The following is a 54,891-nucleotide window of genomic DNA, read 5'->3' as shown; positions in this document are numbered from 1 at the left end:
ATCATGGCCTTTTCTTTTTGTGGTTGACAATAAGGTAGGGGATGTGGCTAGAGACAACTACAGAAGATGGAAGAGAAGGTGCGACAGAAATGATAGTTGGCAATGAGACTAGGTAGACAGTATGGTAGGACAAGAAACAACTGGAGATGAGGTAAGGGAGGTGGCTGGCGACAAGTATAGAGGATGGAGGAGAAGGTGCGGACCAACAACTATGGTGAAAGATAAAGAAGATTGCCGACTATGGTAGAGGGCAATTGACGATAAAATAGCATTGGAATTGGTAAAAGGTGCAGATAAAATAGCATTGGAACTGGTAAAAGGTGCAGAGACCATCGATAGTGGCGGCAGAAGACGAAGAGATAAAGAAGTTGTTGGCTGGGGAAGACGAACCAATCAAATAGACGATTGATTACTATGACTAAAGAAGAAGATGGATAGGCAAAGACACCGCTGATTGATCGCCAATCCTTTCCCTCTTGCTTTAGCTTCCCAATCAACAGTGCCTCCAATTGCCCGTCTTCTTTAAAACGAGCCCAAGGGTTTTGCAACACCAACCGCCCCCCCTTTCATATCCTCTTCTTCTCTCTCTCCAACTTCATTATTGCCGACAACCTTGGCTGCTTGTTGTTTGCCAGCTACACATGACAGGAAGCTTTGCCTCCATCAGTCACTCAACATGCCCGTCACAAATCCGTCGCTAGCTGTATCTTCATGCTTGACGCAAGTCGAAGGCTTCTTGCAATCACCATCGGAAAAAAAGAAAGACTATGGCAGAGACGAATGGTCGGAGGCACCACCAACCCACTGTCAGTCTTCTCTTGTCAACTGATTTCTTATACACACGCGAGAAGTAATTTGGACATTTCAGCATGCATGTCACACGTTTTAACTGAAAAGTACAAATAACTCGAAAATGTATAGTTTAAGAATGTAATTGAAATAACAAAAAATTTGAATAATAAAAAAAAATGAAAATAGATTAACAAAAATATATATTTAGCCAATAATACTACCTTGAGCAATGACAACTGACAAATTTTTCATGGCAGTCTCTGCAGGCCATAAATTTACATCTGAATTTGACGGCAAATCAATTTAAAATAGTTTGTTGGCCTGCATTCGCTCAATGGTGGTCCTGAACTAGTTCCAGTACCATTTGAAAAATTACAGGTAATAATCCAAAAATGTTGGCAAAATGTAACTCATATTCTTTTTTTTCCCCCTCTAAATCTTAGATTCACGTGACAAATTAATAAGCCAAAAACTCCCTAATAAACAAGTAATGTGAAAGATCATGACACAGAATGTCATTTCTTATTTGCAATCTCTGTCTTGCATTACAAAGAGGAGGTTTTGTAATTCTAATTCAGGACTACCAAAACTCACCCCTCGACATTAGAAACACCATTTCTATATGTTTTATTATTTTTGTGAAACAATCTAAAGTTTCTAAAGCCTAAACAGTGAAGAACACAAAACATGTTAATATATATATATCCTTTCCAAGTTCCATGATCTCCAAAGTTACCGTTGGGAAAATAATATGGCTAGATCCAGTCTTGCAGGAAACAGAGTTTGGGGGGAGTAAACTAATGTCAATGGCAGAAAGAAGCAGCTTACATTTGTTACAATGAGGAGTTGAACAGTGGGGCAAAAATGAGATAAACCCAACAGAGTTCAATACAGGCACTGAGCATGATGGTTCAACGACAATCTTCATTCTTCCATTGCATCTCCTCCTCCAATTACTTCCACAGCAGCTTCCAATGGTGTAATCTTTGTTAGCAGGATCTCTGCGATCATAAAATATCCAAAATTTCATATAGGTTTCTGGATTATATCATTAGTGACTCAAAACATAAATTAATTTTACTTAATGACTTAAAGAAAGGGGTGTCATAAGCCCATGAGATTCCTAGGGAAAGTTGTCATAACTTCACTCTTATTTGCAACGAGACAATTTCCGCAATTTGAACCCATGACTTTTAAGGAACAACTTTCCATTGCTACCATGATTCTATAGATAACGACAATAGTTATTACATTTATTGGCACTTTTTATTAGTTGGGTATATATAAACTTATTTTGTCATATATTAAAATAATGTGGTTGAATTGGATCACTAGTACTACAATCAATCAGAAGATCAAAATAACATCTATATTATGCTCAAGCATTATAATTTGGCAAGGAGATCTGACAAAAAATTGGTTGGCAGAGTAAGGCAAAACCAGAGTTTTCTCAGAATACGCTAAGTTAGAATTGTTGCAAGCTTGAGGATTTCTGGTAACAAACACAAATATGTTGAGATTAATAACATCAAGGTCCAGAAAGAGTCAGAATCACTAACCAGTCTTCTTGGGGAATAAATAGCCCTTTTCATTAATGTAAGTCCGAGGGTTTGGCAACTGGTGATTCCTCAGGTACTCTGTTTGCCCCTGTAGAAAAAACATCATTAACAACAGGTCAGGAGTCATTCTGCCAGATATTATCACGAGCACACACATAATGAGAAGTTTTTGTTCTTTTCAAGCATGTTGTCACGAATCAACATACCTTGGTTATTACGCATACATCTACATTGCTTCCACTTCCCAAGTCATTAAATATGCCAGAGCAAATAGCCTCAGTCACCAACTTTATTCCTTCATCCCTCTATAAAAAGTATGGCTGGCACTTAGATTTGCTAGAAATACATTGGTGGATAATGGATCATGAAAATAACAACTTCAGACAATTTGCTTTAAGACCCAGTGTCAATCTTGCAGGACGAGAACATAATAGGAACAGATATGCAATAAAAAACAAGAAAGTAGGACAGGTATGGTAGACATTGTCATTTTATTCTTTTGGTTATGTCAGAGACAAAGGTTCCAAATAGAACTTGTACAGTTGTACCCATCTTTTAATAGAAATTAATCAGGATACAGGTAGGGATAGTTTAGTGTTACTGTTTCTGTCTTGCCATAACTAATGCATTTGGTATGATATAGTACACTCTACAGTCTACACCTTGTAATCCAGACAAAAGAATAGGACCATGGTAAAACATACGCATGGGATGTCTTAATAAAATACACAAAACATATAGGAGGTGGATACTAGACAGATGTGGCAGCTACAACACGAACATGGGTATATTATTTTTTATGTACATGAATTAGGTTTACCCATGTGTTAGTCCTTATTTGATATAGATATAACCATCAGACTTGGACTGTCATTATCATGCTTAGGGGGCAAGCTTTGCCATTAGCCCTCATTTTGAAATGCATAAATTACACAACACAAACATACAAGTTTATCTAAATATTTATAAATATACATATAGAAATTTAGAAGTGTCTTCTACTAGGAAAAATAGATATTTGCTTTTATGTACATGTATTATGCTTTAATGAAGTGTTGGTCCTCCTAATTGGAAGCATATTAAGAGCTAAAACGGATACAACTACAAGTCTTGGTACAAAGAGACTGCTATTAGAGTCTGACTGCCATTCTTATACTAGGTGGCTTGAGATTTTTTCCATTTCCTTCAACTGTCATGAGCTTTTACAATTTGCTTCTATTGTTAAGTATATACAACACTAGAAAGATATTATGTTTTCCTACGGCTTTATACTAAATTGCAGATTTAAAAGGGTCCATTACATACGTTTCGTAAATAGAACTTTCTGTTACATACTTGAACTGTTCATTACATCAATGATCTCAATGCTATTCCTTTCCTGTATTAGGATGGCAATGGGGAAGGTATGGTAGGGACCCTTCTATCCACCCCCACACCAGTATCTCCATTCTTGTCCCCATACCTGTATTCATACCCCCAGGGTATTTTGTTTAACCCTCATTCCCATACCCGTAAGGTGATGGGTACCCATATACCCGATATATATATATCTGATTTCTTTTTTTTTCTGAACTTATGAATTATAAGTTTATAACATATAATTACATACTATAGAAAAATGAAACAAGCCAAGAAAATTGTAGATGTTTGATTGATTCTCAAGTAGTATAGGGTATTTATACACAACAACTAGGTTCTCTCTTATATTCTAGGAACATATTTGAATATGTTTTTAAGATAAAATACAACAAGAAGAATTTAAAATTTTGCTGAGATATCTTGGATTATTCTACTGCCTTATCTGCTGCCTTTATCCCTTTATTCTTGGAGTTTTTCAATCACCTTATCACTTTATCCTTTCACCTCCTATTTTTCAAACTCCAAATCACCTTATCACTTTATACTTTCATCTCCTATTTTTCAGGCCATAAGATTAAGAGAACAATCCAGCTATTACTTGAGTCCTTCTTTGAGTAAACTGTTATTTTATTTCTAGGATATCTTTGTGATATTTCCAACACATAAATATACATACATATATATATATATATATGACATCATATTAGGGTATGATATGAACAAGGGACCCTATCCCCTTTGGCAGGTATTTTAAATTCTTCACCCATAACCTCCCTATGGCCATTTTTTGACACCCAAACCCTGCCCAAGTACCCATCCCTATCTCATATCAAGAGGGCCCGTTAAATAAATAGTTCACATAATGTTGATATCATTTGAACACTTTTGGTAAATATTTCAAGATTATTTGGAGGTCTCATCCATTTTGTTTATGGTTTCATCACATAATTGTGTTAAGGTATGTATTTGAGAAGTACCCTTAAAATCATCTGAGCTATGGAATTGCACTTACAGTCCTTGAAGCATTTAAGAAAGCCATATGACATCATTAGCTGTGTCAAAATAGAGTAACATGTCCAGAACAAACTCCAATCTTGCCTTTACTAAATCCCAGAGTTATACAGAATCTTTTAAACACAAATAAAAGCAATACATGTTGAAATAATACTTCCACGAACATATGATTTTATGCCCATCAATATCATACAAGCATATGCATATTCAATGTTGAACATAATAGGAAGCCATGTTCTCTTAGTCCTGAACTAAATGACTCTAACCCATTCTGTGAGTTGGGAATAAGGGCATGTTATGCTATATTTTTCCATTTTCATTCCAAATGCTTTTAGGGTATCCATTTTTTTCCTTGGGTTGGGTAAACAAAGGGTTTCAAAGAAGCAGGATTCTCCTTTTTCAACCCATTCCTAAATTCCATCTCGTGTTAATCAAAGAGAGGCCTAAGGTTGTGTCTGTTTCATGGAACTTATTAAGAGAAAAATAAAATGCAACAACCATTACTCCTTTTTCCTAAACACAGTAAAAATGAAGGAAAAGAAAATATAACTTAATCATGCCAGAAATTATAGAAATGACTGGCAACCTAGAACTTGATATCTTGTTTAATCATGTGAAAATTATAGCTGCAGATATGATTTCTTTCCTCTTTAGACAGTTCCTTTTTTCATAAAAATATTTTACTCTTACGCCTTATTTTCTAGGCAATACATGAAACACTCCTGAGAAAATAAAAGTTGGGAAAAAACATATTAGCCTGACTGCCCCCTTCCCTTTCAGAAATCCAAGTATCAAACAGCTACAAGTAAAATCCAATATGAATGTACTAAGACCAATGCGTACTTTGAAGTAGATACCCAGTTAAATGTTCGTATTGAAATATAATTGGTACAAAATTCTAAAGAGTTCTGAGAATAAGAATAGACCAACTTACAGTTAATCCTTCACTGTATTTTGATTCAAAAACAGCCATTGCAGCAAGGGAACCAGAACCCATTGTAGCAAATGGCAGTGTGTCTGTTGATCCATGCGGGTAGATCTGTGCAATGATTTAAATGAACAGGTAACTGACATATACCATGAAACAGGATACCTTAAAATGATGACTAGGCATCACTTACAGTGTGCAAATGCGGTCCAGAGACATCGACCCCACCAAGCACCAAAGCAGCTTGGACATAACCTTGGTGCCTGGTTTAGTGAAAAACATCAGAAATTCTTTAGTAATCTTTTAGTAATAAGAACTCAATATATCTGAAAAGAAATCTCAAACTATATTCCTTACTTGAAAAGATGAGACTTCAAAAGGGTAAGAGCTGTCACAACCCTTGATTCCCGACCAGTATGGTACCAATGTAGCTGCAACTGGGAACTGACCATGTCTAGAAAGACATCATTGTTAAACCTCAGCTCAAGACCACATGTAATGTTGTGGTGGTCTACCCAAGCATCTGAACTACTGATATTCTAATATAGGAACATAAAACCTTAAATTACCTGTCACTGCCTCTGTATCAGCAGCAGTCCCTGCTCCACAGCAATAAATGTTGGGTGCCATATAGTGGATTTTCTCACAATTCTTATCAGCAACAATGGGTCCTTCAGTGGCTCTTGTATCTGCTCCAAGGATGACCCCATCCTGAAGATAAAATGTGAGAATGAGACATTAAGTAGCATCTATATAAATTAGTCACTCCCAGGAACCGGGTAAGCAAACAACAATGTGCATGCATAAATGCAATGCTAGTAGATCCAAAACTGACCTGGCACTTGAAACGCTAGGTTCAATTACAACAACAAACTATATATTTCTTCCATGTGCCCTGAGTGTTGAAACATTCTAATTCCAACTAATATCAAATTGATTCTTGCTATTTCAGAGATATCCAGACACATCTCTATAAGCCATTATCCCTGACTCCTCATTGTCATATCATGTCACCTAAGCTCTTCATTATTCATCTCCATGTTGTTGGAATAACTAGGGAAGAGAGTTTCAAAGAAATAATCACAAGAGGGCTTTAACATTACAGACTAAATTCCCTATGCATTTATTTTAGATGGAATTGGGGATTCATTAACTATAGAACCCATTTAAGCTTCCCAAGTTTTGACATCAACTGCCTACGGATTAGGGGTTTAGGGCTTCCCAAGTCTGGTGCAACTTTCCCAATTTTTCTGTTTGGGCTGGTCAACTGATTTTGCTTCAGGAAAAATTTAAAATGTCTGAAATGCTTTCCAATGTTTAAAGCATTTAAGTGCAATTGCAAACTCAAACTAAAATTTTGCTTAGAGCTTCAATAAATCTAAGAGTGATACTATGTCAGAAATGCCTTGAGATAGCTAAGGCTTTTGAATTTTAGATGAAAGGAATGGGAAACAGGAAACCTAAAAAATTCCTTGAAAAGCCTCAAAGTGCCTGAGGCATTGAAATGCTCGCTGAAATGAATGTGAAACCAGATCTCAAATTTGGTTTCATGAAATCTAAACATGAGTTCATTGTTAGAAAATGTCCTAAAGAAATATAAAAAGGATCTTGGGAAGATAAATAAATAAAAATTAAGTCTTCCGTTGTGTAATATAGGTGCTCTTAACTATTGTCTCAGAGGAGAATCCAGGGCACTCACTTATTTTTGGCTGGGGTGTGACAGTTTCAAATGTTCACAATTGTCTGAGGAAATTGTTCTGGAGTTCGAATACTATGTATCCAAAGAACTAAATACCTAAATCATAAAAAAATCAAATCATGATTGATCCCTAGATCAGATAGCACAGATGCAGAAGGTAAAGTTGTGGTGTTTACTTCAACATCTTATAAGGAACATATTTCGTACTTACAGGGCATGACGATAAAGAAGCCCTTGTCGTTCCTTTTTTTTTTTTGTTGGTTCTAAGAAAGCCCTTGTCCTTCAAAATGGCATGATACAATAACATGTTCCAGTTTAGGGCAAAGAGCTAATGATTTTTGAAGTCAATTTGCACTTTGCAAGCGAGAAAACAAATACTCAAGCAATAGAAGCAATTTTTAGAATTTATCACAAGATAAATGCTTCAAGAAATTTAGGCTATGAAATGAAATCTGACCAGATGAACCTCGAGTAAAATCAAAAGATAAACTTCAAAATGCACCTGAAAAATCAGGCCAACAATAGTGGTGCCAGTCTTGAGAAATGACGGAGGTCGAAGGCCTTTCTTCGATAGCATCTCATTTCTTCTACACAGCTCGAAGCTAAACCCCCCTTTCAAAGGGACATCCACTGCTGGGTGAGACATTCTGAATCTGAAATGCGCACTAACCTACACGTACAGATTCCATAAAAAAAAAAAAAAAAGATTATCGATCAGGTTAACCTACTTCGCATCGAAATTGCTCGATTGAACTGCCATTAGAATTTAAAAAAAAAAAATACGCTGATTCACGATTGTCGAATCAGTGAAGTAAACTAAAATATGGATATGTAAGTGTAAACGAATTTGCATTCAGAAGTATGTGAAAAACTTACGATTAAGCGAGGCTACTAAGGCTGTCGAAGGGATCGATGAGTCGAGAGGACGAGGACCTGCACGAACGAAAGCTCTATGGTTTGGGAATTTCAAGGGAAAATAGAGAAATCTTGGGGCATAAGAAATGAGAATGTTTTTGCTTGTTTAGCTTGCTCTTTTTATACACAACTTATAATTTTTTTTTATAAAATTTAAAAGTTAGATTAAATTAATTATGTGTTTAAATAAATATATTTTAAATTATTATTTATATAATTATATATTTAATTTAAAAAATTAATAAATTATCAGAATTTAACCCAAAAAAATTAAAATAGATAAATTATTAAATAATATAAATAAAATTTATAAAAATATAAATTTTAAATAAAAATAAATTATAATTTGATATCCAACTAATAAAATTTTTACCATTATATATTAATAAATTATATATAATTATTAAAAAAATATATTAATAGAATATTTTATATTAAAATTTTTGTTTAATTCATAAAAATATTAAATATATATGTAATGAGCTAAATTTATTTATTTATTTATTATTATTATTATTATTATTTAATTAATTAATTAATTAAAAGGTGTTCCCAGCAGCTTTTCTCATTGCCCACCTCCATTTGCTCTAATTAGTTCCTAAGCTATTTTATGCAACCGATTGAGGCGGTGGGTTTGTAGTAGATTTTAAGGGAGGTTGGCCATGTGTTCGGCTGAGGATTTGAGTGGAAGGGGAGAGAGAGTTGACTGACCAGTTGAGTGTGTAGAAGAAGAAGAAGAGCAGCAAGCGAAGAAGAAGGAACAGAGGAGTTGCAGGGGAGCTCGATGGGGTATTTGTGCTTCTGTTTTGGTTCAAACTGTTCAGGCAAGCCTTTCCTCCCTCATTTCTTCTTCTAGGGTTATGAATGGCAGTATGTAAGGGTTTTCTTTGGGGTAGTCCAGCTGTTCGGAATATATATATATATATATATATTTAGGGTGGATTTATGTTTATAAATGGGAGAGATGGCAGTCGAGTGGGAGTTTCTTCTCTACCTTTTGGTTGTTTTTCCAGCCTTCCTTAGCTAATAGATCTCTTGGAAGTGGTTCCAGTGGCTTGTTTTTGTGTAGATAGTTATATGAGCACTTATATATATATATATACGTAGTTCTATTTTGGCCGAATGGCCAGCCTACTGTTGCTTTTAAAATCCCCTATGAACTCTAGATATGAAGTCTGATTAATTGGATGTGAAAGCTAGTGGCCGACTTTCATTGAATTGGAGGAGTATAGTTTGGCCGAAAATTGGATATGGGGGAGGACGCAAGCTCTGCGCGTAAGTATAATGGTATATATATAAGCAATGTGAAGATGGACTGCATCCAGCCACTATGTGCGTTGGGTGTGTTTGGGGGATATTTAGCATTTAAATAATACTAGTGTTAACATATATTATATTATTTGTTAGTCTCATAAATAATATGGATTTTAGTTATATTTAATACTCTTGATTTTATATATTAATATGTTATCTTATCTTATTGTAAATATGTTTATCATTATCATGCTTCACTTTAATAATATGTAGCGAAATATTAATATGAAGTATAAAATAAAATGAGTAAAGGAAATACAATAAGAATAATATGCGTGAGTTATACATTTTCATGCATATGAGTTCGTCCTCTTTTATTTTATTTAACTATAAGAGAGTGTGTCTATTCCAGCTTTGTAAATACGGGATCAAGGTAACGATGCTCGTGAGTCGTATTTGTGTTTTCACTCTCTACCTTTTAAATGGAACGAAGATAAGTACATTCGAGTTAAACACTAGCTAGTGTCCATTGAGAATGAGGGTAAGTCTTGTAACACTGCTTTCCCTGCTCCAACTAGTTAAATCTAATGGTATTTTCAAACGCATGTCTTGTATGTGCGAGTCAGGTTTATGCATTTTGGGGTTGTCCATTTAATCTTGAGTGCTTGTCACACGACCATGATATTTATTTATTAGTTGTTAAGCACAAGCATTTACATTTGGTGTGTGCTTTACTAGTTGGGCGAGTCTTGGCGGGATGCTTGGCTTATGGGGGTTTTGTATCCTGTTCGGTCTACTACGCCACCCCTTATTTGCTGCATTTGCACAGTCTTGGTGCTAGTTTTAAGACACAGCTGTACGGTGTCGGGCTTTCCCGGACCGAGTTATTAGGGACGCCTCGGCGTGCCCAGTTTTTATTTTAGACACTTAGGCGTGCCAGCGAATGTGGTGGCTCCCACTCGAGTGAGCTTTGGCTCGTAGTTCAGAGATAGTTGCCTTCGTGGCAGTAGCAGATTTGTTATCAGGACTTGGGTGTTAGTGCATTTCTTATTTGGGCCCCAAGATCCAGTATGTGAGCATTGTTACTTTTCAATTAATACCTGCTTCATTTTATGAGCTCACATGGCATGTTATGCATGAGTTTTAGTCTGTTATGTACTTGAGAGACAAGTGTACTCTTAGTGCCTATTTTTTGCGCCTTTCTTTCTTTATGAGCTTGCTGAGTCATTTGGACTCACATTGTTTCCCTTCATTCCAGGTAAAGGTAAGGACTCGGTTATGGGCGAGTCTAGTGGGTCCCGAATTCTAGGTTAGACGGTGTATAGGGCCATGCAGACCTAACAGTTGTCAGCTTGGGGATTTCTTTTTGTACATTTTGTCGCTTCCAGACTGTATTTTCTTTACTTTATTTGGGTCTGTATGGTTTATGTTTATTTTGTGGCCGGTGTGCCAGAGATATTTGTTATGCATGCCTGGACTATGTAAGCCTAGAGGTTAGTTGATGTATAGCGGTTGAGGTTTTGTTATATATGCCGGGATGACAAGTTTTCTCTATCAGTTTTCTCTTGGTATTTATCAATGGCATGCATGATAGGTTCTTCCAGATCAGTTTGTCTCTATTTTAGTAGGGCATTCGCTCTGGTTCTTTGGGGACCTGGGTAGGGGCCTTATAATATATGTTGAGATATTAAAATATATATATAAGAGAGAGATGGAGAAAGTGCATTGAGGGTACAACGATGTCGATGGAGATGGGACTGGAGGCGGCAGCTGCCATTGAGGAGATAGAGATAGCAATGAAGATAGAAGACAAGGACAGAGGCGATAAAGAAAAGGTAGATGGATGAAGAAGAAGAATAAGGTTGGAAATATGATTATTGTTTGAGAGTAAAATCATAAATTATTTAATCAACAAAATAAATTGGTAGCAACAATCTAAGGAAAATTGGGAAAGCTTTTCTAAAATACCGTTAAAACAACATTTAAGTTCGATATCATTTAATCTCTTTAATTTTTAATAAACGTATGTCTAAGGGGGTGTTTGGCTTAGCATTTTTTTCATGGCTTTTAAGTTAAAAGTTAGGTAGTATTTAACTTGATAATGTATTTGAATAAATGTGTTTTTAAGTTATCAATTAATAATTATGTGTTTGGTTTAAAAGAACTAATAAACTATCAAAACTTGACAAAAAAACTAAAATAGACATGGTATTAAATGATGTAAAATTTTACTATTAGATGTTAATAAATTATATATAATTATTAAAAATATATTGATATAATATTATTATATGTATTATATATATAATATGTATTACACTGTTTTATACATACATGTAGTAGACAATGGGGGCACAGATGAAGGAGATGAAGTTGGGGACGGCGACGGACAGCTACCGATGGGGTGACAGACGACCGATGACGAAGGAGAAGCTAAAGCAGATGGGGGCGTAGTGACCATTGGAGGTGATGGTTGACGAGAAGTGGCCGGTGGGGGTGACGATGATGGCCGATGGTGGTAGGCGAAAGAGTTGGGGTTACAGGAAGCGAGAAACAAAGGTAGAAGAAGAAAGGCATGGGTGAAAATTAGTAAAAATAATAAGGGTAAAATGATAAATTCAACGATTGACGTAGCATATATATAAATAGTGTTTTACAAAAGTTATTTCTACCAACTTTTGCAAAATACTGTGTAGAAGTATTTAAACTACTTAGGTTAAATGCTAGTGAGGTGCACCGAAACACCTCATCAAATTTTTCTTAATAGCTTGTAATAGAGCTTATAAGTGATCAAATCGATAAGCCAAACATCCTCTAAATAAATTATATAATATTTAAACCAAACATTAAAATGGTCAGTTTATACTTTATAAGTGGTCAAACCAAACATTAAAATGGTTACTCGCAGGAGGACTGATCTTTTGAATAATTGCTAACTCACCTCACAAAGTAGAACTATTTACAAAATAATATTTACGAAATAACATTTTTGCCCGGGGATGAGACTGATAACACTCTTCCTGTTTGTGATTCTTACAAACACAATTTATCATTTATTTTTAGTATTTTAAGTGCAGGTGCTTGTTTTTTTAAACAGTGCTCAAGCATTTTTAATCTAATGAAATGGCTTACTATAAAAATATAAAATCTAAAACATAAAAAATAAATCATATCTAGTGTCTAGAAAAAATTACTCAAATTGTAAAGGGTCAATTTAGATTAAAAAAAAATCTATTTTCATAAGAAACTAAATAAATAATTTATTTATTCATTTTGTATCTCCAATTCTTAATCAAAATGTCGAACCACTTCAATTTTATGTTAGAGACAATTGTTGCTAAATATTAATGGCTTAATATATATTTTAGTCCCTGAACTAATCGAAAAAATGGTTTTAAAAATATCAACAAAATTGCGCTCACTATTCATTCTTGGACAAAATAATTTTATACACTTTTAGTTCTTGACTTAACCGACGTTAACTGAAACGTTAACTTTATCAAGTCACGCTTCCACGTCACTAACATATCACTCCTCAGTATTGCCACGTCACCACGGCTTAATACATTTTTTAATCCCTGGACTAATAAAAAAAATGGCTTTAAGGATATCAACTAAATTGTACTCACTATTCATCATTGAACAAAATAATTTTGTACACTTTTAGTCCCTGGCTTAACTGACGTTAACTTTGCCAAGTTACGTTGCCACGTTACTCACGTCTATTGTCCATATTTTTATAAAAAAAAAAAAAAAAATATCTCCACAGTTAGGCTCCCCGACCACAGCCATAGGGAGGCTGGGTTCCTCGACCCAGCCGTGGCTGGGACTGGGAAACTAGCAGTCGAGCAGCTGGCCACCATGGTGGTCGGCTGTAGGGGGTCAGGGAACCCCAGAACCTTGGTCCCTTACCCCGAGTCGTTCCTTGACCCCTGGGTTTAAGGTCTCCGACCCTAAGCCATTCCGAGGTGACTGGCAATGGCTGAATCGAGGACGAGTGTAGAGGCAAGAATAGTCCAGAACGAGAAGAGAGGGAGAAGAAGGGAAAACGAGCTCCCCATGGCTAGTGGCAGCCATGGCTACGTGTATGTAGACGTTGTTGTTGTTGTTGTTTTTTTTTTTTTCTTATAAAAATATGAACATCATACGTGGATATTATGAGTGATGTGATAGTAACATGTCAATGACATGGCAGTGTGACGAGGTAAAGTTAACGTCGGTTAAGCTAGGGATTAAAAGTGTATAAAATCATTTTGTTCAGAGATGAATAGTGAACACAATTTAGTTGATATTTTTAAAGTTATTTTTTTGATTAGTTCAGGAACTAAAAAATGCATTAAGCTGTGGTGACGTGGCAGTGCTGAGAAGTGATGTGTCAGTGACGTGGCAATGTGACTTGACAAAATTAATGTCTCAGTTAACGTCGGTTAAACTAGGGACTAAAAGTGTATAAAATTATTTTGTTCAGGGATGAATAGTGAGTACAATTTAGTTAATATCCTTAAAGCCATTTTTTTGATTAGTCCAGAGACTAAAATATGTATTAAACTAATATTAATTGGTTGTTTGAATAAGTCTCATTTAATTATAAGCTATATAACAAGATTAAGTGTCGGTTTAACTAATAACTAGCAACCACGGACCAAACCTTGTATATATACGTAATGCTCAAATATTATACCTAACAAAATAATGAGTATGAATCAATGGCATTTTATTTGTCTCTTCATCCTTTACTCTCTATACATCCGTATAATTTTTTTTTTATTCATAGATAAAAATAAAGCGTAGATTTGTAAATAATTGATTTAATTGTGCCTATAATTCTTCATAAAAAGTATTAATTAAGAAAAAGAAAAAGAAAAAAAGTGTTAAAGGCTAAAGTTTTGTTCATCTTTATTTCTATATTTACTGTTTGTTAACAGTAAAATTTTTTTGGTAACCGGCAGAAGTGGAACAAAGAAGAACCAAAGAGGAAAGCTACAGAACTATACTAGTGTTTGCTAGGCTTGAAGCCTCAGCTTTACCAAAAAAAAAAAAAAAAAATTCATGCATTACACACGAACAGTAAGTGAGTGCGATGGATACTTCTAGGATAGATATCTTTTGTCTTTTTGTCTCCCTGTCTTTGCTTTCAGTAGCCCCATGAGAATTAAATGAGAATATGTTGAAATTGACTTTACCTTTAATTCCATATAATTAAACCGAAAGAGACAATAGTTCATTCAATAAGCCACAGAACTTCCCAAGGGCCAGCTCTAATAGGACACTTTGAATGGCAATGGACAGCTTCGGATCAACTGCAAACTATGCCTCAAATTTGTCATCCCCTGGAGAAGAAGATTTCCTCACCAGGCCGATCCTTCTCAGCCACGATCCTGATGGCCGGCGCCTCGATACCGAGTTATTGCTTCAAGCAGTGGAGAACATTCTTTATAATGCTGCTCCATCTCAGGTATTAACTCAGTCCTTTCTTTCCCAGCTCATGACGATTATTTCAATTCTTCCCTTGTTGTTTGATGATTTATGTCTAAGTTCAGGTCTTTCTTACTATATTATAAGTAAACCAGCTTTCCAGGACTAATTTCTGTGAATAGATCCAATAATCGAACTTACATTGAAGTTTTAATTAAGGTTGCTTTTAATGTAGCAAGTCTCAGTGTTGAAGTAAAGCATATATCAAATGAATGACTATAGGTAAAAGAGAAATTGCATTTCCTAGTGACAAATTGAAAAGCATGAAAGACCCTTCTCAGGTTTCTAATGAACATGACGAAGCAATTGCAAAGAGTGAAATAGGAAACAATATTGACGTGGTTGCATCAGAAGAGCCACTGGGACAGACCATCTATAAGCTCTCAAGAGTGGTAATTAATTTCATTCTCTTCATCTCTTTGTCCTCCTTTTTTTGCTATCGTTGAGAACCTGACTTCTGAATGCAGATACTTTACAATTGCTCAGTGGTTGGGGATACACATTCGAAGACAATGATGTTATTTGAGATGCTTGGGAGTCACAGATGGGATGCAAAAGCAGTGCTGGTTCTTGCAGCCTTTGTCTCAATCTATGGTGAATTTTGGCTTGTAATGCAGCTTTGTACCAGCAATCCCTTGGCAGCATCTGTGGCACTGCTGAAGCAGTTGCCAGCCTGTGATTTAAGCTTTTTGAAGCCTCGATTTAAGGCATTGAGCACACTGTTAAAGGCGATCATTGATGTGATTAGGTGCATTATCAACTTTGAAGGCTTGCCAGTCGATGAAGTAATCGTGGAAGTGGAAGATGAGGCAATTGGCATTGCAAAATCTCAAATCCGTGTAGCCATTTATTGGGTCATTAGAAGTGTCCTGAGATGCTCTTTCTGTGTTAAAGAGTTGACAGCCATGGAAAATGTGCAAGTGCATGTTCCTTCTCTTCAACATGCTGATTAATTTCTCTCTTCTTCTTCTTCTCCTCTCTCTTTGTTAAGATTAGAATCAGATTAAAGTTGAATGATTTGAATTAGATTTCTCTCTGTTAATTAGGAAATTTTGAGCTCAAACCTTGATTATATTGTTGTATTTCTTTTACTTGAGGGATCGAGTGATTGAGGATCAGAAGATAGTTTGAATTAATTATGACCTTTTTTCTTGTTTTTTATTTTCTTCAGGGATTTGAATTCAACAGCCATTGCAACATGGGAGCTCTCAAGCTTGGCTTGCAGGTTGGCCGCCATAACCAATCGCCTGGTCAAGCAGATGGATGTTTGCTATCCGCTGACAGGTCTGTTTGGAAGCCTTTAAATTCACTGCCATGGAGTCTGAAATGAAATATCTAACAGTGAGTGAATTTCTTGTTTCACCCTAAAAAAACCACAGAGACAAAGATGCATGACAAGCTTTTCTATCTCTTTAATGAGCCCAATATTGACAACCAAGAAGTGCTTGGCCTGCTATTTTCCTTCAAGGATAACTTGCCATTGAAACATTGTGCCTCCCAATCAAAGGTAGGTTCTCTGGAATTTATTTCTTTTCTTTATTAGTTCTGGCCAGTTAAAGAGTTTTACGAAAAAATAAGGTCATAAATAAAAGTAACAGGTTGTTTAATTTTTTTTGTTATAACTGGGAGATTTGGGTTAATTTATTGACAGCTTGGATTGTCTGATCTGAGAAACAAGATAGTGATACTCTTGATCTCAAAACCAGAACTTTTCCCCTTAGAAATGTTGCTCTTGCTGGTGCAAAACATGTTTGATCATCCGGAACGGACTAGGCTAGAAGGAGGCTATGAAATTTTATGGGTCCCCATTTCGTCATCGGATTCGTGGACCTATGCAGAGAAGGAGAGTTTTGAATTTCTGTCAAACTCCTTGTCATGGCTTTCAATTAGGAGACCTTGGTTGCTTAGCTCAATGGAGGTGAAATTCATCAAATTTGCATTTGGCTTTGAAGACGAACCCTTAATGGTAGTATTGGACACTCAAGGTATGATCACAAACCTAAATGCAATTGACATGGCATTGATCTGGGGTGCTGAGGGCTACCCCTTTTCGGTTTCCCGAGAAAATGAGCTGTGGGAAAGTGAAGCTTGGAATCTGCAACTATTGCTTGATAGGATTGATCCATTGGTTGCCAAGTGGGTAATGCTTCAACACTCAAAAAAACATAACTTAGATGAACAAATACTTAATTGATTCTAACAAAATCAATTTCACTCAAGATTCTCTCTGTGTTTGTGATTAATTTCAGGTAGAAGAAAATCGAGAAATCTGTATTTATGGAGGTGGCAATCTAGATTGGATTAGAGAATTCACTGCCAAGATGAAGGGCATCATAAGTGCAGGATTGAAGCTTGACAGGGTCTATGTTGGCAACAAAAATTCAAGTGATGAGCGCATCAAGGATGTTTTAGCCACCATGCGCGAGGAGAAGCAGGCTGGATCCTTAACTTTCACGAAGATTAAATTCTTCTGGCTTCGGTTGGAGAGCATGAGAAGATCAAAACTCCGGTTAGGGTACACCGATGATGGTAAGGACAGGGTCCTAGAACAGTTAAGCAGGTTGCTGGAAGCTGATGATGGGAATGAGAAAGGTTGGGTACTAATGGGGAGAGGGGCTTCCAAAGAGATTCTTATGCTTCAAGGAAGAGAGGCCATAGAATGCTTAGAGCTCTTTAAAGTGTGGGGAAAAAATGTGGCCATGCTGGGGTTGGTTGGTGCAATTAAAGCTGCAATGGTTGAGCCACCTCTTAATACTACTGAGCCTTGCCATCACTCTTATACTATGCCTTATGTCGAAGGTCTGGAAGAGGTGGTAGTCTGTGAAAAATGTCACCGCCCTATGGAGAAATTTGTCTTCTATGAATGTGAAAAAACCGAGTAGGAAACCCTTGTCATGTTAGTCTTCATCAAAGAAAGACATTGGAACATCTACAAGATACAGGTTACCAAGGTTCATAGGAATGGCTTGGAATTTCTTACACACATATGCATAAATTACATGGTTTTGTTTTCTCTTCTCCTTTCATCAAACACTTCATGTTATTTGTATATTTTAAATTCGACTTAACTTTTTTCTTTTATCTCGAGTCTATCACTAGTCAAGTTCTTTTTTTTTTTTTTGGCTAATTAAAAAGGCTAATAATTTATAGAATTACTTCTATAACTCTTATCTTATATAAGATCAATTTAATATAAACTATTAAAAAAAATCATTAGTTTACTCATTTTTAAATTTTAATTTTACTTAAACATGATGTTTAGTCATTTAAAATCTTACATAAAACAAAATACTTAAAATTTTCAAACTGATAGGACTTTGAGGTTTGAAAAAGATTAGTCTTATTAAAAACTCATCTAGCTAGGAGAGCCTTTTTAAGTGAACTCCTATCAGAGCTGGACGAATCAAAATCATCCACATGCCGTTAACGAACTGAAAAGCTCCAAGCTCCATAGTATCCTTGCACTTTTCCCTTTTGTATTTTATTTTTGCTTTAATAAAATAGGCTTAGGGACCCAACAAGTAATTAACACTTTAGAATATTTAAAAGCCATAAAGACTGCAAACTTATGTATATTATAACATTAGTGTCCGCACTTATGCTGTAAACCATGTCAATTACATATAGCAGAATAATAATCAATTTATTTACTTTAGTATTTCAGGGTCAAATTTATACTATAAGTTTTTCTAGGTTTTCCAAACAACAAATTAATTCTTGATGTTTATGGTGTGTGATTATTACTAGAACAACTACTAACACGATGTAAACACCACAAATTAGGTCCGGCTCTTGGATACTATGTGGAGAAAGAAATTTGTATAGAAAATTGTGAATCAAACTTGTAGGAGAAGAAATCTACTTATATAGGTAATTAGTGATATAGATAAATAATTCTCTCACTTATCTAAGATAAGTGAAAAAATAAATCCTATTCTTGATAAGAAATGAGATAAACTCTCTCAATTATTCTAAATAAGAGAAATAATTAGATCATTTATCTGATATTTATTTATCTTGCTGTACAACATACAAATTACAACCAGTAGATAATTTAATCTATGTGGGCACAATCATATGTCTCTAACATCTCTCATGTATGGACATAATTGCTTTTTATATATCTTATCTCAATCCACACACCAATACATATCCATCATACTGGTGAAATACACTATTCAATCATAGAGCATACTCATACACGAGAGCTTATGAGACACTCTTCTCTTTAGAGTGTATTTTCATGATATAATTTGGAGATTTTTTCTAAAAACATTTTCTATAAATGGCTTTTGCCAACTCCTACGATTTATATCTTGTTCCCAAAACTTTCATTCGTTTGACTATCAATTGAGTTTGATTTTTAGTATGTTTTGATGACAAGAATTCAAATGCAAAACTTTAATGAATTTTCTCCATTATCTATTAAATACTTGAAAGACATAAGGTTCAATAGAATTATACTTCAATACGATTAACTTTAATGTGTTACTCTAGGTTTTCAATGATTAACCTAAGCATCCATAGCATACAAGTGAAATCAAATGACTTGTTGTGCTTAGAGTATACTTAAACATGTTTGAATGACTTAAAATAATATCCTAAGTGTTCAAATATGTGTTAATCGAGTAACACATAGAGTAAGCTTAAATTAAAATATTAGTTGAGCATTAGAATAACATTACACGAGTAATCATTTAAAACTTAAGATTTGACCGAAATGCATTTCGAAGTGTTAAAGAATTGTGTCTCAAATTAATGTGAACGTTTAAAATAAAAACTTGATGTTTGGGACATAAACATCAAGTCCTTGAGTTCTCAATCTTGACACATTCATTTAAAAAGAATGTGTAAGTGAAAATTATACATTCACTCAAATGTTTCATAAATTTTAAAGATAAACACTTAAGGTTTAAAAAGGTTTGAATACTTTGAATATTTGAGGAAAAAATATTTGATACAAAGTTCTTTAAGAATGAATTAGGAATGAATGAATGTATGAATATATATTCATTCAAGGCTTTGAAATAAAAACTCAAGTGAAAATTATTTTGATATATTCATTCAATATAATTAAGGGTGTAAAAGTTCAGTCTAATCAAACTAACTGAACCATACTGATCGAAATTGCTGGTTTGATTTTGTTAAATTTTTAGGAGAATTTGATTGTTCAATTTTGGTTCAGGTTTTTGGTTGGAAATGATTGAACTATTCAAATCGATTGAACTTTAAAACGATATTATCTTTATGGTTATAAAATGATGTCATTTTTGGCTTGTCGCAGGATTTTCTAGCTTGTTAAGTCTATTAGTTAGTTAAGTTTTGATTGATTGATTTTTTTTTTTTGTGTTTGTTCTTTTTATTTGATTGGTTCAATTTATACGATTTATGTTCGATTTTTTTAGTTATCGATTAGTTCAATTTATTGGGTTTAATCGGTCGATTTAGTTCAGTTTAGTCCTTCTATTCAATTTGTTTGGTTTACGGATTTAAATCGGTTTGATAACCAAACTAACCATTTGCTCACCCCTAAATATAATGATACTTGTGTTTTGAAAAATCATTTGAAAGTGTTGTTTTACTGTTTGTTTTGGTTTTAATGATAAAAAACAAGATCACTTTTATAATAACAGAAATATCTTGTTTTGTTTTTGTCTTTTTGCCCTGAACTATTTCATAAGCATTATGAGCTCCAAAATGAAAATCAATTTCAATTTATCATCCAATGCAAAATATCCCTTGATGGCATTTGAAAAAAATCAAACTTTATGTCATAAGATTCAATTAAATTTGATTCATTAAATTTGGTTTTGAAGTGCTTGAAAAATGGAGCATTTTTTTTAAAGCGAAGGATAAATCATTAACTGATCCTAAGGAACAATCAACTGCTTTTGCCCTTGTTGTCGATCGGTTTTCATAGCCTGTTGACTGGTCAAATGTTGGTTCTTGTCCAAGTGTGGTCGATAGTCACTGCATAAAAATCAGTAGACCATTTTTCAGCATGTCAACCGTTTTTTGCTTCTCATGTCGACGAATTTTCAAATTTGTACACTAACCTATCAACCGATTCTATGAACCAATCGGCCATTTTTGTCATAGACTTCTCTAAAGGCTAGTTCAGCAGTTCATTAAATGCCCCAACTACCCACCAACGACCAAATTTTTTAAAGCCCACGATAAGCTTTATAAATTCAGACTTAGTGGTGCATTTAAGATGGTTATAGAATTTATTACAGAGCTTTAAGTGTATAAATTATTCACAAGTGCTCAATTGTTTTAGAATTTCTCTCCCCTAAGGTTTTGTTCTTCATTTGTATTCATTGCTTCAAGCCTTGTATTAATTTTTGAGAGATCTTGTAACTGAGAGATTCATCTCTCAGGTCCTCTCTTGTTGTAATCTTCTTGTATTTTCCTAGTAAGGTTACTAGAGGGCCTACTTTGATACTATGAGGTTGTATTTTCTAGTTTTGGCTACTAGAGAGCCTACTTGTGATCAAGTAGGAGGATTTAGTAGAATTTTTAAAATCCTTAGTGATAAGCTAAAGTAATAGGTTAGTCCATTTAGCTTAACCACTCTAAACTTGCTTGGGTCTATATTGCTTTTATTTTTCATTCCACTTATCTTGATAAGTATTGCTCTCAGTCAAGTAAATGATGCAAAAGATCAAAGCTCTAAAAGGGTTGCCGTCCAAGGCAAACAAGTTTATAGCCCTAGGCGCATTGGATAAGGGATTCAACATGGATTAAAACAATTAAAGTCAAGAAGAGATTTAAATGGTGTTGTAGATTTACGAAGAGGATATTCAAATTGTGCTACTAAAATATATGCTAGATCAGGTAAATATTATGTAGCTTCTAATTTCTCACAAATGTAAAACATCTAATGATTGCATTTTGTTGGTTTTGTATTTCCTAATGAGGCCTAAGGCTATGACAATTTTTCTAGGTGAGTTTTATCTTCATAGGCTTCGGCCTGAGATTGAAGAACCCAAGTCCGTCACCACTTTTAGGCAGTCCATTTTAGAAGTCGGGCCATAAGCCTTATTCCCACTTTAGAGGTGAAATGGGCCTCAACCCATTTGCTCAAGTGGGAGAAGCCCACTGTTCTGAGCCCAAAAGCTCTCTTGTCCCTTAGCCCATAAGCCCACATATATAAGGCCCTTTGTATGGCCCATTCTCGTGGTGTTATCCCTTTTCTCGGCTGAACCCTAGCTTCTCTCTCGAGCCTTCCTTCCTTGGCCGATTGCGATCTCTCTCATTCCATATCCAACCGATCGTGATCGGGTCTTGTTGCCTTTGTGGGTTGATCTTCGCTTCCTTTTCTCTCGGCTGCCTTTCCTTGTGTGTGCGATAGGTGATCCGTCGATGCCGATTGCAACCTCTACATATTTGAGATCTAGGTCTCTTTTACGGGTAAGCTTTCTCTCTTGGCTTTGTGCTTTCTACCCTCCGTCTTTGTGACCGATCTACCTTCTGTGGTAACCTACTATGTATGACTTTGATCGTTTGGGTGAGAAAGGGCTTTGTTGAGTTCGGCTGAGAGTTCTTGGGGTTTTCTGGGCTTATGGTTAGGGGCTTCGTTGTGGCTTGTGGTTCCTATTCGTTGGTATTACCAAAGTGGTGAACGGACTCTTCAGATCTTAGCCTTGAACGATTTAACATGGAGTTTTTACTTTCTATTCGTGTTCTTTACATTCGATTATATCTGGTTCGATTTGTTTTGCACTAACCCTTTTCTGTTTTGTAGTATTTTTTGCAACAATTGGTATCAGAGCCTTGTTTGGCTCCTGGGTAGTGCCTTGTTTGAATCAGATCTGAAAAGCCCTATCATTTTCAGATCCGATTTTACAGTAAGTGGTTTCCATATCGGATCTGATCTTGGTTTGATTTCTCTTTGCAGGTTGTGAGTTGGGTCGAAAGGACCCCAAATCCGGATCTAGCAAGTCGTGGGTTATCTTCTCGAGCAGCACGTGGCTGCTCACTCACTTGTCGGCTGGCAGCGTGTGGCCTTATAGGCGGCGGTGCGTGAGGCAGTGCGTGAAAGCCGAGGTGCCATTCTTCTATTCCAGATCTGATCCTGCATCACTCACAGATCTCAGCCCTGAGATCTGTATTGGTAACCTCTGTGGTTTTAAATTCTGTGATTTTCATTTCTAGCAACTAGTAGGCCATCGTGTGGGGGTGGCCATTAGGTTTGGGGGTTATCTTGTGGAGGTAACCATTGCTTATTGCTAGAATTGTGATTACTTGACTTAATCTGTGTGATTACTGAAATTGCTAAGTGCTTGAAAAATCTATTTTTAATTGGTCTTTGATTCTTTGTGAATCTGCTACCTGAGCCTTGAACGATTTAACAGGGAGTTTTTTACTTTTTGTTTGTGTTCTTTACATTCGATTATATCTGGTTCGATTTGTTTTACACTAACCCTTTTTTGTTTTGTAGTATTTTCCGCAACAAGGCTCTGAGTCTTTTTTTTTTTTTTTAAAATTAAAACTTTGAGTTTTTTCTTTAAAGTCTCCTTAGGTTGCATATCTAATTTCTTATACTCTTATGGCTATTTTAACTGCTTAGTACTTTTAAAATTGTGCCTAGTAACTCAGTATTATCCTTGTTAAAAATCTACCCCTTGATTGAATCTGTTTTGTGCATACCTATTGTTTAGGATATAGTGTGAAAAACTTAGTGTTTTTTGTAGGTTACACTACTTATTTGTGTCAAGCATATACTTAGTGAATATGACCACACATTTTAAATTGGGGGTTTTCAATAGAAAGGGAGATTTTTCTATATGACAACAAAAAATGAAGGGAATTTTAGTTCAACAAATAGTCTTTAAGGCTATAGATGTAAAATATCCTGAAGGTACTAAAGAGGAACTAAAACTTGAAGCTGATGAACTTGCCTATACTTCTATAATCTTGCATATCTCTGATTCAGTGTTAAGGAAAGTAGGAAAACTTAACACAACTAAAGAACTTTGGGAAAAATTGGAGAAATTATATATTAAGAAATCCACCCCTAATAAGCTCTATTTGTTTGAAAGTTTCTTTAGTTTTAAGATTGGCCCATTTAGGGACTTAGATAAAAACTTAGATGTCTTTAACAAGTTGGTTCAAGATATCATAAATTGTGGTGAATCAGTGTCGTAGGAATACAAGGCAATTATTTTATTAAATGCCATTCTTGATACTTATAAAGAAGTTACAAATATCATTAAGTATGGTAGGGACACGTTAACACTTGAAATTGTCATAGATTCTCTTAGGGGTAACGAATTGGAATTAAGGAGTGAGAGAAAATATGGAGAGGTCCATATGATGAGGGGTGGAACTAAGAATCAAGAGGAAGGTAGCAAGAAAGGGAAAAGTAGGTGTAACACCCTGCCTCGTCGGGCGTGCCATTATAAGAAATTTATCGGGATTTTATTTTTCTTCCATATATAAGTTTAACACATGCAGTGTTTCAAAGAACAATCTTCACATGCTCACAAAATCTCAGAACCCCAGTCTTGCCCCTTTAACTATCAAGATTAATAAACCTAAGCTAAACAAGGCATATCATTTCGCAACGGAAATAAGAAACTTATTATCATAGATTACAACAATCGTTCATACAACTGAATTCAAATCAAATAAAGGTTATATGACTTTAAGAAATGAAACCAATGTCTACCATGCTCGTACTCTATCAGCTCTAACTGACCATGTCCTCGCCCCTGCCGCAACCCTTGTCTAAAACGTTTGAATGTTCCAAGGGCATAATCCAGATTAGATGCTGAATCATCTAAGTGATGGCATAAAATAGTTTACAGAATGCATGTATAATCATGAGCATGGCATATAACAACTACGACAACATGCAACACGTTTAACTTAAGAAATCTCCCTGGCATACTCAATCTCTCGTGGAAAATCTATTCCACACACCGTTGAGATTGACTTTGCCGTGACATACTTAACCCCCGGGTGCCCTCTCTAGCTACATCACATGATCACTGGGATTAACCTTGCCCCATTCTTAAGAAGACCCCATCCCATCCCACCAGACATCACAACAACAACATGATTTTAGATATAACAATGTCATGAAAAACCCACAAGCCATGCATTTTATAAACATAAACAATTAATGCAATATTGAAGAAATTCGATATGCACAACATGCTAATGAATCAAGAGTAACTTTGGAAAAACATTTATACCAAACCAAATTAAGCTTTTGGGATTGAACCACTCACCTTAACTTAGCCTCACTGACTTTCTTGGTGTGCGTGCTTAAATAATTTACTTGCCTTGGTATGCTCCCCTAGCCTCAAATAAATTCCTAAAATTTTTCAGGATTTTTCTAGGAATTTTCTCTATTTTTTTTCCCTATTTTTCTTTTTTTCCTTTTCTTTTTTCTTCTTTTTCTTTATTCTCCTTCTTCCTTTGCCCGACCTACACGCATGGCCTCCTCCGCCTGCGCGCCAGCTGACCTTGTCGCAGTTCTCACCGGATGCTGATGCCTCCGCCTGCTGCACCATGCCCGCCGCTGCAAGCTGCCATCGCGGCAACTTCCCTTGCCTCGCGTTCGACCACTAAGCTCACGGCCATGGCTGCCTGCAACTCACCAACATGCGACCGCTGATTGCCTTGGCCTCCAGCCTCCTCCGCGCGTCACCACCGGCCTCGCTGGCCACTACCATGGCTGCCACCAGCCTTATTGCGGCTTTTCCAGCTTCACCCGCTTGTTGCTCGTGTTGACATGGCCGCCTGCAACCTTGGGAGCTTGTGGCTATGGTCGCTTGCTGCTGTTGTTGCGGCTTTGGGCAGCCTCCAGCCACCACTTTCTCGCTTCCCAGCTTCTTCCTCGACCTCCTCGAGCTCTCGACCATTCTCTCTTGCTACAAACTCTTGGCACTTTGCTTCCATCTCTTTCCATTTCACTCAAGCTTTCTTTCAATTTATAGAGATCTTTTAGCTTGGCCACCACGCTATGTATGTATATATATATTATTTGCTTCACTATTATACATTATTTATCTACCCATTTGTAGCAATCTCTTGGCCATGAAGCTCCTGTGCACAACTTGGCCACCACGCATGATATATAATACATCTATATAAATTTTAGCCAAGCAATCCAAGCTTGCTATCATGCACATATAATATATATATATCATGTAATATATTATATACTCCACTGAAACTTATCTTTATTCACTAAAACTTAGGCTTCATGCACTCATAATATATACCTCATTGTCAAGGCCATCACGCATAATATATTATGGTATATTATAATTATATACTATATTATGAAATATAATATATTTGTTGTTGCCAAAACAAAATAATTAAAATTTGTGATGTGGGGTCCACTCGAGTTTATTGTCGGGTGAGGTTAGGTTGCCATAAGAAAAGTTGCCTTCAAGGGAGTTTGTCGCTAGGATGCTCGCCGCAAGAATTTTGCCACAAGGCTTTGCCACTAGCTCTTTTGTCATAAGGTTTCGCCACTGGCTCTCGCCACAAGGTTTCATCACAAGGCTTTGCCACTAGCTCTCACCACCAGGTTTCGCCACAAGGCCTACTACCTCTTTCGCCACAAGGTTTTGTGACTAGATCTTTCGCCACAAGGTTTTGCCACTAGCTCTCGCCATTAGCTCTCTCCACAATGTTTCGCCACAAGCTCTCGCCACAAGGTTCTGCCTTCGTAGTTAGGTCTCGCCGCAAGGTTTTACCTCCACCACGAGGTCTTGCTGTAAGCTTTTAGCTTCGCCGCTAGGTTCGCTGCAAGGATTTACCTCCGCCACAAGGTCTTGCCACAAGCTTTTGCCTTCGCCGCTAGGTTCACCGCAAGCTTTTGCCTTTGCCATTAGGTTCACCGCAAGGATTTGGCCTTGCTGATGCTCAAAAAATAGGTTAGAAGGCTTGTAAGAATCTTCCCCCGCGAAGACCCTCCGATGCCAAAGTCAGTCTCGAATCCCAATGACTATTCACGAAAACACTAAAGGTGCATTCAAAGTGTCTAGATTTTACTGAAGTTGGAAGTCTTTTTCAATATCTTGTAGCTGGGTATTTATAGGGCATAATTCTCAAGGATGCTTGGTACTGACACATGTTGCTTGTTGAATGAACCATGTTCGAGGTGTGTGGCTACAATAAAGTCTTTGATGCAAAGTCTTGCCACAAGGCTTGCCGTAAGGTTTTACCTCTGCCGCAAGGTCACGCCGCAAGGTTTTGCTATCGCCACAAGGTCTTACCGCAAGGTTTTACCTCTGCTACAAGGTCTCGCTGTAAAGTTTTTCCTCCTCCACAAGATCTCGCCGCAAGGTTTTACCTCCGCCACAAGGTCTCGCAGCAAGGTTTTATCTTGACCATAAGGTCTCGTCGAAAGGTTTTGCCTTCGCTACAAGGTCTCGCCACAAGGTTTTACCTTAGCCACAAGGTCTCGCCGCGAGGTTTTGCCTTCGCCATAAGGCCTCGCCGCAAGGTTTTACCTCCGCCATAAGGTCTCACCGCGAGGTTTTTCCTTCGCCATAAGGTCTCGCCGCAAGGTTTCACTTCACCACAAGATCTCGCTGCAAGGTTTTGCCTTTGCCACAAAGTTTTGCTTTTGCCACAAGGTTTTACTGTAAGGTTTTACCTTCACCACAAGGTCTCGTCGCAAGGTTTTACCTCTGCCACAAGGTCTCGCCGCGAGGTTTTTCCTTCACCATAAGGTCTCGCCGCAAGGTTTTGCCTTTGCCACAAGGTTTTGCTTTTGCCACAAGGTCTCGCCACAAGGTTTTACCTCCACCACAAGGTCTCTCCGCAAGGTTTTACCTTCGCCACAAGGTCTCGCCACAAGGTTTTACCTCCACCACAAGGTCTCGCAGCGAGGTTTTGCCTTCACCACAAGGTCTTGCTGCAAGGTTTTACCCTTGCCATAAGGTTTTGCTTTTGCCACATGGTCTCGCTGCAAGGTTTTACCTCCGCCATAAGGTTTTGCCTTTGCCACAAGGTTTCGCTGTAAGGTTTTACCTCTACCACAAGGTCTCGCCGCGAGGTTTTTCCTTTGCCACAAGGTTTCGCTGCAAGGTTTTACATTCGCCACAAGGTCTCACCGAGAGGTTTTGCCTTGCTACAAGGTCTCGCCGCAAGGTTTTACCTCTGCCACAAGGTCTCGCCGTAAGGTTTTGCCTTCGCCACAAGAGGGCTTGCGACACACTTCCGCAAAGCTGCTGCTACAAAGGGGGCTAGCAACACATTGCCACAAAGCCCTTGCCGCAAGTGGGCTTGTGGCACACTACCTCGATCAGTTTTATGTTTTCTTTAAAAATTCTCATTTTTTCTCAACCTAATTTCCATGGCACAACAATTGCCCCCCACTCTTCTGTTTTGTCCTTAGACAAATTTGAAGAGTAAAAATATCAACCAATGAGTCGGGTCTAGCACCTAGACTCAATCAAGGGTTCTAGAATATCCAAAGATCTTACTTCGACCGGGGGCTAAAGTACCAAATTATCTCTAGGCAACCATACCCTCGATAGATAGGTTCCACTGCGGAATTCTTGCCGGGCGTCCGAGCTTGTCGAGAGGCCTAGGCGCCGGATCAGCTAAGGAGTCGAGTCTAGCTTGGGAGCATAGCACCGAACTCAGTCAAGGGATCTTGACGAGCCTGCGGGCACAGTCTTCGGAGTGTCCGGTGATCCCAGGATGGATCATTGTGTTCTCCATGTCTGTCTTTCGGAGTTAGTTTACCTTAGGGAATCTGGGTTTGGCTAGTGGTCCGGTGTAGGATACCTACCAAACATCTGAGTTTACCGGGAGACCTAGGCGCCAGATCAACCAAGGAGTTGGGTCTAGTTTAAAAGGCATAACACCAACTCAAGCAAGGATCTGGGTGAGTCTGTGGGGATAGACATCGGATGTTCTGGTGATCCCGGGCCAACTTGTGGTCATAGGCATCAGATTGCAATTGGGTGACTCAACTCCGATAAGCGGGATCATGGTAGAACTATCATAGGGTTATTGTCTCTTCATGCCTTCCTTGGGCCAGTTTACCTCAGGAAATCTGGGTTTGGCCAATGGTCCAGCGCGAAATTTCTACCAGACATCCAAGTTTGCCGGGAGACCTAGGCGCCAGATCAACCAAGGAGTTGGGTCTAGCCGAGAAGGCATAACACCCAACTCGAATGAGGGATTCGGGTGAGTCTGCGGGTATAGGCATTAGATGTTCTGGTAATCCCGGGCCAACCCGTGGTCATTGGCACCAAATTGCCACTAGGCGACTTGACCTTCGGGAGCAAGCTGTGCTTTAGCCTCCATACCTGCATCACATTCTATGACACATACAAATAATCTGGGCCCAGGGAGATTTTACGTGGTTTGGTTTATAGTTTTGCCTACTCCACGAGAATATAGAGGGTATATTTTTTTATTTATCGGGGATTTTATTATAATAAAAAATTAAAGACAATTTCAGCCTCCAGCCGGGTCGAGTAACGCTTCTGGTGACAGGCTCAACTCTACGTCTCTCGCTTCGTCCTTTCCCCTAGGGCTAAAGCTGGGAAGTACCTCTCGAGGTGCACGGTGTTCCAAGCTTTTCCTATCACCTCGCCTTGTAGTGTCGGTAGTGCGTACATGTTGAGGCCTAATGTCTTCTGAATTTTGTAAGGTCCTTCGTACTTTAGGATGGGTTTCCCTTCCTCTTCTGTTACTTTCCCCTACGTCTAAAATTTTCATTTGGATGATAAATTGTTCTGCTCGGTCGAACAACTCAGTCACATAATTTGGCTCAGAGAAAGCTAAGGATCTTCTAAGCAGGGCGTATGTAGTTCCGTTTAGTAGGGCTGACGCCGCTAACTCGACTGGGAGATCCCTTACTTCCTGCGTCGCGGCTTTGAATCACTCGATGTATTGCTTCAGCGATTCATTCGGCTTATGCTGTAAGCTCATTAGATATATTGCACTATTATTCTTTAGGAGATAGACGAAGAATGCATTTAGGAATTCTTTCTTCAACTGTTCGAATGATCGTATATGTCCTGCTGGTATTTCAGTGAACCACTGTTGATCTTGTCCTACTAAGGAGAGTGGGAAAGCCCTGCACCTCGTGACCTCATTCCATCCATGTAACCTGGTGACTGCGACAAAATGTTGTAAGTGCTTCTCAGGCTCCTTCCTTCCCAAGTATATCGAAAGGTGCGGCAGTTTGAACCCTGGTTACACTGGTCGCCTTTGGAGTTCCTCAGATAGAGGAAACCCTTTCGAGGGAGTTACCTTTGGTATCATCATTACCTATTTCTGTTTTAGCACCTTTTTTATGAAGCGTTTAATGTCAGACACGCTGAGTGTTTCCTGTTCCGCTTTATTTTGGCAACGAGATGGGTCATAAGGGATTCTTGAGTGGGTGCTTTCTGCTGTCTCTTTACATGGGAGCTTTTCTTACCCTTCTGTCATATTTCCTTCTCGAGTCTATTATTTTCAGGACTTGGCTATTCGGCCCTGGAGTTCCGATTCTTATCCCTTGCCGAGGGGCTCTTGGAGGGTTGTCTTGGGATCTTTAGTGTTCTCCCCTTGCATCGATTTGTCCAATGTGAGGAATGTAATTGTCTAGCATTAGTTCACGTAACAAAGTAGTGACTCCCCATAGTCTTCTCATATTCTCCTCATTATTCATCCTGAGTTCATCATTCTGTTGTTTTAGCTCCTTAAAATTCTTCTGCAATAGTTCATAATTTGAGAGTAAGACTGTGGGTGGAGCTATTCTTGAAGTCCCCATGAGATTTCTATTTGGAATTGAAGACTATCCAAAGGAGTGTTGTTCCTGACTAGCGGGCGCTACATGTGGGACTTGCTTCTCTTGCCTTGTCGCATATCTCCTCAATCCAGCTACGTGTGCTTCTCCTTGCTCTAAACGCTCCATGCCCCCCAGTCTGGTAGTATGGTTGCATTCGAGCACAGGACAGTTCCTGGAATGCACTCTGTTGTTAGGGTGATATGCTAAAAATTCTAGTACTATAGAGTGCACCTGGTGGGGGCCTTTTGTGGCTCCTATCCTGATACAAGCGCTACTTCAGGCGGGGTCAGGCAGGTTTGCCCAACCGGCTGATCTTGTCCCTCTCAACATCTTGTGTTAAGATTGACTTTTTGTTGCGTTTCTCACAGACGGAGCCAAATTGTTGTTGCCAAAATACAATAATTAAAATTTGTGATGTGGGGTCCACTCGAGCTGTTGTCGTAAGAAAAGTTGCCTTCAAGGGAGTTTGCCTCTAGGATGCTCATCACAAGGACTTTTCCACAAGGCTTTGCCACTAGTTCTTTCGCCACTAGCTCTCGCCACAAGGTTTTAGCACAAGGCTTCGCCACTAGCTCTCGCCACAAGGTTTTGCCACAAGGCTTCATCACTACCTCTTTCGTCATAAGGTTTTGCCATTAGCTCTCTCCACAAGGTTTCACCACAAGGCTTCGCCACTAGCTCTCGCCACAAGGTTCTGCCTTCGTAGCTAGGTCTCGCCGTAAGGTTTTACCTCCATCACGAGGTCTCGTTGCAAGCTTTTAGCTTTGCTGCTAGGTTCGCCACAAGCTTTTGCCTTCGCCGCTAGGTTCGCCGCAAGGATTTACCTCCGTCACGAGATCTAGCCACAAGTTTTTAGCTTCGCCACAAGCTTTTGCCTTTGCCACTAGGTTCGTCGCAAGCTTTTTCCTTCGCTACTAGGTTCGCTACAAGGATCTGGCCCTGCTAATGCTCAAAAAATAGGTTAGAAGGCTCGTGGGAATCTTCCCCTGCGAAGACCCTCCGATGCCAAAGTCAGTCTTGAATTCCAATGACTATTCATGAAAACACTAAAGATGCATTCAAAGTGTCTAGATTTTACCGAAGTTGGAAGTCCTTTTCAATGTCCTGTAACTGGGTATTTATAGTGCACAATTCTCAAGGATGCTTGGTGCTGACACGTGTCGCTTGTTGAATGAACCATGTTCGAGGTGTGTGGCTACAATCAAGTCTTTGATGCAAAGTCTTGCCACAAGGCTTGTCACAAGGTTTTGCCTTTTCCATAAGGTCTCGTCGCAAGGTTTTACCTCCGCCACAAGGTCTCGCTGTAAGGTTTTACCATCGCCATAAGGTTTTGCAGCAAGGTTTTACCTCTGCCACAAGGTCTCGCTGCAAGGTTTTGCCTCCGCCATAAGATCTCGTCGCTAGGTTTTACCTCCACTACAAGGTCTCGCGCGAGGTTTTATCTTGGTCACAAGGTCTCGCCGCAAGGTTTTGCCTTCGCTACAAGGTCTCGCCATAAGGTTTTACCTCCACCACAAGGTCTCACCGCGAGATTTTGCCTTCGCCACAAGGCCTCGCCGTAAGGTTTTACCTCCGCCACAAGGTTTCACCGTGAGGTTTTGCCTTTGCCACAAGGTCTCACCGCAAGGTTTTACCTCCGCCGCAAGGTCTCGCCTCAAGGTCTCGCCTCAAGGTTTTGCCTTCGCCACAAGGTCTCGCTGCAAGGTTTTACCTTCATTTCAAGGTCTCGCCGCGAGGTTTTGCCTTTGCCACAAGGTTTCGTCACAAGGTTTTACCTTCGCCACAAGGTCTCACCGCGAGGTTTTGAGTTTTCCACAAGGTCTCGCTGCAAGGTTTTACCTCTGCCACAAGGTCTCGTCGCGAGGTTTTACCTCTACCACAAGGTCTCATCGCAAGGTTTTACATCCGCTATAAGGTCTCACCGCGAGATTTTGCCTTTGCCACAAGGTCTCGTCGCAAGGTTTTACCTCCGCCACAAGATCTATCCACAAGGTTTTTCCTTGGCTACAAGGGGGCTCGCGGCACACTTCCGCAAAGCTGCTGCCGCAAAGGGGGCTTGCGGCACACTACCATAATGCCCTTGCCGCAAGTAGGCTTGTGGCACACTACCGCGAGTGTTTTTATTTTTTCTTTAAAAATTCTCATTTTTTCTCAACCTATTTTCCATGGCACAACAATATTAATAACGAAAAATACTCATTTAAATCCCAAATTTTATCTTAAATTCACTTGGGAAAATCTCTAATTACAATTATTCCCTCAAACATCAAATTAATTCGCATTACGATACAGAAAATACAAAATTAATAACTCACGATTTACTCAATAAAGACAATTTCACTCTAGTGTCCCCACCGGGCTATTGTTTCATCTTGAAACCATCTCAGGATTGCTCTTTACAAAAAATCGAAGCCCTCTCAGGATTCCATTGATTTCCTGGAGGTCCCCTACGATAATTCGATTTTTTAGCCTGAACTTAAGCTGTATCGAAAACTGTCTCAGTTCTGATTTCTTTTAATACTATAAATCCTATCTCGGAACGCTCGTCAATATCATATCATTTTCCTTGGATATCTAGGCTTCAGGGTATTTCCTATAGTTTATTCGGTACTGATATCTATAAGAAGTTATACTTAAGCCCCAAATCTTTTAAAAATTTCACTTGTTGAGCCAACTTGCTCATATTAATTAAGTTTTGATGATTAACAAAAATATTTGTATGATATAAATGTATTTCTTTCTCATATAAAAAATAAATTTATTTTGAATTAAAGGTGGATTATCTTTAAATATGTTTCTTTCTTTTGATCATTTATGTTTCAAAAGTTTATGTTTGAATTTTCATTTATTGATAAATACTTTTATTACTTAGGCAAAAAGTATATTTATTTTGAATTAAAAGAGAATTACTTTTAGACATGTTTTCTCTTTTTCATATAAAAAGTAAATTTATTTTGAATTAAAGAGAATTAGTTTTAAACATGTTTTCTCTTACTCATGCAAAAAGTAAATTTATTTTGAATTAAATGAGATTTCTTTTAGACATGTTTTTTTGTCTTAATCATTTATATCTCAAAACCTTATATTTGAATTTTCAAATCTTAATTTCTCATTCAAAAAATAATTTATTTTGAATTAAAGGTGAGGCATGTTTTCTTATTGTTTGAGAAAGTCTTAATATTTTTTGAATTTCAAACTTTATATTAATCATTTCTTTAGTGGCTAAAATACTTATAAATACCCCCCAAACTCATTTTTCGAGAATCCATTGCACATATTGCACATCCAAAACTCCCAAAAGCTCTCAAGCTAATTTCCAAGCATTTCAAGGCTCTCAAAGATTCATTGTTCATCCACCGAAGAGCCATAAGGCAAGAGGAGAAAAGTTCTTTAAGTCTTCTACGATAAATCTAGACTTCTTCATTTGAGGTTACAAATTTATTTATTTATTTAAATATTATTGCCTTATATAATTTGTTCTTAATTGCTTATTTGTGTCCAAGTGTGGACAAATTATTTGTAAAGATTTAAATTATTACTGAGGATTGTATAGGTTTCCTAGGTTTGTTAAAATATAGGTGAATCTAGTTTTCAAGGTAAGTTAGGGAGAAAATCTTGGTGTAGTGGTTGTCTAGAATCTATTGTAATCTAGGTGTGTATCTAGTTCTTAAGGTGAGTTAGAGTGAAAACCTTGGTGATTTTGATTTAGTGGAACCCCAATGGTGGTTAGATCTTGGGATAGTGGACTAGGTGTATGTGAAGACCGAACCACTATAAATTGTCTTGTACCTCATTGTATTTATTTTTGTTATATATTGTGGTGTACATTTATTATTGTTGTTACACGATTACAACAATAAAATTTATAAAATGGGAAACCACCGATGGATGACCCTCGTATGGCTTATCTGAGCGATGGATGAGTCTCCCGGGGTAATGTGGCAGCGATGGGTGAGTCTCGTAGGGCGTTTCTGAGCGATGGATGAGTCTCCGGAGGTGTTTCCGAGCAATGGATGACCTATTAGAGAAAGAATCGGTTAGGAGCGCGGGCGAAAATCCCCGCGCGGACCCTCCGATGCTTAAGTTAGATCACCGTAGAAATTGAGTATTCGAAAGTAAGAGAGTAAATGCGAGAGCCAAAGATTGCATACCGAATGAGAGAAAGTGACCTCCTATTTATAGCAACAAGATGGGCATCCATGTGTCGCTTACTCCGAGTTTTGTGGCAAGAATCTCGGAGGGGCTTTGACCGGGTTTCGCGGGAATAGCCTTAGGCCGACTTTCTTGGAGGCGGTTGAGTAAGAATGGGAGGCCCGCGGAGGCGAGTGTGGATCCCTGGGTGACCCTCACTCAGGGGTATCTGTTAGCATGGAAAAAAGAGCGTGAGGGGCCGTGCACGGGCGGCCGCGTGTTGGCAGCCGGGCGCGCGGCCGCGGCCTTACGCGGGCAGCCATATGCTGCCAGCCGCGCGCGCGGCTAGCTGCGCGCGAGGCCTTGCGCGCGTGGCTGCGCGGGAACAGCCGCGCGCGCGGCCTTGCGCGGGCAACCGCGCGCGAGGCCTTGCGCGCGTGGCCGCGTGCGAACAGCCGCGCGCGCGGCCTTGCGCGGGCAACCGCGCGCGAGCAGCCGTGCGCGCGGTTGCCTTCCCCCGAGTGGGGTCACTCGGGGGTACTGTTCCCCCGAGTGACGTCCACTCGGGGGAGGGGGTGCTCCCCCCTGGCACAGGGGCGCGGCCCCCACCAGGCAGCTGCGTGCTGCCTGGCAGCGCACTCGGCTGCCCATGGGGGCCGCGCCTGCCACCCCCGAGTGACCTCACTCGGGGGTGGTTCCCCCTGTGTGGCCTTCTTTTGGCCACCCAGGGGCTGCCACGTGGCGCTCTCTTGGGGTGCCACGTGGCGCTCTCTCGGGGGGCCATGGGGCGCTTTCTTGACCCGATTTCTTCGGCACTCACTCTGCTTTTATTTATTTTATACATAACAATTGCTCCCTACTCTTTCTGTCGGGAGTACCGGGAGGAAGAGTATTTTGCTTATGCTGTAACTCCATTTTCTTGAGGCCGTTTTCATTCTGAAATGTTTTCTTTCTGCATCTATCTCCTTCATCTTCAGGTTTCTCGTGCTTTATCCTTTCTACAATGTCTCCCATGACCGCTATAAAAAAGGGGAGATTTGGCCTTTCATTTCTTTATTACTCAACCACTCTTCCGTGAGAATTCTCTCAGCATTCCAGGTTTTGACACAGTATACTTCTTCATCCATGGGTCCAATTGCTGGTCGTAGCCTCTTGTAACCCTCATCCATGGGTCTTGTTATTTATCTCATCCATGCGTGAGTCTATTCGTGGTTTTCTTCATTATCTAAGCGTGACCCTCACCCATGGGTCTTGCTTTTAGTCTTATGTGACCTCATCCATGGGTCTTGCCCTTAGCCTTTCGTGACCTCACCCATAGGTTTAATTATTGACCTTAACCATGCGCGAGTCTTCTCATGGGTCCCTTTACCATCTAAGCGTGACCCTCACCCATGGGAAAACTACTAGTCTTTCGTGACCTCACCCATAGGTTTAATTATTGGCCTTAACCATGCGCGAGTCTTCTCATGGGTCTCTTTACCATCTAAGCGTGACCCTCATCCATGGGTCCTGCCCTTAGTCTTTTGTGACCCCCAGGAGTCATAACTCGCTCAAAAAATTTGCTTTTCGCAGCCGCGCCTTAGGATTTAAGCACTTAACATGGGCCGTTTTAAGAATGCTTTACCACCTCCACCTCCTGCTCCCAATGTATATATATCTTTGGGACGACGGTCTTCGGTGAAGGGGAGAGAATTAGCTGGGATACAGTCTCGCTTTCATATCCCAATTGATCATCATATTAGACTTCCTACGCCTGAGGAGACAAGTACCGCTATGGTAGGGGGACATGGCTTCGGGGTATATTTAGCTTCTTTAAGAGTAGGTCTTCGTTTCCCCTTGTCTAGCTTTGGCATGGAGTGGCTCGATTATCATTGCATTGTCCCTGCTCAACTTCATCCTAACGGTTGGGGTCAGTTAGTTGGATTCACCATCCTTTGCCATATGATACAAGTGCCTCCTTCCGTAGAGTTGTTCGGTTGCTTCTATAGGTTGAGGAGGGTCGAACGGAGGGGCGTCTTTTTCACACTTCAAAGGATTGTGGGTTTATCTCCTCTCTTTCAAAAGCTCCAAAATAAGGTGGACTTCGAGTCCCGATGGATTGTGGTCGAGCCTCCTCCTAGCTGGAAAGCACCGCTTCGTTGGTGTTGGGATAACGAGCGGGACTTTTGGTCGGAGAAGCTTGATGACATCGGGATTTCCCGGGCTGTCTATCGCCGAGTAATTGAGAGATTATGTGCCCTTGGCACTTGTAATCTACCCGACCTGCTTACCTCAGAGAATATTGCTGCCGCAGGGTGGGGTGTTCGGCTTGAAGACATGCCCGGGACCTCTACTCTCGCTTTTGTGCCACCACTGGCTATGCCCGAGGACGCCTTACAAGTTGAGGAGGAAGAGGGCGGCGAGGAAGAGGACGAGGGCCACGAGGAAGAGGGAAGATCTCTAGGGAGTATGGTCTTTCTTGGTTATTCTTCTTCTGATGGTAGACCCCCAAAATTGTAGAGATTATCCATGCAAGTGGTTGACTTTTATCTCTTGTTTTGCAGACGATATGAACATATTCAAGGAACAAACGCTCAGACGACGTGGTAGGAATTCTCAACAGGCTGGTGAGCAAGATCAACAACCTCCTCCTCAAGCGCTCCATGACTTGTCGCAGGGGCCTCCGTCTGACATTCCCGATCCTAGCCTTCTTCCTCCGCCAGTTCCTAGCTCGTCTCGAAGGCGTCTAAAAGTGAAGAGGTCCGAGGTGAGTGTCTTGCCCAGCCTTTCTTGTCCGGAACCCTCGGTTCCCACTTCAGGCCTTTCCATGTCAGACCTTTCTGTCCCCGAAGTCGCCCTCGGGGAACCACATCTAACCGATGCCTCTGGCTCATGAAGGAAGGGGACCGGCAGCTCTCGCTCTTCTTTTGGCAGCGAGCTTGATAGAATCAGGGAGGAGAGTCGCCAACCTTTTATCCCTTTTCGTAGGGAACGACGAAAGCTAAAGGCTGAGCTCCCAGACTTTAGGCCTATTCTTCCTCCCATCGCTGACCCTAGACGGAATTCCGTGCCAATTCCTAACAGCACTAGAGTGAGGGGTGACCACTTCCAGGTGCAGCCCGGGCTGATTGATTCAGACTCTATAAGGGACCCGGGGGTGGGCGCCAGGATGATGTATGCTACCGTGCTCCCTCAAGATGAGCAGAATTTTTTTGGCAATTGGCCTAGCGTTGCCAACTCTCCTGAGCAAAAGATTATTGAGGTAGGATGCCTTTATTGTGCCTATATGTTGTATTTGCCGTCTGACTTGGTTGTTGGTCTTCTAATACATTGCTTGCACCCAGGGGGTTCAGGGGTTGGTGATATCCAACGCCATCGGGAGAGCTTATCATCATCGAGCAGAACAGGAGAAAGCGGAGGCAAGAGAAAACGCGATAAAGTGGAGGGATCACGAGCGTTGCTATCAAGCCGATATCAGAAAGCTGAACCGAGAGGTAGAAGACATGCGTTCCAAGCTGGCGGAAGCTGATGGTGAATCGTCAAGCATAAATGGGGAGATAGTGGATCTCCGGAATAGCAAAGAATCGCTGACAAGAGAGCTTTTAGGAGTTAAGGAAACTCATGAAAACCTTTTGCAAGAGCATTCTTTGAGGGTAGACGAGCTTGCTCGTCAGAAGAAGCAATATAGGTCGCTCAAGGACCGAAGGAAGGAAGAGATTTTAGCAGCACAGGAGAAGGCTGTGAGGGACTATCGCCTTTCAACGGACTGTCAAGAGAGAAAGATCAGTTATGGGGGTTGCTTTACGAAGTATGGATTCTATCTCGCACGCTCGTATCTGGAATTAAAACGCCCCGGAGAACAGTTCCCTGAATTGGTCTATACTGATGAGGTTGAGGAGTCTGATGTTCCTGACTGGCGAAGATATAATGATCCTGACTCCACTAGTCCCAGGGCTTATTTGAATGCTCGTTTGGTTGATAATCTAGAGAACTTGTCGGGGCCGTGGGAGCCGTATGCCTTCGCCTCAGAGGAAGTGGAGATGACAAATGCCCTACCCACAGCTGATGACACAGTTATTGCATCCTCGGGCCAAGGAGAAGGGGAGGCCCCATCTGCTCCGAGTAGCGGTGCTCCCAGTTCTGGCAGGAGGAAGCGGACTTAGAATAGACCCCTTTTTTTTTTTCTTTCTTTTTTTTTTTTTTTTAAGTGTAGTAGCTTTTTCTCCGTTGAGTGAAGTATCTTTTATTTGTATGAATAAGATTCGTCTTTTTTCTTAAACAGTAGTTACAGCTTGCTGATTTTTACTATTATCTCCCATCGAAAGTCTGGTTCCGACCTTAGGGTTTTAGACTCTTCATGCCACAAGGTGGACTATGGGCGCTTCAGCCCATAGTGGTCCTTTGGCCATTCCTTTTTCCTGTTATCGAGCCAGGCCAGTTGAGTAGGCTAGCGGGATAACCTTTTGATTTCAATGTTGAGGGGGTGTTGTGGACATATTTGTCACTTCGCTAGACCGGGCCACTTGGCTTTAAGGCAGGACGGCTATCGTAGTCGTCGGGCCTATTGAGCCGTGCTTTTCTCATAGCGTATTATGCGGCAGGGCCTTTTGCATTATTATCGGGCTTAGTAAAATATCTTACTAGCGGGACATTAATTTGCTTGCTAATGCCATTTGATTTTTTCACCTCCGGGCAAGACTTGTCTTATTATTCTGCGGGGAAGCAACAAAAAAGGCCTTTTTTTTTTTTTTTTTTTGGTGCGAGAAGGGACCCATAGCGGGTCGTTCTCTTTCCTTTGCCTTGAATAATAAAGAAAGGGAAAACACAAGCATTTTACGTGGTTCGGCAAAATGTGCCTACGTCCACGGTCCCTCTTCGGGTTCATATTATTATTGCGTTACATGTCCGAAGGGGAATATAATTTCAGGTGGTTTGTGCTCCAAGTTTTACCCATGGTTTCACCCTGGAGCGTTTGGAGGATACAGGTACTAGGACCTATCATTTCTTGAATGCGGTACGGCCCTTCCCAATTTGCTCGAAATTTTCCATCCTCTCGGTGTGCATTGGTGATGGCTGATTTCCTGAGGATCAAATCTCCCTTCTTGAGAGGTCGGCTCCTTACACGAGAGTTGTAATAGTTGGCAACCCTTTTATGATAGGCAGCGATTCGTACAGCCGCCCTGTCTCTCTGTTCCTCGATGAGATCAAGACTCTCTTTTAATGAATCAGAGTTTTTCGAACCGTCACATTTATCAAAAGCATCCAATCGGGGTGATCTGCACGAGATTTCCACAGGGATCAAAGCTTCTGTTCCATACACTAGGTTAAATGGCGTTTCACCTGTTGAGACCCGACTAGTTGTTCGGTAGGCCCACAAGACGGTAGGCAATTCATCCACCCATGCTCCCTTTGCGCCTTCTAGCCGAGTTTTCAAGCCATGTAAAATTGTTCTGTTGCTGACTTCTGCTTGTCCGTTAGCTTGGGGATATGCTACTGAAGAAATCCTTAGCTGAATGTCCAAGCCTTTGCAAAAATTTCGGAAAGAATCACAGTCAAACTGCTTTCCATGATCGGTGTTAATGACTCGTGGGATTCCAAATCGGCATACAATGTCTTTCCATACCATGGCCTCTACTTTCCTCGCACTGATGGTGGCTAGGGCTTCGGCTTCAATCCACTTGGTAAAATAATCTGTTGCCACTAAAAGGAATTTCCTTTGCCCTGTAGCTTGCGGAAATGGGCCGAGAATATCCAAGCCCCATTGAGCGAATGGAATGGGCTGGAATGTGGGTTGTAGTTGCGATATCGGAGCAGAATGAATCGGGGTGTGCCTCTGACATTTATCACACTCTTTGACCTTTGCTTGAGCATCATGTTGTAATGTGGGCCAGAAAAAGCCTGCTCTTAGGATTTTGGCCGCAAGGGCCCTTCCTCCCAGATGCTCACCGCATACTCCACTGTGAACCTCAGTCAAAGCATAATTGGTTTCTCGAGGGCCTAAGCATTTGAGGAGTGGCATAGTGTGCGCTCGCTTGTATAGCATCCCATCTATTATTGTGAAACGAGCTCCTCTAAACTTAATTTTCTTAGCCTCTCTTGGGTCTGCCGGTAATTCTCCCGTGGTCAAATATTTGTAGAAAGGGGTTCTCCAGTCGTTACTATTCTCAATACATGCTACTTCAGATTCTTCGATACTTGGTTGTTGAAGGACTTCCACATATACTGTTCTCCCAGTAGTTTCTTTAGTGGATGCTAATTTGGATAAAGCGTCTGCATGGCCATTAAGGGATCTGTTGATCTGTACTAGCCAGAAACTTTCGAACAACTGTGCGAGTGCCTTGACTTTCTGGAGATACTGTCCCATGGCTGGCTCTCTAGTCTCGTACTGCCCGTAGTATTGCTGAACGATCAGTTGAGAATCACTGTGGGCTATCAATTGTGCTACCTCAAGTTTTCGGGTTAACCTCAAACCAGCGATTAGTGCCTCATACTCGGCCACATTATTCGAACTTGGAAAAGCGAATCTTAGAGAGTATTCAAGGGATTCTCCTTCTGGTGGGATAAGCACTATTCCCGCTCCACTCCCTTGGGAACTGGCAGCCCCATCAACAAACAGTAACCACTCTGTTATGCTCTTTTCCTTGGCCTCCTTGGAGGGTGTACATTCGACAATAAAGTCTGCCAATGCTTGCCCTTTTATAGCCTGCCTAGGATGATATTGTATGTCATATTCACTCAACTCAATGGACCATTTGGTGAGACGACCGGAACACTCAGGCTTTTGTAAAATGCTCCGTAATGGTTGGTCTGTTAGTACGCTAATGGAGTGAGCTTGGAAATATGGCCTCAACTTTCTGGAGGCGTTCAATAGGGCCAGTGCCACCTTTTCTGTGAAGGGATAACGCATTTCCGGCCCTTGTAGAACCTTACTGACGTAGTACACTGGTCGATCCACCTGCCCTTCTTTTTTAATCAGTACTGCACTTACTGCTTTGTCACTTACACCCAAGTACAAATATAACATTTCCCCAGTTTCAGGTCGAGTTAATAAAGGGACTTCCTTCAAGTACTCTTTTAATGCCTCAAATGACTTTTGGCATTGCTCCGTCCACTCAAACTTTTTTCCTGTCCTTAACGTCTGAAGAAACGGGAGTTCCCTTTCGGCCGATTTGGAGAGGAAACGCCCAAGAGCCGCCATTCGACCTGTCAGCCGCTGCACTTCCTTAATTGATGTTGGGGGTTCCATATCCAGTATCACTTGTATCTTTTCGGGGTTCGCCTCGATGCCCCTTTGTGTGATCATATATCTTAAGAATTTTCCAGACTGAACGCCAAATGCACATTTTGCTGGGTTTAGGCGCATTTTGTATTGCCTAAAGACTTCAAGCACTCGTGCCAGCTTTTTAACATGCGATTCCTTCTCCCGACTTTTCACGATCATATCATCGACATATGCTTCCATTGTATCACCCAATAATTCCTTAAAAACTTTATTCACCATGCGTTGATAAGTGGCCCCCGCGTTCTTGAGCCCGAATGGCATAACTCGGTAACAATATGTCCCTTTTTCTGTAATGAATGATGTTTTCTCCTGATCTGGAGGATACATCATTATCTGATGATACCCTGAGAAAGCATCTAAGAAGCTCATTAGATGATACCCAGATGTTTCATCCACCAGACGATCAATCCGAGGTAATGGGTAGGAATCTTTAGGACACGCCTTGTTGAGGCCAGTGAAGTCTATACACACGCGCCATTTTCCGTTGGGTTTTTTAATCATAACCACATTGGCCAACCACTTTGGATATAACACCTCTCGAATGAAACCTGCCTTTAGTAGCTTATCAATTTCTTCTTCTAACGCCGGTAGCCTATCAGGGGCGATATTCCTTTTTTTTTGTCGAACAGGCTTGAACTGAGGATCCACGTTCAAATGGTGACATATCACGTCGGGACTAATCCCTGGCATATCCCTTGGTGTCCAAGCAAAGACATCCAAATTTTCTCTAAGGCACCCCATGATTTCATCTTTTACTGGTTTCGGAAGCTTCATGCCCACATACACTAACTTCTCGGGATCTGTGTCACTTAATCGCACTGCTTCTAACTCTTCCACTAGTTGGGGCTTGCGAGCAGTCTCTTCTTCCAGGGATTTGTGTATGGCTTTTTCAGCGATAGATAAAGTCTCTTCTGCCTTTTTTCCTTTTGTGGACGATACATAACAGGATCTAGCCTTCCTCTGATCTCCACGAACTTGCCCTACTCCTGAGAGTGTGGGGAATTTCATTAATAAGTAGCAAGAGGACACTACAGCCCTCATATCATTGAGGAGCGGTCGGCCTAAAATCATGTTGTATGCTGCAGAAGGGGCTTTGACCACCATGAAATTCGCCTGTCGAGTCACACTTTGTGGGTCGGCGCCTAATGTGACAGGTAGTTGAACAGATCCTGCTACCGAGACAGGTTCTCCAGTGAAGCTGTACAGGGGAGAGGACACTTTTCTCAACCGGTCTTGGGATATGTTCATTTGTTTGAAACAATTCCAATAGATTAGATTAACAGAGCTGCCGCTATCCACCAAAATTCTACTGATGGGGTGTTTGGCGATAACTGTAGAAATTACCATTGGATCATCATGTGGAAGCATTACATCACCTCTATCAGCAGGGGTGAACGTGATTGGCTCCTCGTCCTCTCTCACCTCCATCACAGAGTTGACTTGGTAGGCCTGACGGGCATAGGCCTTTCGAGAAGAAGAAGTATTCCCAGCTAAGGTCTCGCCCCCAGAGATAACATGAATAGCTTGATGAGTCGGCTCATTGTCAGGGGGGGCCACCATTCTGTCATCCCTTATCCCTTCATTCTGCCGTAAATTTTGTCTATCTTGACCTTCGGGCCTTTCTTCCCTTCTTTGACGGTCTCTGTCATTTCTACCTTCAGTCCTTACGTATCTTTGCAAGTGCCCTTCACGAATGAGTGCTTCTATCTGATTTTTTAGCTCCCTACACTGATCGGTAGAGTGTCCCCGAGTTCGGTGATACCTGCAGTACTCTTCTTGATTTCTCCCCATGGGGCGATCTGCCTTTTTCGGAAGCTGGAGGAGACCAGACCCCTCTACTGTCGCCAATATAGCTGATCGGGGTTGATTGAGCCTAGTGTAATGATGAAATTGTGGCCCCACGGTATCCGACCTCCTGGTCCGTTCTTTTCGCTGGTTTGATCCTTCTTCAATATCTCGTTCTTTCCTCTTTCTTTCTCCGTCTTCACTTCCCCCTATCGTTCTCATCATTTCCGCATGGAGTATGTACCTGTTAGCCCGGACGAACAGGTCTGCCAGAGATTTCGGAGGGTCTAGGGATAATGATTCTTGCAAAGGGGTTAGTCGTGTCCCTTGGAACATGGCAGACACCGCCATTTCAATCGGTAAATTACAGATCTCAAGTGTGGCATTTCGAAATCTGTCCACGTAGTGCCGTAGGGTCTCTTTATTCCCTTGTCGAATGCTAAGCAGATATGTCGCATCCTTCTTTCTCTGACTGTTAATAATGAATGCTTTGATAAATTCTGTTTTTAGCTGCCCGAATGAAGAGATAGATGCCTCGGGTAAGCCGTTAAACCAGGCTCGAGCATGCCCAGTTAGGGTTAAAGGAAATGCCCTGCACATTATCTCGTCGTCCCATCCATGAAGCATCATTAAAGATTCATAATTTTGCACGTGATCGTACGGGTCGTCCTTTCCTGAATAAGGATTTATTTGAGGCATCTTGAACTTCCTCGGCAAAGGTTTCTCCATTACCTCGGCCACGAATGGTAACTTTCCTCTGGATTGTTCCTCAGAGGTAGGTAATAACTTATTCTGTTGTAGGACCCGCTCAATCATCTTTTTCATATCGGCGGCCTCTCGTGCACTAAATGCAGTAGGGTTATCCTCAGGCCCATCATTTTGCTTGGTTATGGGTTTTGCCTCCCGGCCTCTTTCCATCGGAGTGCTGGCTACTGTTTCCGAATATCTTCCTCGTTGTGGGCTTCGTCTTTCTGTCTTTCGACGGTCAGTTCCTCCTTGATTTCCTCGAAGAGGAGATGTTTGGCTGTGATCTTCCCTTAAAGGAGACCTTGGTTGATTGTTTCGAGTTTGGACAGGTTGGACGTGGGTTTCAGGGCTTGCGTCTCGATAGGAGTCGTTCCCTGGTACCTCTTGACGAGCCCTGTGAGATGGAACTATCCTCGGGATGAACTTTCTCAATGCAGCTGGGATTGTCCCGTGGGGGACCAGACTTTGCAAAATACCAGCCATTTCCCTCAGAGCTTGTATTCCTTCAGCGTGTTGCTGTCGTAGGGCTTCGTACTCAGCCCAAGGCACGACGGATGGGATCTGCATACCTGAGTAGGGTCCCGAGTGAATATGTGGGGCGGTAAGAGGAGGCACCTGAAGTTGGGCCCCCAGTGGGTGAGAGGGCTCTGGAAGGGGCCAATTGTTGTTACACGATTACAACAATAAAATTTATAAAATGGGAAACCACCGATGGATGACCCTCGTATGGCTTATCTGAGCGATGGATGAGTCTCCCGGGGTAATGTGGCAGCGATGGGTGAGTCTCGTAGGGCGTTTCTGAGCGATGGATGAGTCTCCGGAGGTGTTTCCGAGCAATGGATGACCTATTAGAGAAAGAATCGGTTAGGAGCGCGGGCGAAAATCCCCGCGCGGACCCTCCGATGCTTAAGTTAGATCACCGTAGAAATTGAGTATTCGAAAGTAAGAGAGTAAATGCGAGAGCCAGAGATTGCATACCGAATGAGAGAAAGTGACCTCCTATTTATAGCAACAAGATGGGCATCCATGTGTCGCTTACTCCGAGTTTTGTGGCAAGAATCTCGGAGGGGCTTTGACCGGGTTTCGCGGGAATAGCCTTAGGCCGACTTTCTTGGAGGCGGTTGAGTAAGAATGGGAGGCCCGCGGAGGCGAGTGTGGATCCCTGGGTGACCCTCACTCGGGGGTATCTGTTAGCATGGAAAAAAGAGCGTGAGGGGCCGTGCACGGGCGGCCGCGGCCTTACGCGGGCAGCCATATGCTGCCAGCCGCGCGCGCGGCTAGCTGTGCGCGAGGCCTTGCGCGCGTGGCTGCGCGGGAACAGCCGCGCGCGCGGCCTTGCGCGGGCAACCGCGCGCGAGCAGCCGTGCGCGCGGTTGCCTTCCCCCGAGTGGGGTCACTCGGGGGTACTGTTCCCCCGAGTGATGTCCACTCGGGGGAGGGGGCGCTCCCCCCTGGCACAGGGGCGCGGCCCCCACCAGGCAGCCGCGTGCTGCCTGGCAGCGCACTCGGCTGCCCATGGGGGCCGCGCCTGCCACCCCCGAGTGACCTCACTCGGGGGTGGTTCCCCCTGTGTGGCCTTCTTTTGGCCACCCAGGGGCTGCCACGTGGCGCTCTCTTGGGGTGCCACGTGGCGCTCTCTCGGGGGGCCATGGGGCGCTTTCTTGACCCGATTTCTTCGGCACTCACTCTGCTTTTATTTATTTTATACATAACAATTATTAATCTCAAATATAATTTATTATATTTATCAAATATATATATTTTCAATAAAATCATTAATCAAGAATATTTATTAAAATTGAAAAAAAATTTAGTCACTCAATTCACCCCCCTCTTGAGTGGCCATACACTAAGGGACCAACATCACCTATGACCCTAGTTAAAATTACTCTTGAATCCTTTAAAAATTCTCGAGTATTACAGTAGGTCAAAATCTAAAAACCAAGGGAAGGGTAAGAAGTGTTATGGTTGTGGAAAAATCTGACATTTCATTAAGGATTGTTATGCTGAGAAGGGAAAACAAAAAGAAAAGGAGAAAAATCATAAAGAAACAAATGTGGTTACCTCCTATGATCTAAGTGAGGTATATTAAAGGAATCCAAATCTAAGTGGTAGGATGAAGTAGATCCTAACCTAAGTAGTAGGATGAGTGAGATCCTAGCCTAAGCGGTAGGATGAATGAGAGATCCTAACCTAAGTTGGAGGATTAGAAAGATCCTTAACCTAAGTGAGGATGAATCAATGGATAATGGTTGTGTATCCTTATTCCCCCCACCTTGAGCAAGGTGGAGAGTCAATCCTAGCCTAAGTGGGAGGATGAGAGAGAGTCTAACCCTAAGTGGGATGGAGAGAGAGCTAGCTCATGATTATGCATTTGTTGCATGTTTATGAATCTATTTCCTGTGTGGATTATTAGTTTTTTTTTATTTTTGTTGCATGATTAGGCATTTGTTTCTAATTTATGCATGTGTTGCTTAAATTGTGTTTTTTTGGTATATGCATGTGTTGGATGTTGCCTGTGTGTGTTGGCCTTATTAGGAATCAAGGTGGAGATTGTTGGTTTTGTGTTTCCTAATGAGGCCCAAGGCTATGACGATTTTTTCGGGTGGGTTTTATCTTCATAGGCTTCGGCCCGGGATTGAAAAACCCAAGTTTGTCACCACTTTTAGATAGCCTATTTTAGAAGTCAGGCTACAAGCCATATTCTCACTTTAGAGGTGAAATGGGCCCTAACCCATTTGCTCAAGTGGGAGAAGCCTACTATTCTGAGCCCAAAAGCCCTCTTGTCCCTTATCCCATAAGCCCACATATAGAAGGCCTTTTGTGCGGCCCATTCTCGTCGTGTTCTCCATTTTCTCAGCCGAACCCTAGCTTCTCTCTTGAGCCTTCCTTCCTTGGCTGATTGCGGTCTCTCTCATTCCATATCCAACCGATCGTGATCGGGTCTTGTTGCCTTTATGGGTTGATCTTCACTTTCTTTTCTCTCGGCTGCCTTTCTTTATGTGTGTGATAGGCGATCCGTTGATGTCGATTGCAACCTTTACATATTCAAGACCTAGGTCTTTCCTTATGGTTTGGGGCTTTGTTATGACTTGTGGTTCCTATTTGTTGGCGTTACCAAAGTGGTGAACGAACTCTTCAGATCTGAGCCTTGAATGATTTAACAGGGAGTTTTTTACTTTCTGTTCGGGTTCTTTACATTTGATTATATCTGTTTCGATTTGTTTTACACTAACCCTTTTTTGTTTTGTATTATTTTTCGTAACACATTTGGTGTGTTTTTATGTGAATTCACATCCCACCATCTTTTTGTTCACTTTGGTGAATTGTATTATTTTGGCAATGACTTTCAACGAGATTTTAGCTCTTTCATTGACATTTTGAGTATATGCCAAAACTTCATGGACATATACTCAATGTGAAAATATTCTATGGGGATGGGAAGCAACTTGTTACCTAGAAAAATACCCAAGAGGGGGGTGAATTGGGTTTTTTAAAAATTAATTAATAATTTTAACTATTTTAAAAACTCTTAAATTTGTGATCTTAATATGTTGTGATTGCAGTAGGATTAATAACAATAAAATCACACAATCACAAGGAACAAGAGAAATTTATAGAGGTTCGGCTCTAAAGAGCCTAATCCTCTATCTCAAAACTTAACTTGAGGTTTTCAAGATTTAGTTTGAGGTTTCACTAGGGAGAATCAAAATTAGCTTTTAATTGGAGCTAGAACTGACATACAATCCCTTGCATAAGCAAGAACCACTAGCATATTACTAGCAAATATAATCTCCTCACACAACAAGTGAGTAAAAATAACAAACTTATAACCAGAGACAATTACAAACAAGTCACTAACAGTTGAGAATTCCACCAGCCAACACACTTCCAGCACTTCAAACATTCTCACTCTTGTTTTAATGCTCTATCAAGTTTGTTCTTCCTTGAGTCTCCATACTTACCCTATATATATACATATTCCAAACACACTAGCCATTAAAGAAATGGTTAATATGAAGTTTGAAATTCAAAAAATGTTTAGGCTTTCTCAAACAATAAGAAAATATGTCTCACATTTAATTCAAAATAAATTTAATTTTTGCATGAAAAATCAAGATTTGAAAATTCAAATATAAGGCTGCGTTTTCTTTACTTTTCAATTTTTAGTTTTGAGTTTAGAATTCATTTTCAGTTTTCTATTTTGCTAGTCTGTTTTTAGAAAATTGAAAATGCGTTCTCTTTGTTATTTTGAAAAACTATTTTTTAAAATAGAAAATTCGAAAACGCGTTCTCTTTCAAATTTTGAAAATATTTTTTTAATAATATTTTATTCAATAAATTTGATTATTTAGTAAATTATAAATATTTAATGTTAATATATTATTAAAAATATATATACATTTCAAAGTTAATGAATTTTGTAATATTTTTTCCCATTACAATAATAAAATATGAATAAATAAATAAATGTGTTTTGAGTTTAAAGTTTGTTTTGGATGAAAACACTCCAAACAACTTTTTGTTGTTTTGAGTGTTCTTTATAATTTTTTTTTTGTTTTCAAAAATGTATTTTTAAAAACAGCAAAGAGAATGTGTTTTCGTTATTTTAAAAAATTGAAAACTAAAAATGATTGGAAAACAGTAAAGAGAACGCAACCTAAGCTTTTGAGACATAAATAAATGATTAAAATAAGAAAACATGTTTAAAAATAATTCTTCTTTAATTCAAAATAAATTTACTTTTTACATGAGTAAGAGAAAACATGTTTAAAAACAATTCCCCTTTAATTCAATATTTGAAAATTCAAATATATATAAATTTTTGAGACATAAATGATTAAAACAAGAAAACATTTCTAAAAGTAATTCTCCTTTAATTCAAAATAAATTTATTTTTTGCATGAGAAAGAAATACATATATCAAGATATAAAAATTTAAATTAAGTTTTTGAGACGTAAATGATTAAAAATAGAAATATGTTTAAAGACAACCCACATTTAATTCAAATAAATTTACTTTTGTTACCCACTTTTAATTCAAAATAATTTTACTTTTTGTATGAGTAAAAAATACATTTATCTCATAAAAATATTTTTGTTAATCATCAAAACATAATTAATATAAGCAAGTTGGTTCAACACAACTAACTGGGGATGCTGATGTTTATACTATGTTTAATGACCATAAAAGTATAAGAGACATCCATGTCTATATTAAGGAGGATGGAGAAATGGATGTTGTCCCTTTTAGACCGTCACATGATAATCCAAGTTCTAGTATATTTCTCTATTAATGTCTACATTTTGCTATTATATTTACCATGTTCTGTACTTTATCAAATGTTTATTGATTGTTTGTTTATGTGTTTCATAATTACAAGAATCTTCAAAGGTAATAAATTTGGTGACCTCCAGGTGAACAATAAAATAATCATTACTGGCACTGTTAATGGAGTGGCTGAAGTTGCTAGTGTAGTTCAGTAGTATAAAACCACTACTACACAATTAGATATTTAGAATGATTTTGAAGAGATTAGCATGTCTAGTATTGAAAAGGCATGTGTATATTATGCAAGGCTATTTTTTCTAAATTCAAATTTGTTGTGTATATATTAACTTGTAATTTTGATTTATAATATTGAATGATTTTGCAAATTTTTTTAGAAATTTCTTTTACCAATAGAAGTTGGGTAACATTGTTGTAAAGTATACTCCTATGACTGATGATGGTGAATCAGGTGAACTAGTGTTTGTTACCTCAGAAAAAGTTGTTGAGGGTAAGTATATGTTATTCAAGTCTTAATTTGGTTTATATTTAATTATATGTATTTTAATCTTTCTTTATTTTCCAAATTCTTAAAGGTAAAATTCATACTCAAAAAAAGAAAGTTCGAGGAAAAAATTAGAATGAGAAAGTAGCTGGGCTTAAAAGTGGAGAAAAGATTTCAATTATATTCTACAACAATCGAGCAGTGGGAGAGAATCATCAATTATGGTCAAAGCACTTGGGAAGAATAGTGCATAATTGAACCATTTGTCTTGTACAGGTAAAAGCTTGGAAAGAAATTGGGGAAAATAAAAAAAAATCACATGTGGGAAGCGGTTAATGTAAATTATCCCTTTTACTCTCTTTTAGTGAGATTTATTTTTATGGGAGTAATTTTCACAAGTAGCTAATGTGTTGACCAGTGGAATGTGTTGTGACTTGCTATTTTACCTTGACATAGTTGGGGTTATATAATATGGTTGCTTCAGCATGGGGTGATTGGCGGTTTGTTTTTTTGTTTTTTTTCCTTAAGAATATCATTTTGTTTTATATAAACAATGCCACAAAGATTTCTTGAATATTCTTCTTCATCTCTCTTTCTATGTATATATATATTTTCCTATTCTTGCTTTCATTTACCAAGCTCTTGTAGCTTGTAGATGGAGAAAATATATTTGTGATATACAATGAAGACTGAGTGGCTTGTTTTGTTCGTTATATAGTTTAAACTAATGATATGGTTTTGGAAGAAAAAGTTGGAAAATATCATCCTAATGTGGTTCCTATTTCACAACAACATTTTTTAAATGCTATGAATTTTTAGTGTGATTGAGAATGCAAGTGGTTAGTTTGAATGGATAAATCTGATTCTCAAGTTCACTTATAGTCTAGCTTCTAACTTGGCTTGATTTTGAGAGCCGTTTCCAATTTCAACTTCTCTCATTTATATTGATGGAAACAAATTCTATTCTTTGTTTCTTGTGGAATAAAAAATGTTATGTAGAAAAAAATGAATCAAATGCTTTATTATCAATTACAAAATCGAATCTGAAAGAAGCTTTTCACCAAAAGGAGAAATACATTCAAGCTAAGGTATTTCTCTTGGATAATGTTTGTATTAACATGTTTATATTACTTTGGCAAGGAAAATGTGTTTCACTAATTACTTTTACTCAAGATCTTGGCAAGCAATAATTGGTCTTTTCAATGGATATGAACTCTATGTGGTGATCGCAGTTGTCCTACTTTTGGGGGATATAGAGAAGCCTTAGAGTCTTATTAGAAGTAATGAAATTCAATATCATATATGGCTAAAAATGTGGCTTTGTACTTTGATAGAATGAGTTCAACTTATAAAATTAAGATAGTATTTGATGTCCTATCAATTTTACTATTTATACATCATTTTTAATATGATAAATTTGATAATTCTAATATAGAGTTGTATCGTGACCACACCTTGGAACATATGATTGTCTTGTGGTTGAATTGGAGATTAAGTTTAAATACTATGTATGTTAACCTTGCAAAATTGTAGGTGAGGCTTTGAAAAATAAGCCACAAAGTATGGATAAGCAGGACTGAGAATGGCTTCTGATTAAATACTTCTTAATTGAGGATTTTCAAGTATGATATAATTTTAAAATACAAATGCAAAATGGTTTTAATGTTGTGATTTTTTATTGTTACATGTCTCAAATGATAATTATTTTTTGGTTCTCATATAGAAAATAAGCTCTCAAGCCTCGCACAATAGAGCTAAATCTTCAATGTCTCATCACATGAGTAGTAAGCTTCATATAGAGATTATTTATGAAACAGTAATAAATACCAATTTATTTATTTATAACGTTTATTGTCCAGTATAATTTTCTTGATGATTTTATATATAATTGCCAAAAGGGAGGAAAAAAAGGTAATCCACCTGATATGAGAAAGATCTTTTTTGAAACTTGAAAGAAGAATGGAAAGTTGGTTGAGCCTGAAACTGAAGAAAAACATGTAAATGTTTTACTACTTTAACTTTGATTAAAGTTTCTTGGAGTAGTATTCTCCTATTCTATTTTAAGTCTTTAAATTTTATAGGATCAAATTGTAGAGATCATTCAAGCAGAGCCAACAATTTCTAATATTGAGGTAATTGCAAAATGTTTTGGAGCGCAACGTCACAACCATATATTTGGCTATGGGGGTGGAATCAAACAGAAAAACTTCAAAGATCTTAGTAAAAAGAAGATGGAAGAGCTTCAAACTAAACTTAATAACAAAGATGAAGAAAATCACATCCTAAAAAGATGCATTGTAGAGTTTGAAGAGAGATTGCAAAGGGTTGAATCTTTCATGCAAAAAAATCCAAACCCTTCAATTGAATTTCCCCATCTTCTCTTGACAAAGATGCTTATGAGGTTCTATTCACTTTATAGTTTTACTAGGATTTATTTATTTTTTCATGATTTTATGATGTAAGACTATTTTTAGATACATGATTACTTTTGATCCTAAAGTCTTTTTTTTTTCTTTTATTGAATGGTTTAAATTTTTGCAGGACAATGTTCAAAGCTAGATCATATGAAAGTTTTTTGGCAACTTTTTATTAAATAGGTATTACATTCTTAAACCTCCTACATGAGATTAATGTTGAACCTATTTAATTGTTAATAATACTGATTATTGAGTAGGGATAGTGTTAAATGTGAGATTAATGTATTCATGATTTTATGGAGTTTATTGGGTAGAGATAGTGTTAGAAGTTTAATACTATTATTCTGGAGGATGATAAGTAATATAATTTTCTCTTTTTGCAATCTGTAGGTACTTGACGATACAAGTTGAGTAGAGAACACTTGGTATTGGTTGTGATAATAATTCATGGATCCATTTGTGGGATTCTAGTGACGCTTGTAATATCATTTTTTATGATTGCGGAACGTATGGAAGCCTTTAAGATAATTGTAATTAGTACATATAATCAATGTCAATGATCATATTTTGCATATATCTTGTTTTTACTAAATTTATTGAGAATCACATTTTTATTATTAGTATCTCTCTTGCTAAAATTAATAGGTACAATATAAATTCTTATATAATAGAAAAAATAGTCATTCGAATTGTAATAATAGTAATAATGATAGATAAATATAGATATAATAATAGAAATATTCATCGTTGATATTATGTTTAGTGACTGATAAATATAGTTATAACAACTAGATTATTTATCGTTTAGTTACATTTAGGGACCAATAAATATTGCAATAATGACAGGAATATTAAGCGTTAATATTATGTTTAGTGATTGGTAAATATTGCAATAATGATGGGAATATTCATCATTGATATTATGTTTAGTGACTGGTAAATATTGCAATAATGATGAGAGTATTCATTATTGATATTATGTTTAGTGATCAGTAAATATTACAATAATGACGGGAATATCCATCATTAATATTATTTTCAATGACCATACACATTATTATAGCGATGGAAATATTCGTCGTTATTATTATTTTTAATGACAAGACTTTTTTCCCCTCACTACTTATATTAATGACGGTACTTTTCTTCCATCGTTAATACTTTTAATGACGAAAGTTTTAACGACGGGCGACGACGAAAATTTTTCTGTCCTTAAAATTCTTTAACGATGGAAAATTGACTTTTAATGACTAGTTTTTTCCTCGTTAAAAACCTTCTTTTTTTGTATTGTTCCGCATATTAGTAGTGGCTGCGTCTCAAAATTATACTTGTGACCTTCAGACGTACAATTTATGACAAGCAGAATATTGACATAGGAAGTAGAAAGAAAGAAAAAGAAGAGGAAGTATCACGTATGTAAGGAGAAAGAGAAGAGGTAGAGGGTTCTACCTTTTTTGTCAATCCCTTTTCCTTTTTCTTATTTCTTCTCCAAAATCAATCCCCTTTTCAAATCTGCCACCCCCTTAATAATTCTGTGCAATCATTCAATTTTACTATGCAATTTTATTATGCACTATTGGTAGGGGATCAAGGGTTAACTTTTGAGCAATCATTTTAGAGACATTTCGGGTACACGATGGTGATACCAAATGTAACACTATATAATGTGTGACTTTTTAGGTTCACTACCTATTGGCAATCAGATAATACTGAGACTCTTTTCGATATTGGTCAACCCCTTGACCCATTACTGAAACTTCTCTAAATTTTGATGACATTCCGAGAGTTCCTGAATAACACCTAATAGCAATTCAGGACATTATAGGTGACAGTAAAGTCTCACTTTAAGTGAACCTATTATAGTTGACGATTATCGTGTGTTATAATCCTTCAACCACCTAATGTCCCGACTGAGCAAGAGTTAAGAAGCTATACACTCACAAACTTAGTAACTATGTGTCAGACCTCATTAATGTGACTAGATGACACCTTAAGAAACACCTTTCATGACTTTCAAT

At 39.1% G+C, this 54,891-nt stretch overlaps 2 protein-coding genes across 2 annotated transcripts; one reads left to right on the top strand and one right to left on the bottom strand.

Moving 5' to 3' along the window:
- Positions 1 to 1,469: 1,469 nt before the first annotated feature.
- LOC127809956 (proteasome subunit beta type-7-A-like) lies at positions 1,470 to 8,358 on the bottom strand. The gene is made up of 9 exons (XM_052349157.1): positions 8,228 to 8,358; positions 7,854 to 8,021; positions 6,222 to 6,363; positions 6,010 to 6,106; positions 5,846 to 5,915; positions 5,659 to 5,763; positions 2,558 to 2,656; positions 2,352 to 2,439; positions 1,470 to 1,793 (listed from the first exon to the last, which is right to left on the bottom strand). Exons 2-9 carry the CDS (start codon positions 7,995 to 7,997, stop codon positions 1,717 to 1,719), a joined length of 822 nt encoding a protein of 273 aa, XP_052205117.1. The 5' UTR covers positions 7,998 to 8,021; positions 8,228 to 8,358; the 3' UTR covers positions 1,470 to 1,716.
- Positions 8,359 to 14,764: 6,406 nt separating this feature from the next.
- LOC127809268 (protein SIEVE ELEMENT OCCLUSION C) lies at positions 14,765 to 18,053 on the top strand. The gene is made up of 7 exons (XM_052348032.1): positions 14,765 to 14,975; positions 15,277 to 15,387; positions 15,463 to 15,915; positions 16,167 to 16,279; positions 16,346 to 16,502; positions 16,647 to 17,135; positions 17,245 to 18,053. The coding sequence occupies exons 1-7, from the start codon at positions 14,796 to 14,798 to the stop codon at positions 17,875 to 17,877; spliced, it is 2,136 nt and encodes a 711-aa protein (XP_052203992.1). The 5' UTR covers positions 14,765 to 14,795; the 3' UTR covers positions 17,878 to 18,053.
- The last annotated feature ends 36,838 nt before the right edge of the window (positions 18,054 to 54,891 follow it).

Source organism: Diospyros lotus, chromosome 9, assembly GCF_014633365.1.
Source record: "Diospyros lotus cultivar Yz01 chromosome 9, ASM1463336v1, whole genome shotgun sequence".
NCBI classification, from domain to species: domain Eukaryota; kingdom Viridiplantae; phylum Streptophyta; class Magnoliopsida; order Ericales; family Ebenaceae; genus Diospyros; species Diospyros lotus.
This window is presented reverse-complemented; position numbering and strand designations above follow the sequence as displayed.

Coding starts and splice junctions, on each gene's coding strand:
- LOC127809956 (XM_052349157.1), bottom strand. CDS start 7,997: ATGTCTCACCCAGCAGTGGATGTCCCTTTGAAAGGGGGGTTTAGCTTC. Junction 2,657..5,658: donor AATACAGTGAAGGATTAACT/GTAAGTTGGTCT, acceptor TACTTTTTATAG/AGGGATGAAGGAATAAAGTT. Junction 1,794..2,351: donor TTTATTCCCCAAGAAGACTG/GTTAGTGATTCT, acceptor TTATGATCGCAG/AGATCCTGCTAACAAAGATT.
- LOC127809268 (XM_052348032.1), top strand. CDS start 14,796: ATGGCAATGGACAGCTTCGGATCAACTGCAAACTATGCCTCAAATTTG. Junction 15,388..15,462: donor TCTATAAGCTCTCAAGAGTG/GTAATTAATTTC, acceptor TTCTGAATGCAG/ATACTTTACAATTGCTCAGT. Junction 16,503..16,646: donor ATTGTGCCTCCCAATCAAAG/GTAGGTTCTCTG, acceptor ATTTATTGACAG/CTTGGATTGTCTGATCTGAG.